This window comes from Trematomus bernacchii, unplaced genomic scaffold (genome assembly GCF_902827165.1).
Source record: "Trematomus bernacchii unplaced genomic scaffold, fTreBer1.1, whole genome shotgun sequence".
Lineage (NCBI taxonomy): Eukaryota > Metazoa > Chordata > Actinopteri > Perciformes > Nototheniidae > Trematomus > Trematomus bernacchii.
In genome coordinates this window covers 4,969,478-5,041,566 of record NW_022987839.1, presented here as the reverse complement: position 1 = coordinate 5,041,566, position 72,089 = coordinate 4,969,478, and the positions used below count along the sequence as shown (strand labels likewise).

Sequence of the window (72,089 nt, the reverse complement as noted above, 5' to 3'; positions counted from 1 at the left end):
TGGCAAACGGCATAAAACACGATTAAACGTGAGAGTATATAAAACCATGCTCGTATCTACAACCTATAGAAATGCAAAACGGCGTCAGTTTAGACATAATTCTGTCCTCCTGCTTACCGCATCATTTATGAGAAAACATTTCATAACATTAACACAACATATTCGAGGTGGTTTTAAATAGCATATCCGTATTTATTTATTTCTCCAAGTTATGTTTTTGTGTGCACTGAGGAGTTTCAAACAGGCGTTTGTTTAATCATTTAAAGATTGGCTTTAATCAATGTTTGAAAATGAATTCTTCATATTTGATAAATGAGAGGTAACATTTTATTTATGGTATTATTTCCACATATTTCTCTCCATTCTTACTTCTGCCAACGGTGTCGCAGTTTCTCGTCTCTCCCGTTGTTGTGCTTAGTGCGTACGCATGGGTTAGAGTTTGCGTGGAGGACAGCACATTTTCCCGTCAAGTTAGTATTTTATAAATCGCAAACATTGCGTAGAAACTGGCGTACGCCATTTTTTGAGCGTATATCCCTTTATAAATGAGGCCCCAGATCTAGGGGGTACAACTCTAAAACACCCATATGAAAAAGATCGGTTTACATTTTAATAATCAAATAAGTATATGAACATAACCAATAACCTACCATAGCCAATAACAAATAAATGTAACTTATTTTATTTTTGTTGTTCATTCATATCTTATTTTACCAGTTCACATTTATTTATTTATGCATATTTTTGTATCTCTCCAACTTTAAACGATATTTTTTGTTTACTGTCCTATAGTATACATTGGAATGATTTCAAACTTGTTTTTATTTATCCTAATAATTATAAAGGAGTGCCTTGGAAATATGTGTTTACATAATTTGTGGTCAAAACGTTTGAGACCCACTGAGATAACTTAAAAACTAAAATTAACTATCATAACACTCAGAGTCCTTTACCCCACTGAGCCTCTCAGTCTGACAGGAGAGCTCTCCTCCACCCTGGAGTCTCCACCAGATTCTAATAACGACAGCGCCGGTACCGGTGCGCCCTCTCTCTCGCTCGCTCCCACGCTCGCACTTTGGCTGTGAGCTGCGGGCGCCAGATAAACCAACATCCCCCACTTTCATCACTTACAGCGCCCATCGTACAGGGCAAATGAAAAGTGTAACCGGGGTGAAAAGGGTGTTACATTTACATCTGGCGCCCTAGGCGACCGCCAACTATGCCACAAATCGGCCCTGCCTAGTACATACAGTGTCAATGTCTCAAGATTTAGCAAAAATACACCTTTATTGAACATACAGTAACACAAATACTACAAATCCACATAACAAACAATCAAAAATGAAAAAGGGTCGCCACTTATTATCATTATTTTTGGGTACCTGTCTGGCGTCCCCTGGCAGCGGCGCGCATATTTCAGCAGCGGCGCTGCGCCGCCACTATTTGTATATAGGGGAAACACTGGTATGTAGTGTCTCTACTTTAAAGAGTTCTCTCTTGCTGATGTTCAGGGGCCTCATTTATAAAGCCTTGCGTAGGATTCACGTGGGAAGGTTGCTTACGTAGGACAAAGCAAATAAATACGCACAGACATTTTCGGATTTATAAAACACTGCGTACCGGTTTCCCTTTAAAAATCACAATCAACTCGAAATGTGGCGCAGCTTTTGCGGGCTTCACGTAATGCCCATATTTACCTATAAATAGTCAAAGAAACGCCCCGTATTAATATTAATTTTGACTGACTGCAGGAAGAAGATCGCAGGAAAAGACGACAGAACAGCTAAAAAAAGACATCTCACACCGTGTCAGATTTTGGTTATTTTGGGGAGGTCGAGATAAATCACATTTATTGGTGGATGCAGTTTGAACCAGAGTAGCAGCATGGAGGTCGGATCGTCACCAAAATAAATAAATAAGTGGTCCGAAAAAGGTTAATGACAAAAAAAATACACAGAGCCTAACCTTCCTCAGGCAGTGTGTCAGTGTGTTTGTGCCGGGGACAGGAGACACCCCCTTGATGAGAAACTGTAAGAAATGATCGGGAATACCTCCGGAGTGGAGTCATGACGACTGGATCTGAATTATTTTTTTGTATTTGGTGGTTTGTGTTCCAGCTGTCGATCAGCAACTCTATATCCACCTGTTAAAGGAAATACAACTAATGTGTTGTGTTATATTAGCTGTACAATTTACCACATATGGTGTTCTTAGTTTCCATACCTCCTGTGTTTTACGAGCGACTTATCAAGTCTTGGCGAACGGCATTAAACATGATAGTATATAAAACCATACTCGTATCTACAACCTATAGAAATGCAAAACGGCGTCAGTTTAAAGTAATTCTGTCCTTCTGTTTACCGAATCATTTATGAGAATACATTTATTAACAAGAGAACATAATCGAGGGGTGATCAATAACATTTCCGTATTTATTTATTTCTCCAAGTTATGTTTTTGTGTGCACTGAGGAGTCTCAAACAGGCGTTTGTTTAATCATTTTAAGATTGGATTTAATCAATTTGTGAAAATTAATTCTTCATATATGATAAATGAGAGGTAACGTTTTATTTATGGTAGAGATAATGGTAAGGAGGCCCAGCGGTTCATATATTCTTTACACTTATTCAGAAGAGTGGTAAAGTTTTTAGTGAAAGTACTAAGAAGAGAGCGAGTGTCCTCAATTCCTAAATATTTGAAGCCATCTTGAGCTCTTGTTAAAGAGCAAAAGGCTATGGGGGAGTAAATCGGCTGCAGAGTTTAAAGCTCTTTTGTAAATGTAATTTATAACCTGAGACTTTCCCAAATTGATCGAGGATATCCAGGATATAGGGAAGCAATGAGGCAGGCTCGGATACATATAAAAGCAGGTCACCCGCGTAAAGGGACACCTTAAACTTTTGTCCTTCCCGATCAATGCCTTTGAAATCCTTACATAAACGAAGTGTTGTTGCCAAAGGCTCAATTGCTAGCGCAAAAAGGAGTGGGGAAAGCGGGCATCCCTGTCTTGTTCCTCTTCCAAGGCGGAAGTAAGTGTTATTAGAGATTATAGCAGCCAGGGGAGAGGAGTAGAGAAGTCTAATCCACGCAATTAATTATTTTTTAAAGCCACATTTTTGGAGGGCAAGGAATAGGTATCTCCATTCAACTCGGTCAAAGGCCTTTTCCGCATCGAGTGATATTACTACCTCTGGGTCTGGAGACCGGGCAGAGTGGACCATATTAAATAGTTTTCTCAAATTTGAATACGAATGTCGGTTCTGGATTAATCCTGTCTGATCAGGAGATATAATATCTGGAATCATTTTCCAGACGTCTGGCCAGGACCTTAGACAGCACTTTAAAGTCTACATTCAGTAGGGGAATAGGGAGATAGAGGCTTGTCGTAAAGTCATAGGAAGGGAGCCTGAAGAGAGTGCTTCTTTAAACATTGTCTGAATAATTGGTGCTAGTTGAGGGGAAAACTTCGGAAGTTGAAACATCTGCGCTCAATTTAATGTTTTGTTCCTCTGACACAGAGAGTAACATTTTGAAAGAAGACCTCAGAGTCCTCATTACATTCTGAGGCATAAAGGTTAGAATAGAAATGCAGAAAAGCTTCATTTATGTCATCATGATCTATCAGGGTCTCTCCTGTATGTGACTGAATTTCAGTAATTGACCGAGCGGCAGCTGTCTGACGAGCTTGCAGGGCCAGGAGCTTGTTTGCTTTGTCTCCAAATTCATAGACATTATGCCTGGATTTCAAAATAAGACGCGTTGCCTCATCAGTAGTTAGAAGGTTGTATTCAGTTTGCAGACGCTCCTTATAAAGATCTGGGGTTGGAGTTAGAACATATTTCGAGTCAATAATCTCGATTTGATGAGGTAAACTTTAAGGGACTCCCACAGTGTGGCATTAGAGATTTCAGGGGAGGTGTTTTTTCCTAGAAAAAAATAGATTTTGTCCGAAATTAATTCAACAAAGCGATCATCTGATAGTAAGAGGATTGAGTCTCCAAACTCTGTTCGGAGGGGGTCGATTTGGAAGATTCAGTTCGAGTACCATGGAACTATGATCAGATATAACTATGCTATTATATGAGCAAGTCTTAGCCCTGGATAATAGTCTATTATCAGGCAAAAATAGTCTATACGGGTGTAGGTATGGTGCGCGTTGGAGAAAAAAGAGTAAGCTCTATTGTGGGGAAACTTAAATCTCCATACATCGGAGAGGGCACAATGGCTCATAAAATCCTTCACAACTCCGGCTGATTTTGAGGGGAATTTGACGACCTATCCAGGGTCGTGTCCAGTACAAGGTTAAAATCACCTCCCATAATAACAAATCCATTGTCAAGTCTAGGTATTTTAAAGAATAGTTTCTTAAAAAAACTACTGTCATTGCAATTTGGGGCATACACATTTACTAAAATCACTGGGTTAGCAAAGAGCTGCCCAACCACAATAATATACCTTCCATTAGGGTGACTAATAATATCCTTTGAGTGGAAATAAATGTTCTTGTTAATTAATATGGCTGTTCCTCTAGCTTTTGCATTGAACTTGGAATGAAACACTTGATCAACCTAGTTTCGTTTGAGACCATTAACATTGATATTACACAGATGAGTTTCTTGTAAGCAAGCTATGTCAACCTTTAGTTGTTGCAAGTGGGACATAACCCTCTGCCTTTTATTTGGGATATTAACTCCTTTTACATTCCAAGATACAAACTTGGTAGGGTTGTTGATCATCCTAGTGGATTTACCTGCCATATAAACCTAGGATAAGAAACAAAAGTCCTGGCTGAGAAAAAGGAGAGGAGCAGGAGCATAGAAAAAACGGGGAAAAAACTAACTCTAAACCTGTAAACTCTTACCCTTGTGTAATAACTCACTTTGTGCTTGTTTGGCTGTGCACTACACTACAAGCTCTGACACCACAAGAAAGTGGAAAAAAAGGATTTAGCAATGAAAAGTAGTAATATGAACTTGCTAAACCATTGCTTCCCGGGTAACAAAGTGACAATGTGGGGAAACCATCCTAAACTATTGGCCACAAACAATCAGCACGTCCTTAGCAACAGAGAAAGATAATTAATGCAAAAATCAATAGGCGGACAAAAAGTAGGAACAGCCCAATAGCCTAGAAAATCAAAAGTCACCTGATAAGGCGAGCAACGCAACGTATCAGGGATCACTAGGACATGCTTATCAACTCTCATAACTCTGTAACAGCCGACCGGACAGCTGTATTTTGAACCTAACTCTGCCGGTAAGGGAGACTCGACAGCTTTTTATCAGAAGAGGAAACATAAAAGCCCGAGCAAGATGAGTGTGTGCAAGAATATGTGCTCAACCAGAGTCAAAAACGAACTTAGCAGGTACCATATCTGGTTGGTATGATGATAGAATGAATATTAGTAACCAATTAACAGTTGAGCAGCAATAGCAATATGTAACTGTTACCTCCTGACGAGTAGTTCGTAACATTGTCTTATTTTCGGAGCACAATGCTCGTAAGCTACGAGAGATGATACTCAGTGTCCACTTGCCGGTCGGCTTAATTAGCCTGCAGCTTAGTTCACTTACCGGCTAGTCCAACAAATCTAGTTTGCAGCAGGTTGACGGCACTCCAAAAAAGCAGCAGCTTCAGCCTGAGAATTGAATTCGTGCCTCGTTCCGTCCACAACAACCCGGAGTTTAGCGGGGAAGAGGAGGCTGAAAGCGAGCCCGGCGTTTCTCAACGAGGTCTTGATGGGAGTAAATGCGGCTCTCTTCCTGGCTACTTCTGCACTGTAATCCGCATATATGTGAATCTCTGCGCCTCTGTACATCAGGGGACCCTTCTCCCGTGCAAGCTGCATTACTCTTTGTTTCATCTGGAAGTGGTGAATGCTGGCTATGAAGGGACGCGGTGCGCCGTCTTGTCTCCTCTGGACGGCCAGCCGGTGCGCTCTACCCACGGTCAAGGGGCGAGGAAACGCGTTGGGCCGAATATTTCAGCCAGAAAGGATTCAATGAAAGTAGTTGGACGGGCACCCTCAGCTTGCTCAGGTATACCTATTATACGAATACTCCTGGATCTGTTTTCAAGGTCGTCAACTTTCAGCTTCAGTTGTTTGTTCTCCTACAGTATATCAGCCAGTGTAAACTCCACTGTAGTTATTCTTTCTTGAAAGTCGTTCATTTTCAATGGCCTGGATTGTCTCATCGTGCCTGATTATAGCTGCGTGGTTGGATTTTATTTGTGCTGTCAAGCTTCCGGTAATACGCTCTTCCATGCCGGTGAGTAGCTTCTGTATGTCAGAGAGAGACAGCGTCGGGTTGCCGACCTCGCCATGTGCGGAGTTGTTGCTAGCTTGCGATGTTATCCCACAGTCCTCCTCGTCTCCGCCGTCGCTCTCATTGTTGTCGCTTTTCTTGGTCTTCTTCCCCATGACAAACCGCGTACAGTCGACACCAAGTCAAAGTCACTCTTCCAGATGCCGGTAGCCTCTCCTCCCGTCATCACAATACGAAAACCCCAAGGACATTCCACAGTAACAATGGCTCAGGCACTTAATACTGTTTTTGTTTGCCAGCTCCTGTAATATTTTTAAAAGAAGAGACACTACACACTGATATAAACCCGAACACCAGCAGGAGAGGACCCTTTTAAAGTAGAGACACTACATACTGACACACACCCGCAGGCCTTGCAAGTTTAGATGGGAAATAAGACGGGGCAAAGACAAGTAAATGTTAAATGGTGACAGAGCTCTTCCGACTAGCAGCTTACTCCGCCATTCGCCAAACCGGAAGCCGACTTTTTGTTTTTAAAGTCAAAATTATAATTCAGAAACATTTAGATTCTTATAAGAGTTTGGAAAAATCTCAATATTGAAAACATTTGTAATTCTAAAACATGTAAATATAGAAAAGATTACAAATGTTTAGAATAATCAAATTCAGAAAAAGTCAGATTTCTGAGAAAAAGTAAGAATTCTGAAAATAAATGTATTGTGAAAAAGAAATACAATATCAGAATAATATATATGATATGTTTTATAATGATTGATCATTAAAGTGTTATCAAAGCTGGTAAAGGTGCAGCTAGTTTGAATGACTTTGTATACTGCAGAGAAGCTTGTGAATTTACTCCAGGTGGAACTAAAGTCTGATTTAAGACTTGATTATATTTCACATCATTAATCCAAAGTAACTAAAGGTATTAAATACAGTAGTGGAGTAAAAGTACACCATTTACCTCCGAACTGTAGTGGAGTAGAAGTAGCATAAAATGGAAATACTATGCATACAATTCTGAGAAAAACGTCAATATTCAGATTTTTGTTTTAAAAGTCCAAATTATGAAAATTATAATTCAGAAAAAATCAGATTCTTAACCTGTTAAGCCCTGAGCCTGTTTTTCAGGTCTCAGGCTCGAAAATGACATTCCCAGAACAAATGACCATATCTTCCCTTCTAAAAGGGTTAAATTAATAATCTTTTTTCTCAAAGTAATGATAAACTTGTGAGTTGGATGTAGAAAAGTCAGAATCAATATAGATGTATTTTATTTTAAAGAAAATTCAGATTTTACATAGTAAAAAAACTGTAAATTATAGTGTCCGTCCAAAAATTATTTTTTACTTTTAGTGAAAACCACCCTTGGATGATGGGTTAGTAGACTAAAAGCTTTAGGAATCCAAAGATACCCTGTATCAAGATTGATGCAAAACAAGTGACATTTGACCTTTTTAGAGAGATTTAGCAAAAAGAAACCACTTCTGGGGTCATTTGGGTGGATTTTCCATATCTCTGGCCCCCCCTTGCTCGATTTTGATGGTTGACACCTCTTTCTGACCGTTAGAGCCAATAGAATCGAAGGGGGAGTCCCCCACACACACACGTTGTGAAGAGAAAAGGTGGGGGCTTCGCGCATGTAATTTTCAGAGTGAACCTATCTCTAGCTTTGACATCTGGAAACGGAAAAGCAGTTTTAATGCTTATGGATTATCAGAAATCATTTCAAAGGGACACAGACACATTAGATTAACCTATGGCTTAACTTCAGCAGCGTTATTATTGTTTTAATGCCATTGAAGACCACTTTGGAGAGACTACAGAGCCAAGGTAAAAATGTTAGCATTTTTAGCTACCTAGCGTCACCTGTTTTGATGTCCGTTTTTGCTTATAACGTCGCAAATACGTATAATTCAGTGGTAATGTCGGTGTCAATCGATTCTGTGTCACATCACGATGTGAAACGATGTGTTGGATGTGGTGAAAAGATAAATAATAAGGTTTTGTGAGTGATTTTCGGTGCAGTAAGGCGCTCGTTGCTAATTCAGAGGCTCAGTGTTAGCATTGTGGGTTTTCTTTTGAAAGAAAAATTAAAATGATCAGTTAGATGAGTTTCTTCCCGTTACATGGATATAAAACATTCAAAGTTTTATTAAATGAACATGCCCTCAGACACTGTTTCCTGCAAGATGTTGCGGCAGTGCCCCGGTACCGGGGTCTCTCGGGCTTAACAGGTTAAGAGTTTGGAAAAATTGCAAATTGGAAATAATGTGTAATTCTGAAACATGTTAAAGGTAGGGTAGGTAAGTTTGAGAAACCGGCTCGAGATACACTTTTTGTTATATTCCATGGAATGCTTTTAACATCCCGATAGCAATGAATATCTTAAGTGCTTTGACAAAAAATCCATAACAAAATATCCTCTGTGGAAGCCGTAATACTGTAAAAAGTACGACCAGTTATTTTAGCCGGGCCGGCTAAAATAACTGGATGGCCTACCTGCCTGTCAGCCTTCCATCTGTGCACTAACTTATCTCGTGCCCTCATTGGTCATGTGCGCGTTCGTGTGTTGGAGGAGGGGCTCTATAAGGAAGTGCCAGATTTTCTCCGGTTGTGTATTTTCAAATTCTAGCGATCTCGAGCCGGTTTCTCAAACTTACCTACCCTACCTTTAATATAGAAGAGTAAAAAATGTATTAATAACCAAATAAAAAAAAGTCAGAATTCTGACGTCTGAAGTAAAAAAATTACAGTTATGGGGAAATAGTAAGTATTATGAAAATAAATGTATAATGAAAAAATATACAATATTATTAAAAAAGTCACAATTATGATAAAAGATGTACGAAAAATCACTTCTGAAAAATGTAACAAATTCGGAGAAAAATCTGATTTCAATTAAATTCAGAAAGAAATACAAAAATCTGAAAAGTCTTTGAAATAAAAGAAAACATCAAATTCGATTAAAGGTGGGGTAGGTAATTTTGGAGAAACCAGCTCGAGTGCGCTAGAATTTGAAAATACACAGCCGGAAAAAATCTGCCACTTCCTTACAGAGCCCCTCCTCCAACACACACGAACGCGCACATGACCAATGAGGGCACGAGATAAGTTTGTGCACAGATGGAAGGCTGACAGGCAGGTAGGCCATCCAGTTATTTTAGCCGGGCCGGCTAAAATGATTGGTCGTGCTTTTTACAGTCCTACAGGCTTCCACAGATGAAATGTTTTGATGGATTTTTTTGTCAAAGCACTTAAAGCTCCCATGTCATGCTTTTCCGGTTATTACCTGTCCCCTTGTGTGTTATGAAGGTTTTTATGCATGTAAACGGTGTGCAGAGTCAAAACCCTCAAAGTACACCCTGTAGCGAGTAAAACTCTAACACAGAAAATACCTCCCCAAAACGCCTCGTTGGAGATACATCACTGTCACTGTTCAAAATGGACCAATCCGGAAGAGCTATGGTCACACCCAGCGGCGCTGGCCGCACCCTCTGCCAGCCTAACATTTACTGTTAGAAGCTCTGGTTCAGTTCACAATCGATCCAGTCATGCCAATGCCAAGGAGCTGTTTCCTGAAATGTGTGGAGAAATCTGAGCTGTTTGTCCTACCGACGGAAGAACCACGACGAAGTCAGTGGTTGAAATGTCTTTTTAACACTGTTCCTTCAGAGGTTCGAAGAACGTTACTGTGTGCGCGGCATTTCACAGACGAATGCTTCCAAAACATTGCCCAGTTTGAGGCCGGATATGCACAGCATTTGAAACTGAAGGACGATGCTATTCCTAGTTTGTTTGGACCGTTTGGAGCAGGGGAAGATTCGGGTACACAACCTGTAAGTTTGCATTGTTATTTGTGTATTTATCAAACAAGACTGTTTAAATGTGTAAACTGTGTCGGACTGCTAAGCCATTTACACAGTGCTAACTGTGCTAACTAAGTTGCTAGCGTTTCTATATATCAACTCTAATATCAGCAGATGGCCTTGCATACATGTATCTCATAGCAGGAGAATGTCTGCATTCACACACGAAATACTCATAGACAGTATACTCCGGGTGATTTGCCGTACGGTCAGTCGCAAAACGTAATTACATTATAGCTGGCGTAGCGTGTATGCTACCGAGCTAACCAACGGAGCTAGACATGGGTTTGCTCTGGAATTTTTTTTTGTTATGCCAGCTACAATGAATGTAGCAGACTACCCGTATAATATTGCAATTGTAAACACGTTCTTGCTAGCCTAATATGAATCACTAGCTTTTGTTCATAGTGGTTTTATTACACTAAACAAGCCCAGCTTACTGGGCTAACGACGTTGCTAGCGTTTAAATATATCAACTACAATGTCAGCAGATGGCCTTACATGTTTGTCATGGCAGGAGAATGACTACAGTCACACACAGAATACTCATACAGTATACTCCGGGTGATTTACCGTACATTGTGACAGTACATGTACATACTGCATGTATAGCTAACGAGGCTAGCTATACATGCTAGCGCAAAACAATGTATTCATGCCAGTTACAATGAATGACCGAACGTAGCAGACTACCCGTATAAGATTGCAATTATAAACACGTTATTGCTAGCCTAATATGAACCACTAGCTTTTGTTCATAGTAGTTTTATTACACTACATTATAGTTGCCGTTCCTCCGAGCTAGCGTTCATATCGTGTTAGCTACCAAAGTAAACAAAGCTAGGTTAGCATATTAGCTGGCAAGCTTACTGTGTTCATTAGATAGATGGATTAGATAGATCCACACTCCTACCACAACTACTACTAACAAATCTAAAACAACTAAGTTTCTCTAATATTTTGTGATTTGCATTTGATTTCGTCCAGCCAGATCCTGCCGGACAATACATGACGGGACTACCACACTGATGCATCGTCCTAAAAAAGCCCCGGCTGCGATAGGCAAGATGCCGACAACGGGGAGGAATTGATGATATACCGTGTATATATGTATATTTATGTTCATTTTGTACATTTCTAAAAATAAAGTTTAATGGAAATACTTAGTAGGCCTATCCTTTCTTCCCTGAATTATTTGCTCCTATAACATATCATTCATATATAGCAAACCATGATTTGATTTCTCATCAAACAGTAGTAGTTTATTACAGGTAAAAATAACTTACTCTTTGTTATGACCGGCTCGTAGGCCACAACGGAAAGACAAGGAGACATACACGAGTTTACAAAACCACGGCACATTTATTGTGGTAAATGCAGAGATAGGTGGTCGAGGGGAGAGGATCGCCGAGTTCGTCCTTCTGCAGCCGCTTTGGAGAGAGACAGGGGCCGCCGTGTGACTCCGGGCAGCTGGGCTTAATAGCACCTCGGCTCCGGCCAGGTGTCCGTGATCGCGCTGATTAGCCTCTTCAGCTCCACCCCATCGTAAGACCTGCAACACACCTGCACAAAGGCCCTGGGGCCGTCACACTCTTCTATAACAACAGTTGTAGGTACAGTTCGGTTAGTTAGCGTATAAAATATACGGCTGTACCGACGCCATTATAAGACTGATGTTCCGAGAGCGAGCCGAAAAAAGCACTGTTAGACATGGGCGGAGCCTCTCTGGTGGTTGACTAATCAGAACAGAGTGGCTGAGCTGACCAATCGGAGCACACTAGGCTCACAGGGAGGGAGGGGCAAGAGCTCCAACGAGTCGTTTAGTGGAGAGAGTGAATACTGCTGAATACACATACTTTACAGAGATGCTGTATGCGAAACCAATGTGAGTTTGGAAAATTGCACAGTATAAATCTATTTTAGTATACCTCAACAATGTAATTATGATCAGTGGAAATGGCCATGACATGGGCCCTTTAAGATATTCATTGCTATCGGGATGTTAAGAGCATTCCATGGAATATAACAAAAAGTGTATCTCAAGCCGGTTTCTCAAACTTACCTACCCCACCTTTAAGTATGATTTGGTCATATAAAATCAAATGGGCTTGTTTCATTTTTGTAGATCTCTGCACGACGGCCTCTCACTAACTCTTTGTCTCTCGCTGTATATTTTAGGAACGGAGAAGAAGAAAGCAAACCGAACCTCACATCTGTGACCAGTGTAACAAATCCTTCTCAACATCTAATACTTTAAAGATTCATCAATGCATCAACACTGGAGAGAAACCGTACAGCTGTGACCAATGTGGCAACACTTTCAATACTCCATTTGAACTTCAGTCACATTATCGTATTCACACTGGAGAGAAACCATACAGCTGTGACCAGTGTGGGAAAACCTTTGCTCTGAAAGGCAACCTTTCATCTCATCAGCGAATTCATACTGGAGAGAAACCCTACAGCTGTAAACAGTGTGGCAAACAATTTACTGAGAAAGGTCACCTTCAAACCCACCAGCGAATCCACACTGGAGAGAAACCGCACAGCTGTGAAGAGTGTGGGAAAACTTTCACTACTTCAAGTAAACTCACAATCCATCATCGTATTCACACGGGAGAGAAACCATACTGGTGTGAAGAGTGTGGGTCAACTTTCACTACATCAAGTAAACTCAAAGTCCATCATCGTATTCACACGGGAGAGAAACCATACTGTTGTGAAGAATGTGGGAAAACGTTCACTACATCAAGTACACTCACAGTCCATCGTCGTATTCACACAGGAGAGAAACCATACTGGTGTGAAGAATGTGGGAAAGCCTTTTCACAAGGTAGTCAACTTAAAGTCCACGAGCGCACTCACATTGCGCCGTTTTGAATAACTTTGAGAGCCAAGCCAGCTGTTACTTCTCCTAATGTCCTGATAGCTGTATTGTTATACACTCCTGAACAAATATCTGAAAACCGGGTGGAGAATTGACCAGAATTCCCATTTCGTACTGGTGGATCATAACCAGGTTGTAAGTAGAGCTTCAAACAAGCCCTAGCATGATAGGTTTCCTTTAATTCTTCTACGAGTAACTATGCTTTTGTCCTTTGTGGGAATTATTTAAAATTCTCTATTTAGTTTTTCTCATTTATTTTGTTTTCTCATGACTGCGTGATTTTTGCCGTCTGCTTTAATATCTGAAGCTGTGCACATGTATCTTGTTTTGAATTTTTTCATTAAATGTTTCAACATAGATATGCTTTGACTCATAATTCTTAATCAAGAATCAAGGTTTCTTTCCAGCTGTTATTGATTTTCAATAGAATAAATAAAGTTAACTCATCAGTGTTGCAAACTGTTATACTTTTCATATCCTGACACTGTTTGAGTTTAGTTCAAATAGCGAGTTTAAACTTTTCCATTTAGATTTAATATAAAAAATCTACATTTATCAATTTGAATACAAAAATGTGGGAGTAGTTTCATAAAGTCCATCTTTAAATCTCCCACAGCCCTCTGCAAGTTTACAAAAGAGAAGGGATTTAATTAACTCTTTCAAAATGAAATGTATTTAAATGTTCCTGTATGAAACCTCTATAAAGTCCTATATATGTTGAGACATTTTATTAAAAAAACCGTTTTGATCTTTTACATTCATTTCTTAATATCGTCTGTATATATTATACTTGCTATTCAATTATCTGTTATATCTGCAGTTGCAATTTTCGTGAGCATCGAGTTCAGAATGTGTGTTGCCCAACATCGTATTTGCTTCATGTGTGTAACTTTCACTGAATAGTTTTTATTCCAAATTTTGGTTCAATGGAAATATTTGAGTTGCTTTTTTGTTACTTTTTTTTGTATTTACTTCAGGCGATTTTCTAAAAACTAAGACACGTTAGGTATGAGAAGTGATAAAGTACATTTGTGACGTTCTTGTTTTGTTTGAATAAACATTGTTCGTGTGAAACTCTGATATAATATTATCAAATGTTCTGAACATGAAGTCAAATAATGAACATCATGTTCATTATTTGACTTCATTGTTACAGCCGTTAGTTTTCTGTATTTCTGTGTTTTCTGCTGTAATAATCTCATTTTTGCTTCTTTTGAATATGTGGCCCTTCAGCTGAAATGCTCCTCTCGAGCTCTGTTCCTAAATATCTATAGACCACCCAAATACTGTGCAAGCTTTTTTGATGACTTTACTGAACTGCTGTCTACAGTGTGTGTTGACTTTGACCGTCTAGTCATTGTTGGTGATTTTAACATCCAGGACAGAGGGGCTACATAACTCAGTGTTTCCCCTAGGTTTACTGCTTTGGGGGGGTGCTGCCTGAGCGGGGGGGGGGGGGGGGGGGGACATTGGGATATATTTCTTTTAAATCCTCTGGAGCAGAGAGAGGAGCTGTGGATTATTGTTATTGATTAATGCATCAGTGTTTCTTAGGGTCAAAAACACTAAACTCACAACTTTAAAATGAAAGCGTTTAGTTTATTTAATAAAAGAGCACATGTTCAATGTGAAAAGTGACAGTAGATATAGATTGGTTTAAAAATTAATTAAAAAAAATTATTTCTTTTTTCTTTTTAAACACCTTGAATTTTAGGGGGGGAACGGGGCTCCGTTGGCGGGGCGCAGCGCCCCTCCAAGACAATGGTAATGGAAACACTAACTGTTTTGTGTACTTGATAGCTATGGACTGACTCAGCATGTGACGGAGCCCACACACAATAAGGGGCACACTCTGGACTTAATTATCTTAAAGGGTCTGAATATCTCTAAGGTTGTGGTGACTGATGTTGCACTCTCTGATCATTCCTGTGTTTTCTTTGAGAGCTCTATTTCTGTTCACAAAAATGTTAAAAAATAGGTAACCACAAAGCGATATTTAACTGAAAATACTAGGGAAATGTTTACTCAGAATGTTTCTTCCACACTTGCCCCTCCTAACATCTCAGGAAATGAGCTAGTAGATCATTTTAATTCAAAAATTAAACATGTTAAAGATGCCATTGCTCCAACTAAGGTAAAGGAAGTGACTGGCAAGAAAATATCTCCATGGAGAAAGGCCATGACCGTGAAAACAGAAAAAAGGGAGTCGAAAAGCGGAATGCAGGTGGCGAAAAACAAATCTCCAGGTTCATTTTGAAATCTATAAAGAGACTTGGCTTTTATAATTTGGAATTGAAAAACGCACGACAGTCTTTCTTCTCTGACATCATTACCAAAAACAAAAACAACGCACGTGCCTTGTTTGCTACCGTCGACAGACTAACTAACCCCCCAGTGTCAGTAGCCTCTGAATTTCTATCCACCAGGGCGTGCAATGAATTTGCCTCCTTCTTCACTGACAAAATTCAGAAAATTAGACAAGCAGTCAGCAAATGTGTTGTCCCTATGTCCACCTAATATCAATCCAAACACCATGACACAATTCCATCAGATTAATGATAAAAACCTAGAGGACATTATTCAACTTCTGAAATCCTCCTCCTGCTGCCTTGATATTATTCCAACAGGATTTTTCAAAGATGTTTTTCATTGCATGGCCTCAGACCTACTTCATATAGTAAACAAATCTCTTCACTCAGGTGTTTTTCCACAGGCCCTGAAAACTGCAGTCATTAAACCGCTATTAAAAAAGAATAATAGATGGTTCAGTAATGAACAATTACAGGCCCATATCAAACCTGCCATTTCTAGGTAAAATCATTGAAAAAGTTGTTTTTCAACAGTTGTCAATGACAAGGTAGTCAACTTAAAGACACCCACATTTACATAACCATTTCACCAGGAGACTATGCTCCAATTCAAACACTGAGTAAGTGCATTGAACAAATCAATGACTGGATGTGTCAGAACTTTCTCCAATTAAACAAAGATAAAACTGAGGTAATGGTTTTTGGAGCCAAGGCAGAACGTATAAAGGTTAGCGCTGAGCTTCAGTCTGCAATGTTCAAAACAACAGATAAAGCCAGAAATCTAGGTGTAGTCATGGACTCTGACCTGAGTTTCAACAGTCACATTAAAACAGTTACTAAGTCAGCCTACTATCACCTAAAGAACATATCTAGGATTAAAAGACTAATGTCACAGCAGGATTTGGAAAAACGTATCCATATTTTTATCTTCAGTAGACTCGACTACTGTAATGGTGTCTTCACAGGTCTCACTAAAAAATGTATTAGAAAGCTTCAGCTGATTCAGAACGCCGCTGCTCGAGTCCTCACTAACACTAAGAAAGTGGATCACATCACTCCTGTTCTGAAGTCTTTACACTGGCTTCCTGTGTGTCAAAGAATATATTTCAAAAATACTGCTGCTCGTTTATAAAGCATTGAATGGTTTAGGCCCAAAATACATTTCTGACCTGCTGCTAAATTATGAACCATCCAGATCTCTCAGGTCTTCTGGGACTGGTCAGCTTTCTGTCCCCAGAGTCAGAACTAAATATGGAGAAGCAGCGTTCAGTTATTATGCTCCAAATATCTGGAACAAACTACCAGAAACCTGCCGGTCCGCTGCAACTCTGACTACTTTTAAATCCAGGCTGAAGACTTTTATTTTTGCCGCTGCTTTTAATTGATATATTCATATCTTAAACTGCAATGTAACTTTTATTATCTTTGCTTTTTAATGCCATTTTCTTAATGTCTTTCATTTTTGTAAAGCACTTTGAATTGCCTTGTCCCCCCCAAAGGTAGGTAAAGTCATGATTGGGGTTAAAGTCCCCTCGTAGGTGCAAGTCCCCTACGTGTGCCGTTTTGGTTTCAAGACTCTGGTTCACGGAGGACACCAAAAAAGTCCTAGAAAGACAAGGTAAACTTAACTATGTGCATTTAAAAATAAAAAAGGAATAGTTTCCGCGAAAACTAAAAGGTACCATGGGGTCAGATTATAATTTTCCAAATGGGGGTTTGTTTAGCATGAAACACTTGACATAACTAAAGGACAAGTTAAACAAGAAAGTAGAAAGAAAGGGAGGTGATAGAAAACTATTTCTGCTAAAAAGTGAGCAATGATTGAGAGTCAGAGCTAAACATTTCAGATGTGTGTATCTCACACTGCACTGTCACTTTTATTCATGTATCTTTGCTTTGAAATGAGTGTTTTTAAATGTCATTTTATAATATGTTTCTTAATGTCTTTCATTTTTGTAAAGCACTTTGAATTGCCTTGTGTTGAAATGTGCTGTATAAATAAACTTTTAGTTAATTATCCCCCCATCTCTTTCTCTTCTAAACATGGAGGCAGTGGCACAAACTCACATCTGAACCAGGGTTATTTCTAGACTCCATCACATAAGTGAGACCCTCAAAAGGATTTACATCAAGTTCCCTTTGCTTTTGCTTTTCCCCCACTCTTCCCTGCTGTCTGCCGCATGCTGGGAGCATCCTATCCCAGCTCTCTAGATGCCTCTGAAGCTTTTAACGCTGACAGCAGCACAGACTCTAAAGCTCTGTGGCGCTCTGTCACCTCTTTCCCTGCACACAGAGGCAGCTCATGTGTTTCTGAAATGCTAATCTGCTGCGCTCTGACAACTGGATTGTGACTGGAGACAAAGATAATCCAATAGACAGTGTCAGGCTGAACACGATGAAAACAGCCTGATATTTACACTTGAAAATGTGTTAATTTAACTCATGTGTAAAGAGAGGAAGAGGAGCAGAAAGCGGAGCAGCTGCTCATCAAACTCACACCTCTCTCTGAGACCCCAAAGCACAGATGGGCTTTTAACGACAGAAGTTGATAATAGTGTCTTCAAACTTTTTTATTTTGTTTCCCCCACCAAACAAGTGCTGATACCATCTCTGCTGCATACCATGTTTCTGCACTAAGAAATACATCTTCTGATAACAGTTTGTATAGAAGTGAAGAAAGCATGTGAAAGTGAACTTATTCGGTGTGTCTCTAGAGAGCAAACTATTTACCAGATCATGCCGCTTAAAAGAAAAGGAAAGAGGATCATTGGTCACTCAGAAAACAGACTTTTTTAGGATTTTCAATCCAGTTTTCTGTTTTTATCAATAAATACAAAAATGATGTCTGCTCATTTGGATCTGTGAATGTGCCCCTGGACAACTACAATACTTTTTGGACATTTCATTTTAGCAATCAGGTTTTGCTGGCAGTACTTTGGGTTCCTCTGGTGAGGTTTGTAGTGAATGGATCTCAGTGTCACTAAAATAACGTAATTGTACTTCTTCTGGTGAATAACAGTAATGTAAGTGAGTTTGAGTGACATGCCATGAAACAGACCATTCAAACCTGTTTTTTGGTAACAGACACAATCCTGTTTGTAAATAAAACATTTTTTTTTCAGAATCTGGGTTGGCTTTTAATTTTGCTGAGCCCCAGTGCTTGTGAGGCATAAAGGGATAATATATAGTTAATATAATTTGCTATCCCTGCATCTTTGGTTGCTTGCTTTGAGATGTATTTAAGATCTTTGTTTTACTGTTCCACTTGGACACGTTGCTCTGCATAAGAGCGTTGTTCTGACACTTAGTTACATGTGTCTGCCACAGAGAGAGAGTCCGCTCTACATAGAGGAGAGAAGGAAGATAGTGAGCCTCGGGGAAAGATGAACTCAGTCACACAGGGACTCCTGACAGACTGGTTCTCCCTGCTTTAATGACAGCCAGCAAACTCATTAAGCATCACAGACACACACACACACACACACACACACACACACAGATACACAGACACACACAGATACACACACTGCTAAAAGATCTATAACTCTGCTGGGGTCTTCATAGAGGAATAAAACTACGTACATGATCAGTGGAGGGTTCATCTCTGGAACCCAGGAAATCAAGCTTTATTTTGAGGGGCAAATGGTCATGATAAAAGCATATAAAGGACACAGACACACACACACACACACACACACACACACATACATACATACATACATACATACATACACTGCTATTTCAGCCTATTTCAGGTCCAATCATGAAATCATTACGTTCATATCTGTGTATCTTAAAATGCTTGTTTGGATCAGGAAGCTTTTAAGATGTTTAACTCTTTTGTTAAACGTGCTTCACCCTATTGTCAGTCAGCTGTTTTCAGCCTGTAAGAGAAGCAAACAGAAGTTAAACAGGAGTTACAGAGATAAGGAGCCTTCATCTAAGGTGCAAAGAAATATTTTGAAACTAAAAACTGTTTTCAAATGTAGAGCAGGTTGTAAGCGAGGCTCCGTTTGGGAATGAGGAAACAGTTCAGAGTGTCAGCGCTGCTCCTCCTCCTGGAATGAGTCAGAGTTTGATAAGCCCTCCCTCTTCTTCCTGCTCTCAGACACAGCCAGCTCCACTCTGTATTTCCTGGCTCCTCCCCTTTAGATCCACACTGAGGAGGATGGGTGTAACCAACATGTGGGTAAAGTACAAGAGCTGATAGGCCACATTCACTGCACACGCACATGCTGTTCAGATCACAGCTCACATAGTTTCAGCTCTCAGGAAGTGAAACTCAGACACTCGCTGCTACTGAGAGGTGAAATGGCGCAGAAAGGAGTTCAGCTGGACCGGGAAACCTTCTCTTGTTCGATCTGTCTGGATCTACTGAAGGATCCGGTGACGACTACCTGTGGACACAGCTACTGCATGAAGTGTATTAAAGGCTTCTGGGACGGAGAGGATGAGAAGAAGATCCACAGCTGCCCTCAGTGTAGGCAGAGCTTCACACCGAGGCCTGTCCTGCTGAAAAACACCATGTTAGCAGCTTTAGTGGAGGAGCTGAAGAAGACTGGACTCCAAGCTGCTCCTGCTGATCACTGCTATGCTGGAGCTGAAGATGTGGCCTGTGATATCTGCACTGGGAGGAAACTGAGAGCCTGTAAGTCCTGCCTCGTGTGTCTGGCCTCTTATTGTGACAAACACCTCCAGTGTCATAATGAATTTAATAATGTTTTTAAAAAACACAAGCTGGTGGAGCCCTCCAAGAAGCTCCAGGAGAACATCTGCTCTCGTCACGACGAGGTGATGAAGATGTTCTGCCGCACTGATCAGCAGTGTATCTGTTATCTCTGCTCTGTGGACGAACACAAAGGCCACGACACGGTGTCAGCTGCAGCAGAAAGGACTGAGAGGCAGAGAGAGCTGGAGGGGAGTCGACTAAACATCCAGCAGAGAATCCAGGACAGAGAGAAGGAGGTGAAGCTGCTTCAGCAGGAGGTGGAGGCCGTCAATGGCTCTGCTGATAAAGCAGTGGAGGACAGTGAGAAGATGTTCACTGAGCTGATCCGTCTCATGGAGAAAAGAAGCTCTGATGTGAAGCAGCAGGTCAGATCCCAGCAGAAGAGTGAAGTGAGTCGAGTCAAAGAGCTTCAGGAGAAGCTGGAGCAGGAGATGGCTGAGCTGAAGAGGAGAGACGCTGAGCTGAAGCTGCTGTCTCACACAGAGGATCACAACCAGTTTCTGCTCAGCTACCCCTCACTGTCAGCCCTCAGTGAACCTACACACTCATCCAGCATCAACATCCGTCCTCTGAGCTACTTTGAGGACGTGACGGCGGCCCTGTCAGCAGTCAGAGACAAACTACAGGACGTCCTGAGAGAGGAATGGACAAACGTCTCACCGACTGAAGTGGATGTTTTACTGTCAGCAGCAAAGCCCACCACCAGAGCTGTGTTCTTCGAATATTTTCAGGAAGAAGAAGAAGAAGAAGAAGAAGAAAGAAATTGGAGACCTAGATTTGGTCGTTTCTAAACTGAAATAGCCTGAAGTCATTTGAGGAACTCTTCTACTTCTTAAACTCATTGTGTGTCCATCATTGTTGCTGAGAGCTGACAATATTCAAGAGTCTTTGTGTGGGATTTTATTATATACATTATTACAATTCCTTATTGCAGACTTACTGTGGTTGTTGTTGTACACATGAACTACTATGATGTTTTATAAAACTGTAAATATAAGTAAATAATTTCTTATTCTGTTTTAAATAGCTGAGATCCTGATTGTGTGGATGAAGTGAATCTGATCATGAAATCATTGAACAAGAGTCATTGAACAGACTTTACTGATGGGATGTGTGATCAAATTAAATGTTTAGATATTAATAAAGGTTTTGGATTTTTCAAATATAAACAAAGGATGTTGTATTATTTCCACGGTGCCATACATCGCTGATGGAAAACTCACAGTTGCTTTGTACACATAATAACACATACATGCTGAGTGATATGGTATAATGCAGTACTACTTATTATCTACACAGTGTCTACATTTCGTCCACATTTACCAACTACAATACTCTTATAAAATGCTCTTATATGTAAAACAGGATAAAACAATAACCATAATAATACTGTGAAAAGACACATTCTGCATATGGAGTAGTCACCAGCAGAATGAGTACTTTTACTTTTTGTACTTTAAGTACATCTTGATGGTGTTTGTAATTGTTCTTAAGTAAAGGATCTGAGTACTTCTTCCAACACTGCCAGAGAGGTTGTGCTTTGATTGACAGGTGTGCTTTCTCCTCAGCATCCAAACTCATTGTGAAGAATAGCTCGACGCGTGCAGCTTCACAAACTGCAGCGGCGTGAAATGAGCTTTAATTTCTGCCATTTATAATTTATCCCTTTAAAATGATCCAAGGCAACATGTTCTGTTTCATTTCAGGAGAATCATGAGTATTGAAAATCCCTAATGTGCGGTGGTCTAGTCGTTTCCCTGTCCAAACAAAGTGTAACATAACATTTTAAAACAAAGGGCACACAGTTAATATGGAGCCTGCATTCTCAAACATAATAATTTAGAATTATAAATGTTTAATGACAAACATAACAAGAAAGAATGCAATACAGTACAAAGACATGTATGTATGGAAATGTGTCTGTTAGCTAAGCGTAGTCCATTGTAAATAATATTTTTTACTAAGCTGACATTAAGTACTGTTAATATCTATACAGGTTTTTAATTGCACTGCTCTTTTAGCTGACATTTAATAAATACAGGTACATTTTTAGCAGCTATTCATACTAAATCAGTTGTCCCTCCCCCTGGTGCCAGGACCAACAGATCCATCTTTAGGCTCAGCAGCCCTGTCCCCCCAGCGTGCTGAACCTGAACCAGCTTTTCTCCCAACTGAAGGAGGTGAGCAGCATTGTGTTGAATGCCATGCCACGTAACATATCTGAAGGGAGACTGGAATACAAAATATATATATATATATATATCAAAACAAAAAGCTAACATCTAATTTCAATTACACATTTCAAACACAGTATTTTCCACATATTTAAGTTATATTTATTTGGATTTATGCATTCATGTTGAGAATGTTCCATTCAAAAATGTTATTAAAAATGCATTTACACCATAAAAGATGACTATTGAGATCTATTGTCAGGAATGTTAGTCTTATATCAAATAGTGAATTCTACAGCAGCAGAATGTTGCACGTCTGCACAGTGTTATATTTTCACAGCTCAGTGTCAGTAAATATTGTGCGGTTAGTATTGGACTACAAGATAGATGCAAGCCTGTACAGGTAGAGTTATTTAAAGCATAAATTAGTCGGTTGGGTTCTGGAGGTGTGATTACAGCAATTGTGCTTGGTTGGCGTGGCCTGGGCCTGGTGGTGGGGCCCAATGTGATATCTTTTCATGGTGTCCAAAATCCCTGGCGTGTATGGCCAGAGGGCAGGACCTATAAATACATTTACTACCCAATAGCATTGTGAGGCTGAACAAAAGGACCTTTTGACTATGTAAATGTAGTCTTTTAAAAAACCAAAAAATGTACTGACTTTTTTAGGATAGCTTAAAGTAATGTTGTAAAATTACAACCGGGGGCCTTACAGGGTTAAGGGCTATTGTTTATTGTTATTTACTTTAAGATGTTTATTCTTAAATGGTGAAAGACCATTTGCACCTGAGCACGCGCTTGTGTGCGATCGCGCATTTCAGTTTGGCTCCAGCCAACCACAGAGCTGCAAAAGCTGAGAAAACACAACAGACCTGACTGACCTCTCTTACAATGATCATAAGCCATTCGCCATTTGTCACCCAAATGTGTCAGAAGCCAGTTCATCCAGCGTGTGGTGTGCGTAAAACATCAGTGTCGCTTTGTTTTCTGGTTCATTTGGTGCTCAGAGCAGCATGGTGGGAATCCTGGGACTGAGCCACGGCTGTGCTCACACACTCCAGAGAGCTGCCACATTGTGAGGATATGTGTAAGTGTGAGCTGTTGTAGCCTTTGCAGGTGGTTGGAGAGCTTAGAATAAGATTTAGAGGTCTGCTGGTTTGAGTAAGGAAAACATTAATGAGAAATGTCTTGTTTGTGTTAATTCAATTAGTAAAAAGGAAGTTTATTCTGCTGCAAAACTGTACAAATAATTCCAAACAAAGAGATGGAGAGAAACCCGAAAGGAGGATATGATGGAGATGAATCTCAGTGATGAGACCTGATACCTGAATGAGATTAAAGCAGGTGGCTGTGAAACCCTTTTATAACCTCTATGCTTATGTTCTCCTCTTATACAACATATTGCCACCTGATCCTCTCTTTGATTCATCTTTTCTGTATTTGATTGAATATATTTTGTGTATTGTATTAGCTTTCCTGCCTTTTCTTATCAAGAAAGCAATGTAATAAACCCTTTCTGCCTTCCTTTGAGTTTAACTCTGCCTCATACCATCCATGTAGACCTCTATGACACTCTGTCTCCTACTAATCATTATGAAAAGTCCTAAAATCAGTAGCGATCATTAAGGTGAGCTGGAAAGGCAGTCGGCTGTAAGACAGGAGAGGAGGAGAATGAATTTATAATTAAATGTTGAAGTATATTTGTCACACTTCTTGTACAGTTGTTTCCCTGTTCTGGGATTCAACTGTTTTGCAATAATGGATTGAAAGGTGTTCCCTCAGTTATCCCATAACTTCTGATATTGAATAAAGCTTTTTTGTTTTATTTTTTATTGACAGGCTTGTTCTTATTGAGTTTGTGTTTTCTTCTGGCGCTGCTTGCATGTTTCCATCATTTTGTTCTGCTCTTGGTTTCTTTGTTTGTTGTCTTTCGATCAATTTCCTTCCCACAAAGTTTGCAGTTGAATGCATTGCATACGCTGCCGTGGATGCTTGCCCACATGGGACAACATAGCATTCTCACAACACAGCAAATAAAATGTAATTTCTTTTGCACCCTTGTTTTTAAATTGATGATAGTTTATCAACTCTCAGGGGGCATTTAAGCCGTGACCCTCCATTAATTCCTGTTGATTGATTATTGCCTAATGCACACATGTATAGGCCCTATAGAGAGTCATTCAGATTACGACAGCAATAACCAATAGGAGAGCTGAGCACGGATATCTCCTTCCTGTTTAAAACCACCGCCTCCTCCGCTGTGTTCCTGGAGAACCTGGGCTTCAAAGACTTCATCCGGATCGAACTGAGCTGTAAGAGCTGGAGAATCAAGAATGAATCCAAATCAATCACATTTAAAGGGCGAGTGTGAGTCTTTAAAGCCCTTTGTGTATGGTGGGATTTATAGTATGGCAGCAAGACTTAAATAGACTTAAAGAAGCCCTAAGCTTTTTGGGGTTCCCTTTCCTGTAGTGTGTAATAAACGTCTACCAACCTGACAAAACATGTGCAGGGTTTACTAAAAGAGCTGCATTAGCAAAAACGTTTTCTCGTGTTTTTCTGGGGGAAAAAAAAAAATTATTTTTTTCTTAATTAATTAATGAAAATGAAAATATATTTTTTTCGAAAAATAAGTTATAGTTATTTTTATAATAAAAAAATAGAAAGACTGAGATTTTCACTTTTGTCCCCTTAACTCTTTTATTAACAAGAAAAACCAAAACATTACATTTTTTCCAGACATGTAAATGTGGCACTCATCTCAGATGTTGAAAATAGAAACACAATTTATTACAAACTCAACCTGTTAGCTTTTATTTTTTATGACTTTTCTTTTAATGTGTTTTGTTTCCTTCTTCAAACTTTCATTTATGCATTCAACACATTGAGACTTAGTCAAAAATAAAAGACATTTAGAAAAAAATATCTAAAAATGAAAGAAGCTCTGGTGCTTTCTCTCTTAAGACTCATGCTTTACAAGAGAAACAACAACATACAAATACATCAATATCAATATTCAACAAATATTTAGAGCAAAGTTTACATTTCCATGCAGAGAAATATGAGTTGAGTTCAACAGAAATCCTCCTGAGCAGAGACAGCCTCCATGGCTAAACAGACACAGGAAGGAGCGCCGCCTAAAGAAACTCCAACATCTACAGAACAACTCATGAGGAGATGTTAAAGCACATCCCATAATGTTTGATTGACAGCTGATCTCTGTGCAGTGAAGACATGAACAATCAGCTCTCAGCAACAATGATGGACACACAATGAGTTTAAGAAGTAGAAGAGTTCCTCAAATGACTTCAGGCTATTTCAGTTTACAAAACTCAGCTGTGGCTCCTAAATCATAACCATAAAGCCAAACTCCAGCATGTAGCGGCTGAGTGAATGTGGTCTGGACTCTGTGGAGGAGAGTCATGGTTTCAGAGATGCTGTAGAAGGACAGAATACCTGCTCTGTGATCCAGGAACACTCCTACTCTGGAGGACGGAGGACCTGAGACGGGAGTGTTGATTCTGCTGTAACGAAATGAATAACTGTTTTGGTTACAATCTAAGGACCAAGATTTGTCATTGAATCCAAATGCACTTTCACTCTGTGCTCTGCTGATATTCTTGTATGCGACTGCTACAAATAATCTTGCCCCTCTCCGCTCCACCTCCCAGTAACAACGTCCAGTCAGACTCTCTCTACTCGGGACCTGAGGATAATCAGTGAATCTGTCTGGGTGACTAGAATATGACTGATCTTGTCCCATGTTTGTTGCTTTTCTGCTCCCCTCAGATAATAACAGCTGTGTGTGTGCTGTGTTTGGATCCAGTGTGATCTCCTGTGAATATTTTAAGAACCCAGCTCTGGTGGTGGGCTCTGATGCTGACAGTAAAACATCCACTTCAGTCGATGAGACGTTTGTCCATTCCTCTCTCAGGACGTCCTGTAGTTTGTCTCTGACTGCTGACAGGGCCGCCGTCACGTCCTCAAAGTAGCTCAGAGGACGGATGTTGATGCTGGATGAGTGTGTAGGTTCACTGAGGGCTGACAGTGAGGGGTAGCTGTGCAGAAACTGGTTGTGATCCTCTGTGTGAGAGAGCAGCTTCAGCTCAGCGTCTCTCCTCTTCAGCTCAGCCATCTCCTGCTCCAGCTTCTCCTGAAGCTCTTTGACTCGACTCACTTCCCTCTTCTGCTGGGATCTGACCTGCTGCTTCACATCAGAGCTTCTTTTCTCCATGAGACGGATCAGCTCAGTGAACATCTTCTCACTGTCCTCCACTGCTTTATCAGCAGAGCCATTGACGGCCTCCACCTCCTGCTGAAGCAGCTTCACCTCCTTCTCTCTGTCCTGGATTCTCTGCTGGATGTTTAGTCGACTCCCCTCCAGCACCTCTCAGTGGCAGCGAGTGTCTGAGTTTCACTTCCTGAGCAGTGATGATACCTGTATTAAGCAGGTGAAACAGAGCAATGAGGACACGGTGTGTTATGTTTCCTTCCAGATCGCTTCTCTGGTTGTTCTATTACACAACAAAATAATTTAAACATATTAACTCTCTAATATGCATTTCAGTTTTCATTTACATTCCTTAATAAACCGTTCACTTTCCTGACACAGTTCCACTAACATACATTCACTGCCAGTTACTCTTTTCTATTTACTGCAACTCAAAAGTAGCATCATGACCCATTTAAACTGTCATGTGACAATTGAACTTCTGCCATTAATTGCATGTTACTAAAATGCATAAACTGGAGAATAATAATTATGTTAACACTCAGTATTAGTCTTATGGCGCGTTTTCACTACACGGCCTCGCTCGGTATGGCTCGGCCTCGTTAGGCCTTGTTAGGACCGGCTCACTTTATGCTGCGTTTCCATTACAGTTTAGGAACTGGGGTAGTAACTATAGTAACAGTGTAGGCGGAGCCGTGACGTCATCTTCAATGAGAATCCCAGAAAAACAACACAGCCGTTAGCTGTTAGCACTCAAGCTCACAGCTCTTCATATCTGTTCAGAAACTAGACAAAAATTTAACAAGTACAAACCACAGACTGTCTGTGTCATGGCGAATACAGTCGCTGGTTTATTTATGTCTATATAGGCCGTTGTTGTGAGTGTGGACGGTCGGAGCATACACTGCGTTAGCTTAGCCGATCTACATTACCCCTAGATTCCACCGGGTCCGTCTGCCGCGCGTTACGGCCGCGTTGCGGCTGCGCCGCGGCCACTCTAGTCAATGGGTGCTATTCCACCACACGCGGCGCGTTACGGCTCAGAAGCGTCCCAGAAGCGTCTCGGCGCAGGGCTCCTCTAAAATTAGGATGAATCCTATTTTTGACGCGACGCAGCCGTAACGTAATGTCGGTCAGGCAGGAAGTGAAACGTTCAGAGCATATATATATATATATATATATATATATATATATACATACACACACACACAAACTAATTTTGCAGACCCTATCCCTCTGTAGTTTTTCAAGTAGGAGGAGTAGGAGTAGAAATGCCAGCGTTCTCCTCCGGTTTACAGGCACTGTGTAAATTATATATATAGAATAATTATGATGATGAATGCATTTTTTTACCACTAAAATACAGCAACACATCTTTGATTCATGTCGTTTATAACTCGAATATTACAGTTATTATTAACTTTGTCTGTACAAAGTAGCCTGTCCAGGAAATATGCCCAAATCAACAAAAACTGCGAGCCGGCAGGCAAGACGCTCCGCTTCTGAAATGCTTCTGAAACGCGCCTGGTAGGGTATGACGCCGGACCAAAACCGCGGCACAGCCGTAACGCGGCGCAGCCGGACCCGGTGGAATCTAGGGGTTAGACAACACGCATTTTAAAAGGTTTTTCGCCTGCTGTCTGTCTGCAGACTTGTCAAAGCATTAATTCATGGTTTTTACTAACCGGTATCAGTATGTTGTTACTTTGGCATAATTTTGAAACGTGTATTACAATTAAATCACGGTCAAATATGTTAATTTTGTTGTAGTTGTAGCCCCCTTGCCAGCGATTCTCTCTCTAGTTTATTATACTCAGCCCGACTCAGCCTGGTTGTTGCCCTAGAACCACGATTTTATGGGGCCAGAAAAACTGTGAATTAGGACCCGCTAGCCGGTACTAGGCCAAGTGGAAACGCAACCAAAAACGGGCCGCTGACGTCACAGCTCTCTTAAACGGGGCTCCGCCATGGATGTATAATAAGAACTGGATACAGCGTGGGAGGCGGGGCCTCATTCATTCCTATGAGAGTTGCTCATTCGCGCATGATGATAAAATGGCCCAACTTTTGAGAGAGCGAAACGTCACAGATTACCCGGCATGCCTGAGAAGTACCCGTATGTGCGCTCATAGCGCATGCGCAACTTTAACCATGCCCCCCAAAATGCTCGTTCACATCAAGCACGTCAATTTGCGTACACGTAACAGCACCGCACGTTCATGACAGCATGGTAATGGTTTGTTATGATAGATTTGATATTAACGAGGCGGCAGTTAGCAGCTAGCGGTTAGCTAGTAATTATGCTAATTTACACATCAATCGTTATGTACTTTTATATTACGCTGTAACAGGATCTAGTGATATCCAAGCAACAGAGCTTCATTTAGCATGAAAGAATTATTGCACTGTATATATATATATATATACACAGTGCAATAAGCTTCTTAGTGCAATAAGAAGCTACAGTGACGTTAATCTATGTCGGTAATATTAACTTTATTTAATACAACATTTACGGTACAAGATTTAATCATACAGCCCATGTAGTATAATATTTTACAAATGATGAATTACAGCAAACATGTGCAATATATCCATTATTACAGCTCCGTGGGCTGGCAGTAAGGCGATATGGGTCCGTTCTTATTGTACATCCATGGGTAAAGATAAACGCATGTACTAGTGCTGAACACGTAACATGAACGTGCCGGGCGGCGCGGTCCCGTGGGTTAGATGCGCGTTCATAATGCAGAGGGAAATAACTCTCAGAATAACGTTATTAGCACATTTTTACAACTTGAGGAACGAATGTTTTTAATAAGGGCTATACAAGTGTTCATACTGGGTAGTTTATTTAGTTTAAAAAAAATTATCCAACGATTTACAGACCACTCTTTCCCCATGTAAGTCAATGGGAAAAAGTGTTTCCGGGCCTGGCAACCAAAAGGAAGTGTAGTACCGCCGTTTGGCCAGCACGAATATTTTCATCAGAGTCCAGCGCACTTCCTGGGGGTTTGGGCTCCGCCCTGCAGTGGAAACGCGCCATTAGTGTAAGAAACATCCCAGTATTAACCTTACTGTTTTTACTAACAGTCAGTGGCGGCGCCAGGGTATGGCTGGGGTAGGCTACAGCCATACCAAGAAATGGCTTAGCCCCACTTTAGCCCCACCATGAAAAGTGATGTTAAAGTAAGCAAATTCAATTAAATAATAAGCTAAATGCAAAATGTTGAGAACACGGATTGCGAAAATATACGGGTCGTGTCCACAACACACAAACTGATCCTGCTGTAACAACAAGTGCACGTTACTAGTGATGTGTCGGTCGCGAACGAGCCGATTCTTTTGAACGGCTCTTTGGTACGAACGAGGGGAACCGAGTCGTACTTGGTGAGAGCCGTTCTTCTTATCGTTCAATCAAAGTTGGTCCGCACTCACTGCCTGCCAAAATTCACTCGCCTTTTAAAAAGCTTGATTTTGTTCCCCAAACGTATTCTGTGAAGACCCGCCCCTACTCTGATTTGTAGGTTTCAGCACGAGGAGTTAGGTGGGGTGGGTCTTAACGGAATACGCGAGAGAGAGAAGTCATAACAAGTGGTACTGGACAGATAGACGACGTGTTTTTCGGATGTAAAATGAGCCAAACGCGAAAACGCAGCAGCATTTGGATGCACTTCAACCAAAACCCAGGCAGTGATAAAGCGCACCATTTGTAAAGGCAAAATATCCTTTAAAGCAGGGTCAACAAATAATCTCCATCGCCACTTAAAAACACACTACTAATATTAAGAGTTGCGTGAATTTCATTCAAGGCAAGGCAACTTTATTTACTTAACACATGCAGAGGGTAAATTCAAAGTACATTCACTGACATGAATGACATGGATATGGCGCCACCTTGTGTCATGTTTACAATGCAGATTATTGACATTAGGTCTGGCAATGCAGTCAATCATTATCCTGGTGATTATTTCGCAGATAAACCTAGTAACCCCGCCCCCTTTTTAAAAAAACGGCTCTTTTGAACGGCTCTTTGAAAGGAACGGAGCCATAAGATCCGGCTCCCTTCAAAGAGCCATAATTCCCATCACTACACGTTACTGATGCAATATGGTTGAGACCATTCGGGCTTATAGAAGAGGGGTGCAAGGAATAGTCTAAGTAGTGGGGGAGTTTTATACACTAAAGGTGTGGAAATTCTCTGGCGTTATAATATCAGCGCGGCCGCGGTCAGATCAAAATGCCTCCGAATGCAATTTGAATAGACCTACAGCCAATCAGAGCAACGAAACGTTGGGTGTGCATCATGCATTAGTGATTGAGATCAATCGAAACCGCCATTCAGTATCCCTATTGGATCTTCAACGTGTACTATCATACGTCCGTTCACAGTGATCCCTTTTTATTTACTATAAGACAAATGTGCCGTTTTATTTCATACAGTTCCATTTTGATTGAGAAAGGGAAATAATCTAAACCTCACGTGTGGCATTTCACTGTTTCACGGGGTGCGATATAGCGTGTATGTAATTCAATTGCAAATACTGACTTGAGCACCACCACTGTATGGGTTAGCCCTACCATAGATTACCCAACAAAAATACCCTGGCGCCGCCACTGCTAACAGTAACTAACTTATCATTTTCATTAAGTGCATATTTATTCCAAACTCACAATAACTATAGGCCTGTATTGGAAATATTCAGTGTGCGCCTGCGGGAGCCTTCAGAAATAATGTCATACTTGTATTATTACCGAGTCAGACCACGTTGTCCCCAAAATGGCGCCGCCCCGGGGGAGCTATGCTAATACACACACACATTATTTCACACCTTTAAACACGTAAACAGTACTACAGACACTTTAAACTGTTAGTGGACCGTCACATTACATAGGCGAACCTTATGGGGCATTCATTATGATTTGTGCACAGTTTACTAACCTGTATTAAGCCGGCGAAACAGGACCAATGAGGACACGGAATATTGGGCACAGAGTCCGGCGCACTGGCTTGGGTCAGACGCAGGGAGACGACGCAAATGAGGGACCCAAGGATTGCATTTAACCGAAGTGAGATGCATCCACAGAGCGGGAGATGGGAGGTGGGGCTTAAGAGAAAACTCTACTGCGCATGCTCTGTGGGCCCACATCCGGTTACTTCTGCTCTCAACCATGATCTCAGGCAGTCTCCAGTTCTGGTAAAACATCCTGCAGTCGGAGTCTCTATCAGCTTTCATTAATTAATATCTATCTATCATATATTAGAATATAACCCGTTTCTCTCAGGAGAAGAAGAGACGAGAGGAGCTTTAGAACAATTCCACCTCTTCACCCGGGTCCTTGTCTGCTGTTAGCTGCTTCATGCTAGGTGGCTAATGCTAGTCGGTGTACATCAACAAACCGTAGAACAACGAGGAGCAGAAACACCGGGTAATACTGAGTACTTTTACTATAATACTGTGTACTTTTACTACTGATAATACTGAGTACTTTTAGTACTGATAATACTGATTACTTTTACTATAATACCGAGTACTTTTGCTACTGATAATAATACTGACTACTTTACTCAGATCTTGTACTTGAGTAAAAGTAGCATTACAATATAGTCAAAGTACCAATAGTAATAATAAACAAAATTATCATGAACATATAGTTAACGTAGCAAAAGTAAAAGTAGTGATTGTGCAGATTGGTCCATTTCAGAATAATATATATGATATGTTTTATAATGATTGATCATTAAAGTGTTCTCAAAGCTGGTAAAGGTGCAGCTAGTTTGAATCACTTTGTATACTGCAGGCCCTGCAGTATACAAAGGCTGACATTCATTGAAATTCATAGCAGGGTAGCTTATGACTTTACTCCAGGTGGAACTAAAGTCTGATTTAAGAGTTGATTATATTTCACATCATTAATCCAAATCTGTAAAGTAACTAAAGGTATTGCATACATGTAGTGGAGTAAAAGTAGCATACAATGTACTCAAGTAAAGTACAAGTACCTCTATAGTTGTACTTAAGTACAGTACTTGAGTAAATGTACTTCCCACCTCTGCTGTTAAGCTACTTCTTAGCTGTAGATTGGTTTTGTGTTGACCGGAGTGTTAATACTTATTTCAGAGACACAGCAGGAGAAGGAGCACTGAGAGCAACATGGAGGAGAACAAAGAGACCCCCAGAACTCAGGTCAGTGTTCACTTCATCACAATATATTTCTAACACTGTTATCCCTTACACTGGGGTACATTTATTTTATATAAGGATTTTAAACCTGTACTTTTATTTAATGAGAAAAACAAACTTGAGCATTGTCGGGTTTATTCTCTTAAATTTAGATATGGGTTCAGGTGTATATCAGTAGTGTCTCTACTTTAAAGAGTTCTCTCCTGCTGATGTTCAGGGGCCTCATTTATAAAGCCTTGCGTAGGATTCACATGGGAAGGTTGCTTACGTAGTACAAAGCAAATAAATACGCACAGACATTTTCGGATTTATAAAACACTGCGTACCGGTTTCCCTTTAAAAAATCACAATCAACTCGAAATGCGGCGCAGCTTTTGCGGGCTTCACGTAATGCCCATATTTGCCTATAAATAGTCAAAGAAACGCCCCGTATTAATATTCATTCTGACTGACTGCAGGAAGAAGATCGCAGGAAAAGACGACAGAACAGCTAAAAGACATTTCACACCGTGTCAGATTTTGGTTATTTTAGGGAGGTCGAGATAAACCATATTGTTTGGTGGATGCAGTTTGAACCAGAGTAGCAGCATGGAGGTCGGATCGTCACCAAAATAAATAAATAAGTGGTCCGAAAAAGGTTAATGACAAAAAAAATACACAGAGTCTAACCTTCCTCAGGCAGTGTGTCAGTGTGTTTGTGCCGGGGACAGGAGACACCCCCTTGATGAGAAACTGTAAGAAATGATCAGGGAATACCTCCGGAGTGGAGTCCTGACGACTGGATCTGAATTATTTTTTTGTATTTGGTGGTTTGTGTTCCAGCTGTCGATCAGCTGTGCGCAGCGTCTCCACTGCAGCCTGTGCATCTCAACCCCCCCCCCCCCCCTGCAGCAACTATATATCCATAATCCTCCAGTTAAAGGAAATACAACTAATGTGTTGTGTTATATTAGCTGTACAATTTACCACTTGGTGTTCTTAGTTTCCATACCTCCTGTGTTTTACGAGCACCAAGTATTGGTGAACGGCATAAAACATGATTAAACATGATAGTATATAAAACCATGCTCGTATCCAGGGTTGGGAGGGTTACTTTGTAAATGTAATAAGTTACTGATTACTGAATACATGGCTCTGAAAGCAATCCGAATACAGTTACAGTTATGTGTCTTAAAAAAGTAACGTAATCAGATTACTTTTAGAATACTTTTGGATTACTTTCTTTTTCCATCACAGATGGGTATGTTTTGGTGAACAGGAGATTCAAAAAGCAAAAGGAAACTGAACGTGTTTTTGCTGTTTTAATGGCTTATCAAAAGCACAACTGAAACATAACATCTGAAACGATGTAACAACATAATAAACTTTTTGGGGGTGCAGCTTGGGATGTGAGGAGTGAGGGACACGGCTTAGAAAGGGCGTGTCGCCTTCTGTCCTGCCAGTGTTGGCAGGACATTAATTAAAATGTCGAACTCGGACTTCATTTTAAAGGAGAGGTGTCATGCTTTTCCGGTTATTACCCGTCCCCTTGTGTGTTATGAAGGTTTAATGCGGAAACGGTGTGCAGAGTCAAAACCCTCAAAGTACACCCTATAGCGAGTACAACTCTAACACAGAAAATACCTCCCCAAAACGCCTCGTAGGAGATACGTCATTGTCCATTTGATTCTTCCGGGACGGCATGATGTCAAGCCGTACCCGGAACGAAATGGACCAATCTGTGGAGCCGTTACGTCCGCGGAGCCGTTGCGTTAAGCCCCCGCTGATTGGTCCAAATTGACCAATCCACAGACTTCCTCACACACACATCTGTGTGCAGGGAGCAGGCAGCTCTGCTGATTTCTCCTCCCTGGCTGCAGGCTGATAACAGACAGTTGGGATCGCGGCAAAATTCTCTCTGCAGACCCATTCTCACAGCGTTTATCAACCTTTTTCTTACTCAATATCAAGCCACACTTATTGTTTTTACTTCGGATGTGAGTTTGTGTGTGCTCAGGATGAGTTTGGCTGTGTTTCGCTATGTATCGCTAACAAGGAAACCACACCTCCATGGAGCTCAGCGCGATTCACAACGTCCCGACCACAGGGAGGGTGGGGGCTGGTGGGGGCTGGAGCTTTGGGAGCTACAACGAGCCGTTAAAGGCAGAGAGTGAAATTCAGTGAATACAAGTAGTTTACAGAGATGCTGTATGAGAAACCAATGTGAGTTTGGAAAAATGCACAGTATAAATCTATTTTAGTATACCTCAACAATGGAATTATGATCAGTGGAAATGGCCATGACACTTCTCCTTTAAAGACATTTCGGCCAGGGGTGTTGAGCTATATTTGTTTAAGCACCGGATTGGCAAAACAGGAGACAGTGTGCACCAGTCTGCCTTGATCTATGAATTCATGTCCGTGACACTCACAGTATCTGCTGCCCACAGCTGTTTTATAGAAGGAAAACCTCCTTCACTTCATGAAATCTCTGCAGCACCAGGAGGCAGCGGGAGGGTTAGCTCAGCCTCTGAGAAGAGGAGCGCGCAGTGCCTGGCTTTCACGCACCACCTTCACTGTGTTTAGCTTCAGAATCATTAGAAAGGATAAAGAGCGACCGCAGGCTGATGTGTTTTAACCACACACACCTCTACACACACACACACACGATTTAAACGCAGACTTTTGTTCCTCCATGTTTCGTTGTTATTGTTTCACTGAGCGGACCCGCACATTGTTTTCAAACGCTCCCTTTTTTGGTCCATCTGCGGCGGTAATAGGTTTTGTGCGCTGTGATGATTTGGCTGTACCTTTAGTGATGAATATTAAATGTTGTGAGGAAATCTTTCCACCAATGATTCCAGTAATTAATCCAAAATGTATTCACTTCAGGTTTACGAAAGTAACTGTAATCAGATTACTCGTTTTTCAAATGTAACGCGGACCGAATACAGTTACTTGATTTTTGTTTTACAACCCAACCCTGCTCGTATCTACAACCTATAGAAATGCAAAACTGCGTCAGTTTAAAGTAATTCTGTCCCTCTGTTTACCGCATCATTTATGAGAATACATTTCTTAACAAGAGAACATAATCGAGGGGTGATCAATAACATTTCCGTATTTATTTATTTCTCCAAGTTATGTTTTTGTGTGCACTGAGGAGTCTCAAACAGGCGTTTGTTTAATCATTTTAAGATTGGCTTTAATCAATTTGTGAAAATTAATTCTTCATGTATGATAAATAAGAGGTAACGTTTTATTTATGGTAGAGATAATGGTAAGGAGGCCCAGCGGTTCATATCTTCTTTACACTTATTGAGAAGAGTGGTAAAGTATTTAGTGAAAGTACTAAGAAGAGAGCGAGTGGCCTCAATTCCTAAATATTTGAAGCCATCTTGAGCTCTTTTTAAAGGGCAAAAAGCTATGGGGGAGTAAATCGGCTGCAGAGTTTAAAGCTCTTTTGTAAATGTAATTTATAACCTGAGACTTTCCCAAATTGATCGAGGATATCCAGGATATAGGGAAGCAATGAGGCAGGCTCGGATACATATAAAAGCAGGTCACCCGCGTAAAGGGACACCTTAAACTTTTGTCCTGCCCGATCAATGCCTTTGAAATCCTTACAGAAACGAAGTGTTGTTGCCAACGGCTCAATTGCTAGCGCAAAATGGAGTGGGGGAAGCGGGCATCCCTGTCTTGTTCCTCTTCCAAGGGGGAAGTAAGTGTTATTAGAGATTATAGCAGCCAGGGGAGAGGAGTAGAGAAGTCTAATCCACGCAATTAATTATTTTTTAAAGCCACATTTTTGGAGGGCAAGGAATAGGTATCTCCATTCAACTCGGTCAAAGGCCTTTTCCGCATCGAGTGATATTACTACCTCTGGGTCTGGAGACCGGGCAGAGTGGACCATATTAAATAGTTTTCTCAAATTTGAATACGAATGTCGGTTCTGGATTAATCCTGTCTGATCAGGAGATATAATATCTGGAATCATTTTCCAGACGTCTGGCCAGGACCTTAGACAGCACTTTAAAGTCTACATTCAGTAGGGGAATTGGGAGATAGAGGCTTGTCGTAAAGTCATAGGAAGGGAGCCTGAAGAGAGTGCTTCTTTAAACATTGTCTGAATAATTGGTGCTAGTTGAGGGGAAAACTTCGGAAGTTGAAACATCTGCGCTCAATTTAATGTTTTGTTCCTCTGACACAGAGAGTAACATTTTGAAAGAAGACCTCAGGGTCCTCATTACATTCTGAGGCATAAAGGTTAGAATAGAAATGCAGAAAAGCTTCATTTATGTCCTCATGATCTATCAGGGTCTCTCCTGTATGTGACTGAATTTCAGTAATTGACCGAGCGGCAGCTGTCTGAGGAGCTTGCAGGGCCAGGAGCTTGTTTGCTTTGTCTCCAAATTCATAGACATTATGCCTGGATTTCAAAATAAGACGCGTTGCCTCATCAGTAGTTAGAAGGTTGTATTCAGTTTGCAGACGCTCCTTATAAAGATCTGGGGTTGGAACATATTTCGAGTCAATAATCTTGATTTGATGAGGTAAACTTTAAGGGACTCCCACAGTGTGGCATTAGAGATTTCAGGGGACGTGTTTGTTCCTAGAAAAAAATTGATTTTGTCCGAAATTAATTCAACGAAGCGATCATCTGATAGTAGAAGAGGATTGAGTCTCCAAACTCTGTTCGGAGGGGGTCAATTTGGAAGATCCAGTTCGAGTACCATGGAACTATGATCAGATATAACTATGCTATTATATGAGCAAGACCTCCCATAATAACAAATCCATTGTCAAGTCTAGGTATTTTAAAGAATAGTTTCTTAAAAAAACTACTATCATCGCAATTTGGGGCATACACATTTACTAAAATCACTGGGTTAGCAAAGAGCTGCCCAACCACAATAATATACCTTCCATTAGGGTCACTAATAATATCCTTTGAGTGGAAATAAATGTTCTTGTTAATTAATATGGCTGTTCCTCTAGCTTTTGCATTGAACTTGGAATGAAACACTTGATCAACCCAGTTTCGTTTGAGACCATTAACATTGATATTACACAGATGAGTTTCTTGTAAGCAAGCTATGTCAACCTTTAGTTGTTGCAAGTGGGACATAACCCTCTGCCTTTTATTTGGGTTATTAACTTTTACATTCCAAGATACAAACTTGGTAGGGTTGTTGATCATCCTAGTGGATTTACCTGCCATATATCTAGCACTTCGGGATTTGAATTCAAATATGAAGTGCTTTATAAATGGAACCCATTATTATTATTATTATTATTATTATTATTATTATTATTATTATTATTATTATTATTATTATTATTATATAAACCTAGGATAAGAAACAAAAGTCCTGGCTGAGAAAAAGGAGAGGAGCAGGAGCATAAAAAAAAGCATAATAGAAAAAACGGGGAAAAAACTAACTCGGACTCTAAACCTGTAAACTCTTACCCTTGTGTAATAACTCACTTTGTGCTTGTTTGGCTGTGCACTACACTACAAGCTCTGACACCACAAGAAAGTGGAAAAAAAGGATTTAGCAATGAAAAGTAGTAATATGAACTTGCTAAACCATTGCTTCCCGGGTAACAAAGTGACAATGTGGGGAAACCATCCTAAACTATTGGCCACAAACAATCAGCACGTCCTTAGCAACAGAGAAAGATAATTAATTAATAATTAAAATAAATAGGCGGACAAAAAGTAGGAACAGCCCAATAGCCTAGAAAATCAAAAGTCACCTGATAAGGCGAGCAACGCAACGTATCAGGGATCACTAGGACATGCTTATATATCAACTCTCATAACTCCGTAACAGCCGACCGGACAGCTGTATTTTGAACCTAACTCTGCCGGTAAGGGAGACTCGACAGCTTTTTATCAGAAGAGGAAACATAAAAGCCCGAGCAAGATGAGTGTGTGCAAGAATATGTGCTCAACCAGAGTCAAAAACGAACTTAGCAGGTACCATATCTGGTTGCTGTGATGATAGAATGAATATTAGTAACCAATTAACAGTTGAGCAGCAATAGCAATATGTAACTGTTACCTCCTGACGAGTAGTTCGTAACATTGTCTCTTATATGTCTTATTTTTGGAGCACACTGCTCGTAAGCTACGAGAGATGATACTCAGTGTCCACTTGCCGGTCGGCTTAATTAGCCTGCAGCTTAGTTCACTTACCGGCTAGTCCAACACATCTAGTTTGCAGCAGGTTGACGGCACTCCAAAAAAGCAGCAGCTTCAGCCGGAGAATTGAATTTGTGCCTCGTTCCGTCCACAATAACCCGGAGTTTAACGGGGAAGAGGAGGCTGAAAGCGAGCCCGGCGTTTCTCAACGAGGTCTTGATGAGAGTAAATGCGGCTCTCTTCCTGGCTACTTCTGCACTGTAATCCGCATATATGTGAATCTCTGCGCCTCTGTACATCAGGGGACCCTTCTCCCGTGCAAGCTGCATTACTCTTTGTTTCATCTGGAAGTGGTGAATGCTGGCTATGAAGGGACGCGGTGCGCCGTCTTGTCTCCTCTGGACGGCCAGCCGGTGCGCTCTATCCACGGTCAAGGGGTGAGGAAACGCGTTGGGCCGAATATTTCAGCCAGAAAGGATTAAATGAAAGTAGTTGGACGGGCACCCTCAGCTTGCTCAGGTATACCTGTTATACGAATATTACACCTCCTGGATCTGTTTTCAAGGTCGTCAACTTTCAGCTTCAGTTGTTTGTTCTCCTGCAGTATATCAGCCAGTGTAAACTCCACTGTAGTTATTCTTTCTTGAAAGTCGTTCATTTTCAATGGCCTGGATTGTCTCATCATGCCTGATTATAGCTGCGTGGTTGGATGTTATTTGTGCTGTCAAGCTTCCGGTAATACGCTCTTCCATGCCGGTGAGTAGCTTCTGTATGTCAGAGAGAGACCGCGTCGGGTTGCCGACCTCGCCATGTGCGGAGTTGTTGCTAGCTTGCGATGCTATCCCACAGTCCTCCTCGTCTCCGCCGTCGCTCTCATTGTTGTCGCTTTTCTTGGTCTTCTTCCCCATGACAAACCGCGTACAGTCGACACCAAGTCAAAGTCACTCTTCCAGATGCCGGTAGCCTCTCCTCCCGTCATCACAATACGAAAACCCCAAGGACATTCCACAGTAACAATGGCTCAGGCACTTAATACTGTTTTTGTTTGCCAGCTCCTGTAATATTTTTAAAAGAAGAGACACTACACACTGATATAAACCCGAACACCAGCAGGAGAGGACTCTTTAAAGTAGAGACACTACATACTGACACACACCCGCAGGCCTTGCAAGTTTAGATGGGAAATAAGACGGGGCAAAGACAAGTAAATGTTAAATGGTGACAGAGCTCTTCCGACTAGCAGCTTACTCCGCCATTCGCCAAACCGGAAGCCGGCTTTTCAAATTCAGAAAAAGTCAGATTTCTGAGAAAAAGTAAGAATTCTGAAAAGAAATGTATTATGAAAAAGAAATACAATATCAGAATAATATATATGATATGTTTCATAATGATTGATCATTAAAGTGTTATCAAAGCTGGTAAAGGTGCAGCTAGTTTGAATGACTTTGTATACTGCAGAGTAGCTTGTGAATTTACTCCAGGTGGAACTAAAGTCTGATTTAAGACTTGATTATATTTCACATCATTAATCCAAAGTAACTAAAGGTATTAAATACAGTAGTGGAGTAAAAGTACACCATTTACCTCTGAACTGTAGTGGAGTAGAAGTAGCATAAAATGGAAATACTATGCATACAATTCTGAGAAAAACGTCAATATTCAGATTTTTGTTTTAAAAGTCCAAATTATGAAAATTTAAATTCAGAAAAAATCAGATTCTTAACCTGTTAAGCCCTGAGCCTGTTTTTCAGGTCTCAGGCTCGAAAATGACATTCCCAGAACAAATGACCATATCTTCCCTTCTAAAAGGGTTAAATTAATAATCTTTTTTCTCAAAGTAATGATAAACCTGTGAGTTGGATGTAGAAAAGTCAGAATCAATATAGATGTATTTTATTTTAAAGAAAATTCAGATTTTACATAGTAAAAAACTGTAAATGATAGTGTCCGTCCAAAAATTATTTTTTACTAATAGTGAAAACCACCCTTGGATGATGGGTTAGTAGACTAAAAGCTTTAGGAATCCAAAGTACAACATATAATAAGTACCCTGTATCAAGATTGATGCAAAACAAGTGACATTTGACCTTTTTAGAGAGATTTAGCAAAAAGAAACCACTTCTGGGGTCATTTGGGTGGATTTTCCATATCTCTGACCCCCCTTGCTCGATTTTGATGGTTGACACCTCTTTCTGACCGTGAGAGCCAATAGAATCGAAGAGGGAGTCCCCCACACACAAACGTTGTGAAGAGAAAAGTGGGGGCTTCGCGCATGTAATTTTCAGAGTGAACCTATCTCTAGCTTTGACATCTGGAAACGGAAAAGCAGTTTTAATGCTTATGGATTATCAGAAATCATTTCAAAGGGACACAGACACATTAGATTAACCTATGGCTTAACTTCAGCAGCGTTATTATCGTTTTAATGCCATTGAAGACCACTTTGGAGAGACTACAGAGCCAAGGTAAAAATGTTAGCATTTTTAGCTACCTAGCGTCACCTGTTTTGATGTCCGTTTTTGCTTATAACGTCGCAAATACGTATAATTCAGTGGTAATGTCAATCGATTCTGTGTCACATCACGATGTGAAACGATGTGTTGGATGTGGTGAAAAGATAAATAATAAGCTTTTGTGAGTGATTTTCGGTGCAGTAAGGTGTTAGCATTTTTCGCTCGTTGCTAATTCAGAGGCTCAGTGTTAGCATTGTGGGTTTTCTTTTGAAAGAAAAATAATTAAAATGATCAGTTAGATGAGTTTCTTCCCGTTACATGGATATAAAACATTCATAGTTTTATTAAATGAACATGCCCTCAGACACTGTTTCCTGCAAGATGTTGCGGCAGTGCCCCGGTACCGGGGTCTCTCGGGCTTAACAGGTTAAGAGTTTGGAAAAATTGCAAATTGGAAATAATGTGTAATTCTGAAACATGTTAACCTGTTTCACACCTTCCCCCCGGTACCGGGCGGATAAACGCGTCATTTGCAGGAAACAACGTCTAAGGAATCTTAATATTGAATAAAACTATGAATGTGTTATATCCATGTAACGGGAAGAAACTCAGCTAACTGATCTTTTTAATTTTTTTTTCAAAAAAAACCCACAATGCTAGCACTCAGCCTCTGAATTAGCCTCGACGAAAAAACGTAACCTACAAAGGCACATAAACTCACTCAGAACTCCCTTATTACTTATCCTAGATGCACAACCAAACACTCTTTTTTGGTGTCCTGGAGACACTGAATCTAACGGTGCCCTCCTCAACACTCAGTGATAAACATTCGCGACGCTCTAAACGAAAGCGTACATCATCACATGTGGAGCTAAGAAGCTAAATGGTAAATATGGCTTACCTTGGTCAAAAGTGGTCTTCAATGGCATTAAAACGATAAAAAAACGATGCTGCAGTTAATCCATAGGTTCATCCTATGTGTCTGTGCCTTCTTTGAAATTATTTCTGATAATCCATAAGCAATACAACTGCGTTTTAGTTTATAAATTCCAGAAGGAGACATTCCTCTACTTTGGTTTCGTTTTCCACACGCGAAGCAACCACATTTTTTCTTTACAACCTGTCTGGGTGGGAGCCTCCCCCTTCGATTCTATTGGCTCTAACGGTCACAAGGGTATGTCAACCAACCAAATCGAGCAAGGGGGGCCAGAGATAGGTCAAATCCACCCAAATGACCCCAGATGGCCCAGTTTTTGGCTAAATCTCTCTAAAAAGGTCAAATTTCACTTGTTTTGCATCAATCTTGATACAGGGTACTTATTATATGTTGTACTTTGGATTCCTGAAGCTTTTAGTCTACTAACCCATCATCCAAGGGTAGTTTTCACTATCTGTAAAAAATCATTTTTGGACGGACACTATAATTTACAGTTTTTTACTATGTAAAATCTGAATTTTCTTTAAAATAAAAAACATTTATATTGATTCTGACACTTCTACATCCACCTCACAGGTTTATCATTACTTTGAGAACAAAGATTATTAATTTAACCCTTTTAGAAGGGAAGATATGGTCATTTGTTCTGGGAATGTCATTTTCGAGCCTGAGACCTGAAAAACAGGCTCAGAGTGGAACAGGTTAAAGGTAGGGTAGTTTGAGAAACCGGCTCGAGATACACTTTTTGTTATATTCCATGGAATGCTCTTAACATCCCGATAGCAATGAATATCTTAAGTGCTTTGACAAAAAATCCATAACAAAATATCATCTGTGGAAGCCGTAATACTGTAAAAAGTACGACCAATGATTTTAGCCGGCCCGGCTAAAATAACTGGATGGCCTGCCTGTCAGCCTTCCATCTGTGCACTAACTTATCTCGTGCCCTCATTGGTCATGTGCGCGTTCGTGTGTTGGAGGAGGGGCTCTATAAGGAAGTGCCAGATTTTCTCCGGTTGTGTATTTTCAAATTCTAGCGATCTCGAGCCGGTTTCTCAAACGTACCTACCCTACCTTTAATATAGAAGAGTAAAAAATGTTTTAATAACCAAATAAAAAAAAGTCAGAATTCTGACGTCTGAAGTAAAATAATTACAGTTATGGGGAAATAGTAAGTATTATGAAAATAAATGTATAATGAAAAAATATACAATATTATTAAAAAAAGTCACAATTATGATAAAAGATGTCGCAATTATGAAAAAAGTCCATATTACGAAAAATCACTTCTGAAAAATGTAACAAATTCGGAGAAAAATCTGATTTCAATTAAATTCAGAAAGAAATACAAAAATCTGAAAAGTCTTTGAAATAAAAGAAAACATCAAATTTGATTAAAGGTGGGGTAGGTAATTTTGGAGAAACCAGCTCGAGTGCGCTAGAATTAGAAAATACACAGCCGGAAAAAATCTGCCACTTCCTTACAGAGCCCCTCCTCCAACACACACGAACGCGCACATGACCAATGAGGGCACGAGATAAGTTTCTGCACAGATGGAAGGCTGACAGGCAGTTAGGCCATCCATTTATTTTAGCCGGGCCGGCTAAAATGATTGGTCGTGCTTTTTACAGTACTACGGCTTCCACAGATGAAATGTTTTGATGGATTTTTTGTCAAAGCACTTAAAGCTCCCATGTCATGCTTTTCCAGTTATTACCCGTCCCCTTGTGTGTTATGAAGGTTTTTATGCATGTAAACGGTGTGCAGAGTCAAAACCCTCAAAGTACACCCTGTAGCGAGTAAAACTCTAAAACAGAAAATACCTCCCCAAAACGCCTCGTTGGAGATACATCACTGTCCATTTGTTCCGGGTACCGCATGATGCGGTACCCGGAACAAAATGGACCAATCCGGAAGAGCTATGGTCCTGTTTCCTGAAATGTGTGGAGAAATCTGAGCTGTTTGTCCTACCGACGGAAGAACCACGACGAAGTCAGTGGTTTGAAATGTCTTTTTTAACACTGTTCCTTCAGAGGTTCGAAGAACGCTACTGTGTGCGCGGCATTTCACAGACGAATGCTTCCAAAACATTGCCCAGTTTGAGGCCGGATATGCATAGCATTTGAAACTGAAGGACGATGCTATTCCTAGTTTGTTTGGACCGTTTGGAGCAGGGGAAGATGCGGGTACACAACCTGTAAGTTTGCATTGTTATTTGTGTATTTATCAAACAAGACTGTTTAAATGTGTAAACTGTGTCGGACTGCTAAGCCATTGACACAGTGCTAACTGTGCTAACTAAGTTGCTAGCGCTTCCATATATCAACTCTAATATCAGCAGATGGCCTTGCATACATGTATCTCATAGCAGGAGAATGTCTGCATTCACACACAAAATACTCATAGACAGTATAATTCGGGTGATTTGCCGTACGGTCAATCGCAAAACGTAATTACATTATAGCTGGCGTAGCGTGTATGCTACCGAGCTAACCACGGAGCGAGACATGGGTTTGCTCTGGAATATTTTTTGTTATGCCAGCTACAATGAATGTAGCAGACTACCCGTATAATATTGCAATTGTAAACACGTTTTTGCTAGCCTAATATGAATCACTAGCTTTTGTTCATAGTGGTTTTATTACACTAAACAAGCCAAGCTTACTGGGCTAACGACGTTGCTAGCGTTTAAATATATCAACTACAATGTCAGCAGATGGCCTTACATGTTTGTCATGGCAGGAGAATGTCTGCAGTCACACACGGAATACTCATACAGTATACATTGTGACAGTACATGTACATACTGCATGTATAGCTAACGAGGCTAGCTATACATGCTAGCGCAAAACAATGTATTCATGCCAGTTACAATGAATGACCGAACTTAGCAGACTACCCGTATAAGATTGCAATTATAAACACGTTATTGCTAGCCTAATATGAACCACTAGCTTTTGTTCATAGTAGTTTTATTACACTACATTATAGTTGCCGTTCCTCCGAGCTAGCGTTCATATCGTGTTAGCTACCAAAGTAAACAAAGCTAGGTTAGCATATTAGCTGGCAAGCTTACTGTGTTCATTAGATAGATGGATTAGATAGATCCACACTCCTACCACAACTACTACTAACGAATCTAAAACAACTAAGTTTCTCTAATATTTTGTGATTTGCATTTGATTTCGTCCAGCCAGATCCTGCCGGACAATACATGACGGGACTACCACACTGATGCATCGTCCTAAAAAGCCCCGGCTGCGATAGGCAAGATGCCGACAACGGGGAGGAATTGATGATATACCGTGTATATATGTATATTTATGTTCATTTTGTATATTTCTAAAAATAAAGTTTAATGGAAATACTTAGTAGGCCTATCCTTTATTCCCTGAATTATTTGCTCCTATAACATATCATTCATATATAGCAAACCATGATTTGATTTCTCATCAAACAGTAGTAGTTTATTACAGGTACAAATAACTTACTCTTTGTTATGACCGGCTCGTAGGCCACAACGGAAAGACAGGGAGACATACACGAGTTTACAAATCCACGGCACATTTATTGTGGTAAATGCAGAGATAGGTGGTAGAGGGGAGAGGATCGCCGAGTTCGTCCTTCTGCAGCCGCTTTGGAGAGAGACAGGGGCCGCCGTGTGACTCCGGGCAGCTGGGCTTAATAGCACCTCGGCTCCAGCCAGGTGTCCGTGATCGCGCTGATTAGCCTCTTCAGCTCCACCCCATCGTAAGACCTGCAACACACCTGCACAAAGGCCCTGGGGCCGTCACACTCTTCTATAACAACAGTTGTAGGTACAGTTCGGTTAGTTAGCGTATAAAATATACGGCTGTACCGACGCCATTATAAGACTGATGTTCCGAGAGCGAGCCGAAAAAAGCAGTTAGACATGGGCGGAGCCTCTCTGGTGGTTGACTAATCAGAACAGAGTGGCTGAGCTGACCAATCGGAGCACACTAGGCTCACAGGGAGGGGGGGGGGGCAAGAGCTCCAACAAGTCGTTTAGTGGAGAGAGTGAATACTGCTGAATACACATACTTTACAGAGATGCTCTATGCGAAACCAATGTGAGTTTGGAAAATTGCACAGTATAAATCTGTTTTAGTATACCTCAACAATGTAATTATGATCAGTGGAAATGGCCATGACATGGGCCCTTTAAGATATTCATTGCTATCGGGATGTTAAGAGCATTCCATGGAATATAACAAAAAGTGTATCTCAAGCCGGTTTCTCAAACTTACCTACCCCACCTTTAAGTATGATTTGGTCATATAAAATCAAATGGGCTTGTTTCATTTTTGTAGATCTCTGCACGATGGCCTCTCACTAACTCTTTGTCTCTCGCTGTATATTTTAGGAACGGAGAAGAAGAAAGCAAACCGAACCTCACATCTGTGACCAGTGTAACAAATCCTTCTCAACATCTAATACTTTAAAGATTCATCAATGCATTAACACTGGAGAGAAACCGTACAGCTGTGACCAATGTGGCAACACTTTCAATACTCCATTTGAACTTCAGTCACATTATCGTATTCACACTGGAGAGAAACCATACAGCTGTGACCAGTGTGGGAAAACCTTTGCTCAGAAAGGCAACCTTTCATCTCATCAGCGAATTCATACTGGAGAGAAACCCTACAGCTGTAAACAGTGTGGCAAACAATTTACTGAGAAAGGTCACCTTCAAACCCACCAGCGAATCCACACTGGAGAGAAACCACACAGCTGTGAAGAGTGTGGGAAAACTTTCACTACTTCAAGTAAACTCACAGTCCATCATCGTATTCACACGGGAGAGAAACCATACTGGTGTGAAGAGTGTGGGTCAACTTTCACTACATCAAGTAAACTCAAAGTCCATCATCGTATTCACACGGGAGAGAAACCATACTGTTGTGAAGAATGTGGGAAAACGTTCACTACATCAAGTACACTCACAGTCCATCGTCGTATTCACTCAGGAGAGAAACCATACTGGTGTGAAGGGTGTGGGAAAACGTTCACTACACCAAGTGATCTAAAAAAACATTGTCGTATTCACACGGGAGAGAAACCATACAGCTGTGAACAATGTGGGAAAGCCTTTTCACGAGGTAGTCAACTTAAAGTCCACGAGCGCACTCACATTGCGCCGTTTTGAATAACTTTGAGAGCCAAGCCAGCTGTTACTTCTCCTAATGTCCTGATAGCTGTATTGTTATACACTCCTGAACAAAAATCTGAAAACCGGGTGGAGAATTGACCAGAATTCCCATTTCGTACTGGTGGATCATAACCAGCTTGTAAGTAGAGCTTCAAAATGCAAAAACAAGAAACAGTAGCAAGAGACCAAAAGAGAAAGTAGGCAATTTATTGAAACCTGAATTTACACTCAAACAGGCTGATTACCAGCGCATAAAAAATGTAAGACAATAGCCAAAAAAACTGAAATTAAAGTGTAAAAAATGAACCCAGTAATGAGTTACCCCACCAGTGTTGTTGATAACTTCAAACATTTATTTAGGCAAGCTTGATGCAAGTGTTTCCATGCGGCTTTTGGGAACGTTGCTCCATATGGTGATTCACGAAGGGCATCCACGCTCTGGAACTCATGTCCGTTTTTGTAAACTTCCCTTGCCTTCCATCCCCAAACGTTCTCAATCGGATTTAGATCAGGATAGTACAGAAGAGTGACGTTATTCTCCTGGAAGAAGTCCTTAATCAGGGGGTTGTTTTTCGGTTGAAAGACCCAGTCACCACCATTGAAGGAAGAAGGACCCCATATCATAATGGATTCTCCTAAAGTTGGAAGCCATCAGGACAATCCAAGTTACAAAACCTTCCACGGTTCAATGTCCCATTTTGTATGCTCCATTGCAAAGTCCAGACGGCAAGTTTTTGACGCGTAAGGAGACGTAGCATTCGAATACTTTTGTTGTTCTTCAAGCCCTTCTCTCCCAGATGTCGTCTTATCAGAATCAGAAACAGGTTTATTACAATGTAGGTTGACGTGAACAAGGAATTTTGACTTGGTGTCGTGGTGCAAAAATTAAAAACACAGATAGAAAACTATTTTGGTTATTGGGCTGCAGTCAGCATCTGTAATGGCCTTAATTTGGGTCAAGTTTTGGCCTGTGTCTTTACGGAAAGCCCATAGGATCATTCGGCGCAGCTGAAATGTTTTTGGGGTCTACCACTTGACTTTTATTATCCACAATCGTGCCACGTTCAAAGACAGAAAGCCTTTTGCCATCAGGAGGTCATGACAGTTTGAATGCCTGACATGAAAGCCACATTTTTGCGCAGATTTTGACTTTTTAAGGCTATGGTCTTAAACTTTTGATCAGAAGTTTTCAATATATTGTCTACTGCTATATCTATTGCATTTTGCAGCAGTTTTTCCTATCATTGTAATTAAGTAGCCTAGTTTTTGTTCTTCCTATGAATGTGGCAGATGTCACTTAAAGGGGACCTATCATGCAAAATGCACTTTTGTACGTCTTTTATACATGAATATGTGTCCCCGGTGTTCCAGGGAACTCACCAAGTGTCAGAAAACACAACCCTCTCTATTTTCCTCCATACCCAAATCTCTAAAAAAGGGGCTGCAACGGATCTGATGAAAACTGATCCAGATTTGAACACTGTCCTGACGTCAGGACGGTGGCGCTACGGCTATTGGGCCAACTCCACCAATCAGGAGGAGACAGCCACGGCCATTGCCGTTCGAAAGCGCTGGAGACGCTGTAGTACATATGCCAGGCCTGTAAGTGGCGCTGTAGTCTGCCACAAAAGCAGTGAAGAAGACTTGGTTACCATGGTTACCCTTCTGTTTATTCTCCGCTGTGGCTTTCTTTCTCCCTCCCCGAGGCAAGCGTTTGCTCCCGCTGCAATGCAATCCCTCCCCGTCGAGGCAAGCACTGTAATTCTCTCCGGTTAGTCCACCAGCAGATGGCAAACACCCACCTCTCCGCCTCTTCCAAGGAACGAGGGGACCGTGCGGCAGAGTTTCAGTTTCAGTTTGTTTCGCCGGTCAAGATGTCCGTTAAAGTTAAAATCTTCCGGACAAAATTAGAAAAGTGCCCGTCAAAGGTCTTCTTTGTTATTTATTGAGCTTGAAAACAAATGAATAACGACTCTATATAATAAAACACGGAGATCTCTTTTTCTCCCCCTCTTCTGACAGCCCGTCAGCTGATCAGAGCACGTCTCCCCACTCCTGCAGGGGGGCGTGGTCAGCAAAATCAGTCAGCGAAATGAGGCATGGCTAAAATGCATGATCTGTTTGGTATTTTGAAAACAGAAACGTATAAATATACCTTATATAGGTATGGCCCTACAATATATCATTTAAATATAGCATGATAGGTTTCCTTTAATTCTTCTACGAGTAACTATGTTTTTGTCCTTTGTGGGAATTATTTTAAATTCTCTATTTAGTTTTTCTCATTTATTTTGTTTTCTCATGACTGTGTGATTTTTGCCGTCTGCTTTAATATCTGAAGCTGTGCACATGTATCTTGTTTTGAATTTTTTCATTAAATGTTTCAACATAGATATGCTTTGACTCATAATTCTTAATCATGAATCAAGGTTTCTTTCCAGCTGTTATTGATTTTCAATAGAATAAATAAAGTTAACTCGTCAGTGTTGCAAACTGTTATACTTTTCATATCCTGACACTGTTTGAGTTTAGTTCAAATGGCGAGTTTAAACTTTTCCATTTAGATTTAATATAAAAAATCTACATTTATCAATTTGAATACAAAAATGTGGGAGTAGTTTCATAAAGTCCATCTTTAAATCTCCCACAGCCCTCTGCAAGTTTACAAAAGAGAAGGGATTTTATTAACTCCTTCAAAATGAAATGTATTTAAATGTTCCTGTATGAAACCTCTATAAAGTCCTATATATGTTGAGACATTTTATTAAAAAAAACGTTTTGATCTTTTACATTCATTTCTTAATATCGTCTGTATATATTATACTTGCTATTCAATTATCTGTTATATCTGCAGTTGCCATTTTAGTGAGCATCGAGTTCAGAATGTGTGTTGCCCAACATCGTATTTGCTTCATGTGTGTAACTTTCACTGAATAGTTTTTATTCCAAATTTTGGTTCAATGGAAATATTTGAGTTGCTTTTTTGTTACTTTTTTTTGTATTTACTTCAGGTGATTTTCTAAAAACTAAGACACGTTAGGTATGAGAAGTGATAAAGTACATTTGTGACGTTCTTGTTTTGTTTGAATAAACATTGTTCGTGTGAAACTCTGATATAATATTATCAAATGTTGATAATGAGTTGTGTAAACTGAAATAGCCTGAAGTCCTTTGAGGAACTCTTCTACTTCTTAAACTCATTGTGTGTCCATCATTGTTGCTGAGAGCTGATTGTTCATATCTTCACTGCACAGAGATCAACTGTCAATCAAACATTATGGGATGTGCTTTAACATCTTCTCATGAGTTGTTCTGTAGATGTTGGAGTTTCTTTAGGCGGCGCTCCTTCCTGTGTCTGTTTAGCCATGGAGGCTGTCACTGCTCAGGAGGATTTCTGTTAACCTCAACTCATATTTCTCTGCATGGAAATGTAAACTTTGCTCTAAATATTTGTTATCACTACTATGTAAAAACAAAAAGACACATTTATAATTACATGAATTATTTTGACAGATTACATATTATTGTTGCTGCCTATATTAAAGGTAGGGTAGGTAAGTTTGAGAAACCGGCTCGAGATCGCTAGAATTTGAAAATACACAACCGGAGAAAATCTGCCACTTCCTTACAGAGCCCCTCCTCCAACACACACGAACGCGCACATGACCAATGAGGGCACGAGATAAGTTTGTGCACAGATGGAAGGCTGACAGGCAGGTAGGCCATCCAGTTATTTTAGCCGGGCCGGCTAAAATGATTGGTCGTACTTTTTACAGTACTACGGCTTCCACAGATGACATTTTTGTATGGATTTTTTGTCAAAGCACTTCATTCATTGCTATCGGGATGTTAAGAGCTTTCCATAGAAGATAACAAAAAGTGTATCTCGAGCCGGTTTCTCAAACTTACCTACCCTACCTTTAAGTAAAAAAATGAGGTACGCAGATGTTTTAAAATGTAGTTAATCATGTGTTTATTTTAATGTCATGATCATAATCAATAAGTAAATCATTTTTTATTCTCCTGTCAATATGGAAGAGTCTTTGTGTGGGATTTTTTAATATATATTATTACAATTTCTTATTGCAGACTTACTGTGGTTGTTGTTGTACACATTAACTACTATGATGTTTTATAAAACTGTAAATATCATGATAATAATCAACAAGTAAATCATTTCTTATTCTGTTTTAAATAGCTGAGATTCTGATTGTGTGGATGCAGTGAATCTGATCATGAAATCATTGAACAAGAGTCATTGAACAGACGTTACTGATGGGATGTGTGATCAAATTAAATGTTTAGATATTAATAAAGCTTTGGGATTTTTCAAATATAAACAAAGGATATTGTTGTATTATTTCCACGGTGCCATACATCGCTGATGGAAAACTCACAGTTGCTTTGTACACATAATAACACATATATGCTGAGTGATACGGTATAATGCAGTACTGTACTTATTATCTACACAGTGTCTACATTTCGTCCACACAACCGGTCGGACTGCATACTAAAGCTCATGTCCACATTTTATAATAACTCTCACTGCCAGAAGGGTAGAAACTTGTCCACAGTGATATCATGTAAAATAAAACAACCTTAGTTTAGTTAACCTAGAGGCTGAATTTAAGTAACCTGTCAGTGTGCTACTAAGCTATTAAAACTAAAAAGCCTATTGTGTTTTTTAGTGTTTTCACTTTCCTGTAGTAGTGTGTTATTTAGGTTTTTGTGCATGTAACTCTACAAAGGCTACTTTATTGTCAGATCAAGTCTAAAATAGTTGTTGCTTCACAGATGCTTCATTTGCATTGTCAACAAAGACACATTTTTAAGACAAAAACAAGGGATTAGACATGTCACATCACATTACAACCACCTAAGACAATATGTTCGAGAATATTGAACATGTCAAATGTTACTGTTAACGAGTGCAAGATAAAAAGTATAAAATAGAAAATTGGGAAATACGTAAAATGGATAATCGTATGGACGACCTTGTGATTGACATGTTATCAAGGTGTGGTCCGCGTTTTGGTCTTATAACTTTAACCCTTTCACAGTTTGTTTTAAGTTAATCAAAATTGTAACATTTCAGTTAGACATATCTTGTTTAGCGATATCTTGTGATAAGTTCCATCAAAAACCAAGATGGTGACGACCAAAATAAAAGATGGCAACGGCAAAAATGTTAAGTTCAAGGTTTCAAAGTCGTAGTCCATAAAGCAGTGGATGCATCAAGCTGACCAAATTCACTTCTTTTATAAGGTCTATGGCATGAGTATTCAGGGGGTCAGTGACCCCTAGGGAATCTACTGCAGGGGGGGCAAACAAATATCAGTGGTTTTTTAACACACATTTTTCTAACGGATCCTTGTGCAATCAAGTGAGCTGTGTTCACTAATAAATCTGTGTGCTGCACGGATCTATAACAGAGAACTATAGTGAGCTGCTATTATTATTACAATAACTCTGTGCCATGAATTGTTTGGCACTTAAGGACACCTCAAAACATATGGTAGACCTATATTTTGCAACTAAATTATGTATGTATGTATTCATTGGTGATAAAATAATATTGAAAGATATTGTGCGCAAAGAAAATAGATAGAAAATATTCCAAATGTTTCAGAGATGACTCTTTAATGATGTCACAGCAGCAGCTGATCATCAGTGTGTAAAGTAAAACAAATGAAGCTCAGGAACAATGTTACCATTTATTTTTATTGGAGAAGCTCAGACAGACTCTGTTTAGAGTTTGAAGCTAATTACTGTTGATCACATTTCCGTGTTCGTCCACTTCCTGCGTGATGGTCATCACCCTGGTGCTCGTGATGGTCTTGGTAGTGGTGACGGGGCTGGGAAAGAACATATTCAGTTATTATAGCTTTATTTGTTACTTTTTTTTTCTTTTCTTTAGCTCATGTTAGCATGCAAACACGCTCAACTCAGCTGCACCTAGTGTTTACTGATAATAAGCTACTTTTAGCATGCTAACACCGAACTCAGCTACACTTTGTGTTTACTGATAATAAGCTCATGTTAGCATGCTAACACTTATTATTTCACTTACATTTTCATGATTTTCTAAACTTTAAATATGCAAGGTATATCTTTAATATTAGATGTAAATAGTGCACCTTGCTGATCTGCGCCTGCAGTTTGATCTCCAGACTCTGCGCTAATCGTCTGACCTCTCCAATCTCAGACTTGGTGGTGTGCAGCGTCTCAGTGCTCACAGAAACCTCTTGGTTCAGCTCGGCTGTCTGTGAGGAAAGGTTTGTTATTAAAGTTATGATCATGTACTTTGAGAAAAACGTTTTCAAACTAAAAACACTCATAGAAATCATAAAATAAAATAGAAATAACAAAAATAAAAAAATGTTTGAAACATAAGTGACTTTGATATTATGTTTAAAAAATATAAACGTGAAAGAAAAATCTTAAAAATTAAAGACCTGAATTATATGAAAGAACAAAACAAAATAATAAAATATAAAAGTGAAAAAACTAAACAAATTGTTGATCAACTTTAAACAGGAAGTCCTGGTGGTGTAACATGAGCTCTCACCTTGGTATGGAACCAGGACTCCAGGTCTTTGCGGTTCTTTGAGGCCATGGTCTCGTAGTGTTCTCTGATTTGGGCGATGACGGCAGACAGGTCCTCCTGAGGAGCGGCGTCCACCTCCACGTTTACCTGACCTCCAATCTGCTGCCGCTGAACCAGCAGGTCCTGCAGGAAAACTGCACTTTAGACTTGTGTCTTTTAACATTTTAAATGCTATTTCCGTGTGGCTTCAGGGTCTCACCTCCTCGTGGGTCCTCTTCATTCTGATCAGGTCTTCTTTCAGAGCCTCGATCTGCATCTCAATGTCGGCGCGGCTCAGGGTCAGCCCATCCAGGACCTTCCTCAGCCCGGTGATGTCGGCCTCCACCGACTGCCGCATGGCCAGCTCGTTCTCATACCTGCAGCACAGCAGAATTTAACATTTAAACAGAATAAATCAGGTTATATATTGTTTAGTGTTGAAGGAAAAAGAGTCTCTCACTCACTTCATCTTGAAGTCCTCGGCGGCCAGCTGGGCGTTATCGATGGCGAGGACAAGGGCGGCGTTTCCACGAGCAGCAAAGTTTATCTGAAAGATCCAAAAGTAAGAAAAATGTTCATCTTAAAGATATGTATAGAAACATGTAAAATGTTATATTAAAACGTATTTTTTTAAATAGAATCTGTATAACAGAAAACAAACTTAGTCTCAATTATTACAAACCCTTATTATCTAAAAATGTGAACTTATAAAGACAATATTGGTCAGAAAATAATAAGTTATAATAACTTAACATTTTAAACCCCCCCCTCAAAAATTGAAATGAAAATCTTAAAATGTTCAAAAGTAAAATGTGTTAATTTCATTCAAAACTAAACACTATTTATGAAAAAAGGTGATATAATATACTGCATATCTAATAGTTTTTCTTGTTTCTCATCTGTCTTCACTACAAGTTTTTATCTTGTTATTTTATGATTTAAATGTTATTTCCAAAGCCTTCTTTGCATTGCTTGGCACCTTTTCCCTTTGCGTTGTATTTATTTTCTAAACTTTAAATAATCTCACCTGGTCCTGCTGGTCTATGATGGTGGCCCTGAAGGCGGAGGAGTCGTGGGCGTCAGGTCGGCTCTTGCTCTAGAGGAAGAGTCTGATCTTCAGCTCCAGCTCTGCGTTGGCCTTCTCCATGCTGCGCACCTTGTCCAGGTATGTGGCCAGGCGGTCGTTGAGGTTCTGCATGGTGGCCTTCTCGTTGGCGGACACGTCCACGCCGTCGGTCAGGTTGAAGGACCTGCCAGCCGAGAACGACGAGTTGGCCTGGGAGACACGGACTCCGGACCCTCCAGCTCCTCCGTACACACTGCCGGCCCCCATGCTGCCGACGCGGCGGGATGAGGAGGACATGTTGTTGATGCTGCGGTTGCTGGAGTACATGGCTGAGTGTCGGCTGGTGGTCGGCTCTGAGCGAAGAGTGAAGAGCTGCTGGGGCCACGGGCTCCTTTTATGAGGCTGGAAAGGGGTTGGGCAGGGGCCACTGTGAAGCCCCGAGGCCCCTCAGAGCAAACCGGTCTGGGCTGAGCGGGCGGTGTCCAGCAGGGCGGGGGCGTATCCAGAAAGAGACTTCCTCTGATCATGTCATCAAGGGCCTCAGGGGCCTGCAAGCAGCATGAGGGGCCCGAAGGCTGTCTATACCAGACGGGCCAGTCCTGTCAGTCCACACAGAGACATCCAGCCGCACACACACCTTCAAAAGCAGGAATTCTGCTGCAATTATGAAGGTGGGACTCATTTCCATATTTTGTACGTCAATCTGATGTTAAAATTGGCCATTAAAACTTAAAACATACAACAGGATAAAGAGTTTAGCGCAGTATGACAGAATCATGCAAGGAGAGCAGAGAGGATTAGGGGATCAACATTACATCATCTCACACTATTTTTATATTTGAATTCATTAATAGTTAGTCACTCTTGATAATTTCTTATATAGAAGTGTGTCTTTTCTCTGTTTTATATCATTAAAGTGAATATTTGTGGGTATGGACCTTTATATATACAGTCTATGGTATGGACCTATAGACTCTTGGAGACTGAGATAGATATTTCTCACACATTTCTGGCATTTTATACACCAAACATTTGATATAGAAATGAATCCAGAGATAATTAAATGAGGAATGTAATCGATAGTTGCAGCAGTAATGAAAAATAGGACGTTTAAAACATAGCCAATAAATACCGACAATGTGAGGCAGACTGTCAGCAGAGGAAACCGGTGAAACCAGAAGAGATGCAATCTGACCAAAAGCCACGAACAAGACCAGAGAGCAGGTCTGCTGTTAACTAATAATTATTATCATTTAAATATAATCGCTTTTTATTGAAATATCCAAATACCACATATTACCAATTCTTAATACGCTGTGATTAGACCCTTGCAGCAGAAGAGGAGAAACTCCCCAAAAGAAATGAAAGGAGGAACATGTTAGAAACCTCAGGGAGAGAGACTGAGGACACACATGTGATGGATGTGGAGTTACACAATAAACAACATAATAACATTACAACATCCATATTTAACAATGACAATATGAACAAATATGAAAGAGGCCTCCAGCCGCCTCCAACAGAGACATCCAGTCAAACCACTAACGCTGTAAAAACCGGATTTTACTGCTGAAGGGGTTAAGGTGCGGCTCATTTTTAACATTTTATAAATGTATTTACCCTCAGGGACAATGCATATTGATCATCTCTACAAGGAACTATAGCACAGTTGTCTTAAAGGTCCCATGTCATGCTTTTCCGGTTATTACCCGTCCCCTTGTGTTATGAAGGTTTTTATGCATATAAACGGTCTGCAGAGTCAAAAACCCTCAAAGTACACCCTGTAGCGAGTAAAACTCTAACACAAAAGACCTGTCTATGCTGCCCCAGAACGCCTCGTTGGAGATTTCTCTTTTTCCATTTGTTTCTTTCCGGGAACCAAAATGGACCAATCCGCGGAGCTCCTCACACACCAGGAGGGGTGGGGACCTTTGGCGTACATTTTCAACTAACAGGGAGTCCCCTGGTTGGTAATAGACGAGTTGGGATAGCGGAGAAATGCTCTCCGCAGACCCATTCTCACAGCGTTTATAAACCTTTTTCTTACTCAATATCAAGTCACACTTATTGTTTTTACTTTGGCTGTGAGTGTTTGTGTGTGCTCAGGATGAGTTTCGCGCTGTCCCGCTGTATCGCCGACCCGGAAACCACACCAGTAAGCCAGCTCAGTGAGCAGCGAGCCTCGCAACGTCCCAACCAATCAGAGCACACTGGGCTCACAGGGAGGGGGGGGGGGGCAGGAGCTCCAACAAGCCGTTTAGGACAGAGGGTGTTTCTCAATCGCGAGTACGCTTGCTTGGTAGCCATAGACTGTGGCCGTTTCTCAATCGCGAGGATGCTGGCTTGGTAGCACAGCCGTGCCGAGCATCTTGCTTCAGAAGCAAGGCAAGAATACTTCCTGGCATTCGGAAAACGAAGAGTGGAACAGGCTAGCAAGTGTGCAGGTGTGCGTCATATGAGAGGCCCCGCATTACATCTTCCGCCACAGATTTTGGGGAAATTGGTCCATGCGCAAAGCATTGTGGGGATTTTAAGGACGCGAAGTCTACCCATGTGCAGCCTCGAAATTTCCCCCAAACCAAGGACGCGGCCTCGGTGGAATTCCAAGTATGCTGGAGATTGGAACAGTCCTTCGGCGGCACTCGATGACGTAGCATCCTTGAAATATTGGCTTGGAAGCCAATATCCTCGCGATTGAGAAACGGCCCGAATATATAAAGTTGGTAGCACATGTCTGCCGAGCATCTTCTTCTTCTTCTCTCGTTTTTGGCGGATTGCAAACAACTTAAAAGGTGCATACCGCCACCTACTGCACATGAGTATGAATCATCATATCATACCAACTCTTTAACCTATGATCTAATCAAAATAAATAAAAATAAATAAATAAATCAACAAAAAACATGAAATAAATAAAACAAAAATAAAAATCTATATTCTTTCCTGACCTAATGTTAAATTATTTTTCCTATCCCAGTTTCACTCAAGAAGGTAAACAGTGCCTTTCTGGTAGCTCTCACTCCCTCTCCTTTTGTTCCCAAAACACCAACCACACTCCATTCCCTCTCTGCCTCTAAAACTTTAGCCTTTAGTTTTTCTCTTTCCGCTTTAAAGATGTCACAATGTATCAAGATATGTTCTACATCTTCTTTTACTCCACAGTTCCCACACTTGTCACTGTCACTTTTCCCCATGATATACAGCGTACCATTCAAAGCCGTGTGATTTATTCTGAGTCTAGCGATCGTGATTTCCTCCCTTCTGTTTCTTTCTTTATAAATATGAATTGTAATTGTCTTTTGTACTTTGTGATACTCTTTGCCTTTCTGGTCTTTCTCCCACCTTTTCTGCCAGATCTCCATCCCTTTCTTCTTAATTACTGCTTTTCCTTCTCCTTTACCAAGTTTAACTGGTAATGTTATTTCCTTTTGTAGTGCACTTTTTGCTAATTTATCAGCACACTCGTTCCCTTTCACCCCCTCATGTGCGGGCACCCAGCAGAACTGCAGATCTATACCGCCTCTGTGAAGTCTTAACAGGCTATGATTCAGTTCTATGAGAATGTCTTCTCTGGCAGTTGTTGTTGATTGTATGCTTTGTAATATGGACAATGAATCTGTGCACATCACCACCCTATCTGGTCTGACCTCTTCAACCCACTGTAATCCTATTATTACAGCAAGCATTTCTGCTACACTGATAATTGATCAGACGCTCTTTTTGAAATAGATATTTTAAAGTCTGGGACGTATATACCAACTCCAACACACTCTTCCTTGTTCTTAGAATCATCTGTGTAAATTTGTAGGTAATTGTAGTACTTTTCATTCAGATACATATTTGTTTTAATTCCCACTTCATTTATTTGCCACTCTTTTTTCCTTTCTACAATACTCATATCTATTTTAGCTTCTGGGAAAAGCCATGGGGGAACACTACTAAATGGGGTTGCTTTGGCAAATTTGATATTCTCCACTCCATATGCCCTCGTTCTCTCCTTATTTGTCCAGCCAAACCCACGTCCCTGGAATGTTCTCTTCTCCCCCTTTTTCTCACTGCAGGTAATCAGCTGATCACTTGATGCTGATTGGATCCCCTCACCCTCAGCCGGCCTATCAGCAGCCGGGCCTGTCATTAAATGAGGCAATCCAGGAAGCCTTCGCTCTCCTGCTGAGTAGTTTTCAGAGCAGATTTCGTAAAGGGCGGTCCACAATAGATGCGTTAGTAAGAGGGAGTAATGATGTGGAAAAAACACTGAAAATGAAAGAGATAAGGGCAATAGTGTACTTTGACATTGAAAAGACGTATGACTCTATGTGGAGGGATGGATTACTGATCAAATTGAGTAGAATGGGTATTGGAGGGAGAATGTACAATTGGGTAAGGGCCTTTTTAACAGACAGGACATTTAGAGTAATGGTTGGAGCAGATATTTCCAATTATTTAGAAATAGAAAATGGTATCCCCCAAGGGAGTGCAGTCAGTCCAATATTATTTAACATTATGATTAATGACATAGTTACATGCTTAGACACATGCATCCAATCGGCTCTATACGCAGATGATGGGGCTATTTGGATGAGGGGAAGACATGCCCCATACGTAATGGAGAATATAGCTAGAGCGATTAAAAAAGTGGAGAGGTGGTCATATAACTGGGGATTCAAAATGTCAGAAAGCAAGTCATGCTACATGATATTTACAAATAAACGCAAGATTGATGGCCAACAGCTAACACTATATGATCGTCCAATGACAAAGGTGAATGAGTTCAAATACCTAGGACTGTGGTTTGATAGCAAATATACATGGAAAATGCATATTAAACAAGTGGAAACAAAATGCAAAAAAGTATTACATTTATTGCGAGCTGTAGCTGGATGCAACTGGGGCGCAGACAAACAAGCATTAATAGACATTTACAGATCAATTATGAGGTCCACAATAGACTATGGTTGTATAGTGTATGGAGCAGCAGCAAAAACATCGCTTTTAAAAAATTGATAGACTACAATATAAAGCATTGCGGCTGTGTATTGGAGCGATAAAGTCATCCCCTATCAATGCAGTTCTGATAGAAGCAGGAGAGACACCTCTGGAGATCAGAAGAGAGAAACTTGCTCTGTCATACTGGGTCAGGCTACAAGGAAGTGGAGAGGGAAATATCACAAACAGAATACTACAGGATTTCTGGGAATATACAAAGTTCCAGGGGCGTGCGTTTGGCTGGACAAGTAAGGAGAGAACGAGGGCATATGGAGTGGAGACCATAAAGTTTGCCAAAGCAAGCCCATTTAGCAGTGTTCCCCCATGGCTTTTCCCAGAAGCTAATATAGATGTGAGTATCATAGAAAGGAAAAAAGAGTGGCAAATAAATGAAGTGGGAATTAATACGAGTATGTATCTGAACAAAAAGTATTACAATTACCTCAACATTTACACAGATGGATCGGCGTGTATATCCCAGAATTCAAAATATCAATCGCAAAACGAGTGTCAAATAACCTATCAGTTTATACAGCAGAAATACTTGCAGCAATTATTGGGCTACAATGGGTTGAAGAGGTCAGACCTGATAGGGTGGGGATATGCACAGACTCACTATCTGCTTTGGAAAGTATACAGTCGACAATAACAGTTAGAGAAGATTTAATCATTGAACTTAACCACTGCTTACTGAGACTTCAGAGGAGTGGAATAGATGTGCAGTTATGTTGGGTGACTGCATGAGGGGGTTCAAGGGAATGAGCATGCTGATAAGTTAGCAAAAGAGGCGTTACAAAAGGAAATAGCAATACCAGTTTCACTTGGAAAAGGAGAAGGAAAAGCAATAATTAAGATCTGTACAGCCATTCTTAAGTATTTGAGTGAAACAGGATTGATTGGAAGAATTTAAAACAACGTAAATACAGTGGTATAATTCCACAAGTGGTGATAGGATGATATTGTGATACACACTCTTGTACAGTAGGTGGCAGTATGCACCTTAAAGTTGTTTGCAATCCGCCAAAAACCGAGAGAAGAAGAAGAAGAACCTGGATCGAGGTGGCGTCTCGTCGCTACGGTTCTATCTCTCTGTGTTCCTGAGAAAGTGTGTGTGAGCTCCAGCACTACTGATCCATCATCTGTGTGTTTGGATAAACCTCTGAATGGACTGTGTGCTCTTTTTTTTGGAGCGTTTACCTCGGACTATAGGAGCTAGCTTAGCATGCTAGCTGGAAACACGTTAGCAACTCTAGTCAGATTGAGAGTTTGATGGAGAGAGAAACGGTGTGTTTAACGGACTTTGCAGGAAAAGGTGATCTAGTAAACATGAGTAAAGTCCAAATGCTGCAGTCGTTGAAGAAGCAGCGACTCACTGCTGAAGAGATATTTGCTTTGTTTGAAAAAACGATAGCAGAGCTCGAGGAGGAGCTGTCTCTTTCCAAAGAGGAGAACAAGAGACTCCAGAAACTACTGGACGCTGTTTTACAGCCTCAGCTTCGGATACACAGAGCAGGTCTGTTCCCTTTACCCTTAATTAACACTTTACACTCTTCAGTAGCACTTTATTACCACATTGATAACACTTTAGACCCTTTATCAGCACTTGCTGCAGGTAGTAGATCCTGAAGTAAAAGCACAAACACCACACTGTGAAAATACTCCATTACAAGTTAAAGTACTGCATTCATATCTTATTTAAGTAAAAGTATGTAAGTATTATTAGACACATGTACTTTATTATAATAATTCAAATGTATTACGGAAGAGTAAACCTACCAAAATAAATATATTTATAAAAATACATACATTGAATAATATGCCATTTAATTTACTGATTTAAATATTACCCATACATGTAGGCACTAGTTGGTTAAATGTGACATACATTGATACTTTAGTTTTAACGTGCTTCTTTATTCACCTTTTTCTTTTTAAATGTGTAAAAGCAAATAAAAACAAACACTTTGGATTAATTCAAATCGCGCGAGAATAATTCATAAAGAAATCAATGAATAAATATGTTCAATAATAAATTAAACACATCTAAAATGTTACTTGATAAAGAATAGGGGAACTAGTTCAAAGGTCATTAAGTAATTAATATAAATTAATGTAAAATGTCATCAATCAATTATTGCCAACATGTATTTATAATATATTCTGTATATATATATATATATATATATATATATATATATATATATATATATATATATACACAGAATATATATTTTGAGAGAGATATACACTAGTATTAGATGCAGTCAAAAGTTTGGACACATCTTCTCTTTCAAAGTTTTTTATTTATTTAAATTGGTTCTACTTTGTAGATTCATACTGAAGACATCAAAACTATAAAAGAACACATATGGAATTATCTAGTAAACAAAAAAGTGTTAAAAAATCCAGAATATGATTTATATTTTGCTGGCTACTGCAGAATGCTGTTGTAGCCATGCTGGTTAGGGGTGCCTTGAATTCTGAATAAATCACCAACAGTGAGACCAGCAACTGGTTTTTGCGACTGCACTTGAAGATACATTCCAAGTTCTTGACATTTTCCGGATCGACTGGCCTTCATTTCTTAAAGTGATGATGGACGGTCGTTTCTCTTTACTGGGTTGAGTCGTTCTTACTATAATATGGATTACAACAGCAGTCAAATAGGGCTTTCCACTGTGCACTAACTCTACCTCTGCACAACACAACTGATGGTCTCAAACACATTAAGAAGGCATGTCATTCCACACATTGACTCTTGACAAGGCACACGTGTTAATTGAAAACCATTCCAGGTGTCTACCTCATGAAGCTGACTGAGAGAAGCCAAGAATGTGCAAAGCTGTCATCAAGGCAGAAGGGGGCTACTTTGGAGAATCTAAAATAAAAATCATATTCTTTTTTTTTTTAACACTTCTTTGTTAACTAGATAATTCCATATGTGTTCTTTCATAGTTTTGATGTCTTCAGTATTAATCTACAAAGTAGAAACAAATTAAAATAAACAAAAACCATTGAATGAGAAGGTGTCCAAACTTTTGACTGGTACTGTATATAAAAAACACACATTTTAATATTTAGCCGGTTCCCTCATCTATAATCATTTATACAAGCGCAACTTTGAACATGTACAGTAGTAAAATGCAACATACAAAATAATCAAGAAAAATCATCAATTAACCTGTTAAGCCCTGAGCCTGTTTTTCAGGTCTCAGGCTCGAAAATGACATTCCCAGAACAAATTACCATATCTTCCCTTCTAAAAGGGTTAAATTAATAATCTTTATTCTCAAAGTAATGATAAACCTGTGAGTTGGATGTAGAAAAGTCAGAATCAATATAGATGTTTTTTATTTTAAAGAAAATTCAGATTTTACATAGTAAAAAACTGTAAATTATAGTGTCCGTCCAAATATTATGTTTTACTTATAGTGAAAACCACCCTTGGATGATGGGTTAGTAGACTAAAAGCTTTAGGAATCCAAAGTACAACATATAATAAGTACCCTGTATCAAGATTGATGCAAAACAAGTGACATTTTACCTGTTTAGAGAGATTTAGCAAAAATAAACCACTTCTGGGGTCATTTGGGTGGATTTTCCATATCTCTGGCCCCCCTTGCTTGATCTTTCTGACCGTTAGGGCCAATAGAATCGAAGGGGGAGTCCCCCACACACACACGTTGTGAAGAGAAAAGGTGGGGGCTTCGCGCATGTAATTTTCCATCAGAGTGAACCTATCTCTAGCTTTGACATCTGGAAACGGAAAAGCAGTTTTAATGCTTATGGATTATCAGAAATCATTTCAAAGGGACACAGACACATTAGATTAAACTATGGATTAACTTCAGCAGCGTTTTTATCGTTTTAATGCCATTGAAGACCACTTTGGAGAGACTACAGAGCCAAGGTAAAAATGTTAGCATTTTTAGCTACCTAGCGTCACCTGTTTTGATGTCCGTTTTTGCTTATAACGTCGCAAATACGTATAATTCAGTGGTAATGTCGGTGTCAAACGATTCTGTGTCGATGTGAATCGATGTGTTGGATGTGAGTGATTTTCGGTGCAGTAAGGTGTTAGCATTTTTCGCTCGTTGCTAATTCAGAGGCTCAGTGTTAGCATTGTGGGTTTTCTTTTAAAAAAAAGATCAGTTAGATGAGTTTCTTCCCGTTACATGGATATAAAACATTCATAGTTTTATTAAATGAACATGCCCTCAGACACTGTTTCCTGCAAGATGTTGCGGCAGTACCCCGGTCCCGGGGTCTCTCAGTTAAACACCGATAGGGAACATTTTACTGCACCATCATTACTTTTACATAAGGTGCCGTAAAATGTTCTGTTTAAGACTTGCATACTTTTACTTAAATAAGGTTTGAATGCAGGATTTAAATTTGTAACAGAGTATTTTAATTCTATACTGTAGGCGTAGTGTATCTGTGAACGATCCCAAATACAATTCCTTGTTTACATTGTAGCTAGTGCTACGCCAGAAGAAAAAACCCTTTTTCATTTTTAACTGGAAGTGGAAAGGGGCTGGGCTACATAAGGTGAATTGAGCCAACAAAAATACACAATAGGCGGGACTAAGAAAGATAATGTGAAAATATAAAAACAAAGGCATTTGTAGGTGCCATAATGCTACTTAGCCCAAGTTCATTATTTGTATTATTATTTGTTTACGTCACTTTTATTTGTTTGTTGAGCACTTCCGGTAATTGTGTGGTTTGTCTATTTAAGTCACCTGTTTCATGTCGAGTGCGGATGACAGAGGGTGAGCTTGTGCTGTCATTTTTTCTGTTGACCGTTTTGTCCATGTTATGATTTTGTTTATTAAATATCCCAAAAACTATCTTGCTTCACTATGGACTTTCTCTTCGAAAACGCGTCACAGTTTATAGCCAAGTTTAGCCTCTCAGCGACTCAAACGCAACTGGGGATTGAGCCGCCACAGCATTAATAGGCTCTGTGCACAAGATGGCGTCTATCAACTTCCGGCGGGTGGGTGTGGGGGCGAGTACTTCCGGTTTGAGTACAGAGTTTTTACAGCTTGACAGTTTGACAGTTTGACAGTTTCTTATGACACACCAAGAGCAAGAATGAGCGGATTTCGGGGTAAAGAAAAGCGATTGGCCTTCCAGCGGGTAAGAAAGTCGGCACTACATTGCTGTGTGCCACTGTGTACGAATTCGGCCCGTTATAATCGGGAGATAAGTTTTCATGCATTTCCCATTGATGCTGAGGTAAAGGCTCAGTGGCTGATCAAGGTCCGTAAGGGACAATTTCAGCCCCACAAAAAATACCCGTGTGTGCAGTAGGCATTTTCGACCAGGAGACTTATTGGTCACAGCGGGAGGACTGCACAGAGTACAGAAAGGAGCTACACCTGTTCTCTTTGCATGGAATAACTACGAGCTACCTACACCAAGACGTAATGTTTGGGAGCGTCGGCCGAGGGCAGAGAGCCCCACCCCGGACTTGACAGCTGAGTACGAGGTGGAAACAGTTGCGCTGCCTGATCATGAGTACTGTTTAAATCCCGCGACGGCAGTGATGGCAAATCAGGTGGCCGACGAGAACGAAGCCTTGAAAATGCAGGTTAGGGAGCTCCAACACCAGCTGGAAGTGTTACAACTGCGATCTCGTTTCGGGATACAACGCCTGGCAGGGTCGGACGAGGACATTCGTTTCTACACCAGGTTTGTTTATAAAGCTATCAGGATGTTGTTATGGCCACTAGTTTGAAAAACACCTTTCATTTGGGGAAGCTAATTTAAGAAACAAAACAATGTCTAACATGAACAATATTACATTCTTAGATTTGCCACATACAAGCATTTCCTTGCCTTTTGGAAATTGGTGGAGCCAGCAGCCAACACCAAGATGGTGCGGATCACCAACGCCAAGGCATCCTCTGCCAGCAGCTCGGATTCCTCTCAACCAACAACAACGGTATGCAGCATACAAGCATGGATGTATATTAATAATTATGCACGCTGCGCACTATACCACCGTTTAACAAGTGCATCACATCACTCACACACATGCCACACACACACACACACACACACACACACACAAACGGAAAATGTGTTACAACTGTACCCGGTCTCCCTATAACAGTATCTACAGTATGCCTAACACTTATTTGTTTTCACAGAAACTTCCACCCATAGATGAGCTGCTGCTGTTCCTCATGCACCTGTCAGTGGGCCTACATCTGAGGGATCTAGCAGAACGGTTTGGCATTCACCGCACCACAGTCAGCAGAATTATTTCCACCTGGACACACTTCCTGTACCAACTGCTTGGAAGCCAACGTCTGTGGATCCCACGCGAAGTTGTCAGAGCTCACCTTCCACCAGAGTTTTCAGCTTTCCCTGACACACAAGTGGTGCTTGACTGCACTGAAGTATTCTGCCAGACTCCATCATCTCTCCTGCTGCAGAGTGAGGTGTTTTCAACGTACAAGTCACATGCTACATTCAAGGCCATGATCGGCATGGCACCACATGGTGCCATTACATTTGTGTCTGGCCTGTATGCAGGATCTATGAGTGACCGGGAGATTTTCAAGCTGTCTGGCATCGTGAGCCTGCTCACACCAGACATGGCAATAATGGTCGACAAAGGGTTCCTTGTGGACAATCTGGTTGAGTGCAAAGTTTACCGGCCTGCCTTTCTGTCAAAAAAAACCCAAATGAGCAGGGAGGATGTCAGGCAGACTCAATCCATTGCACGTCTGAGGGTCCATGTGGAGAGGTGCATCAGAAGGGTCAAAGAGAACAAACTCTTTGACAAAGCCATACCACTGTCTGTGTGTGGAAGCATTGAGGAGCTTTTCAATGTGGCTTGCTTCCTGGTCAACTACCAGAACGGACCACTGGTGAAAGCCTGGGCAGCAATGATTAAAAGATTTCTTGCTCCCAAACCAATTGTGTATTTCATTGTGGTCATTACAAAAAGCAGTCATACCATACTATGTTTAGGTACTAATGAATTATAACCTCAAAACAAATGCACACAAAAATAACATAGGACAATACATAATATAATAAATCCACAATATGATAACATTTTACAGATTCATTTAATACACTTTTACAAAACATAGGTTGATATTATATCGGGGGAAAAAAATACATATTTAAACATTTCAATTAGTCTCTGCATATTTAAGTAATGCTAGTTTATGTAACAGATGAACAGATCAATGCAAGATAAGTTAGTTAGCATCCACAACTTTTGTTAATGAATAACGTCATATGACATTAAATGTCTGCCAATAAACACCCCTTTCTTCCTCACATAGGTCCTTTGACTAAAGGATCTTTTTGACTTATAGAACACACTTGGTTCTGGTTTTAGCAATTGAAAGAACTATACAGGAAAATATTCATGTTAGATCAGTAATGTAGTGTGATGTAGTGTGGTACACTAATGTAGTGTAGTGCATATCAGTCCATGTAAAAATAAAAATAAAAATAATCTCCCTTCTCCCTAATGGTTGTAGCCAGATACGCAGATACGCTGTATAAGGATATCCTCCTCTGCAAAAACGACAAAATCGCACCACTCCATCCCTGTGAGTAGGAGCTGGCCTTGCACCTGCCAATAGTAGCTATGAGACTGCTTCAGTTTTAATGTGCCACTTTGCATTTTTAAGTAGCTACAGTCCACATAACTTTTTGCATTTGGGCATTTTATTTCTACAAGTCCAAAAGGTGGGCTCTCAGTTGGGTCAAACACCAGACCGTCAGGAGATGACCCTAACCAGGGGGCATCTGGGTGAATGACAAACCCACACGGCCAGTAATTGGTGTTTTTAATCCGGCAGTATTCCTGGATGGCAACCGGTTCCAGTGCCAGTCCCCTCTTCATTGATGCCGTTTGCGCCACTCCCTTCCGAATCCGTTGTGCTAAGTTTTCAGCCGAACTCTGACCTCGAACATGGCATACTTCCCTGAAACGGGAAGAAGTTATTCTTGGCCTCCTAACACGGTGCCATTCCACACTGTCGCTCTGCTCCCTTGTGGCCACCTCGATTTTCCTTGCCATGAGCAATGTTGTCGCAAGTGACAGTAGATGGAGGTGCTGTTGGTGACTGCACACAAACTCACAGGTGGTAGGCTCCAGCCTATAGCCATCCACAGGTAGAGGTGGTGGTGGAGGGGCATCTGGGTGACGCACTATAACCCGGCTAAGAGGTAGTGGATGCTGGTATGAGATAGGGCTACCTTCCTGAACTTTTCCAAAGGTGGAGTTAACCAGTGGCACGTCCACACTTATAGCCATGGTGGTGATCAGTGGTGCGATGTCTGCTGAGAAGTCCTTGTATACCTCGCTGACTTTGAGGACATCTGGGTCTGGCAGCTCCCCCCGCACGGCCTTGTAACGTGTACTCCTTTGAACATGTTTATATAATAATTAGGACTTTAAGAACAATTTTACACTCAGACAACAATCACAAAGTTGTTGCAGGCTACATACAATTACTTAGGACAATAGATATTACCTTACACCGTCAGCAACTGTAAACTGCTTTGGCTTAGTGGAAATGAACACCATGTCACTCACTCTGCCTGGTTTCACACCCTATTAATTACACAAAAGAATTGTCAAATTCATTGAAATGGTCATTGATGCAACATACTAGATCAGCTCTTGGCACAAAGGAAATACTAATTAAACCGTGGATTGGTTGTGAACACATACTGTACTTACCATGGTTCTTGGCTTGTGCCATCGCTGCTCTGTTTCAGTGCAGCTGAGGACAGGGGGTACAGCAGCCAGGTTGAGTGTGGAGTAGTGTGCGGTCTGGAACAGCAGTGCAACATTGTGGTTGCAGAGTGCTGTTCCAGCTACACAGGAACACTTTGCCACTGCAATCTCCACAGGTGAGCAGTTCTCAAAGACAATCTACACATTAAAATAAAATGTCAGTCATTTTACATTTAGAACACCGCTTCAATACAACACAGAAAAATGAGAAAGCTGAGAGCAGGCTGATCAGGCAAGTAGTAGGTGTGGGAAAAGGCTAAACCATGTCAGGTTATCAGTCACATCACATACACAGAAGTTCTGCTGTTTGGAATACTGTAATTTAAGGACATTCAAACAGATAAACTCTCTCAGCTGTCTCAATTTATTATCTTATTATATTATAACTACATAAAATAGTGTTAGTAGAACGTTGAACAGCTTAACATAGATGTAGGGTACAAAACCAGCACTTACCTAACACTGGCCCATACAAATAACTGGACCCTACATGGATTATACTAACCATACAGTAAAGAACAGCAGCCGTCACAACCAGTTTCTGGGGTTTCCATGAAAGTAGAGACGGTTTTCAACCTCTCATTAATAATCTTTGATGAAAGCTAAGTTTGGGTTTAGCTAATGTATTTATCCTTTTACACGAGAGGGTTACAAAACGAAAATAAATCTGTAGCCCCTTCATGCTACACACACATAGCTAGCTACCAGTTGATGTGAGCTAATTTATTGTCACTATGCAATCTGTTGCAACACGTCAGCTAGCTGGGCTTTTTTTAATCCTAAATCACAGGTTACCTACTCTAGCCACATCAAAACCCCAGAACATGAACCTGATTGAGGCTTTGAACCGATGAACACTTTTTATTTTCCTCCCTACTCTGAGATCGTGAGGCTTTTCATGCTTCCTCATGGACCTGTAACAGCTAGCCCTGACGCTCACTCTCCCTGAAGGTAGATCTTTGTTTGAAACTGTGGGGAATTGGACATCATTCATGTTATCCAAAACACGTAATAGTACATCATTAAAACGCTTTACACTGTATCAAGACTGTCAAGTTGTCAAAGTTAGCCAGTAACTACAGCTTTGTTTGTCACTTACCTTCATAGTTGTCGATGTAACTGGATATGTACATCTTGAACCCCTTTTCTCTTTTGCTCTTCGGGGCTGAGCTTGCCGCTTGTACCAGCCGATGTACGTCACTGATGTTAACCTTCGGTAGGTCTTGGAGACATCGAGTGTAAAATAGTGCCATCACGTTAACGTTAGCCTTCTCACTTTGCGCTATCTGTATGCTATCTGTATGCTATCTGTATGCTATCTGTATGCTATCTATCTTGCTATCTATCTATCTCTCTATCTCTCTCTATCTCTCTCTCTCTCTCTCTCTATCTATCTATCTATCTATCTATCTATCTCTCTATCTATATCTCTCTATCACTATCTATATCGCTTCGCTATCTACCCGCTCTACCGTAGACCGGATGTTAACAAGCGCCCACTCAATGAACCGGAAATGGAAATACGTCATCCCGTGCAACTAGCCTATTAGGGCTGCAAAATGTCTCCCATTTTAATGGTGATTAGACTTTGAAATGCTAACACGTAACAGTTTGTTCTGACTGTGTGTTTCCTGTTTCCTGCAGATGTCCAGCTGCTGGTGGTGGTTAAAGAAGAGCTTCTCCCTGACCAGCAGGAGTGGAGCACCAGTCTGGACCAGGAGGACCCAGAGCCCCCCCCACACATTAAGCAGGAACAGGAGGAACTCAGGATCAGTCAGGAGGGAGAGCAGCTTCAGGAGCTGGAGGAGGCTGATATCACCAAGTCCACTTTCACTCCTGACCCTGTGAAGAGTGAAGATGATAAAGAGAAACCTCAGTCCTCACAGCCTCATCAAAGACAAACTGAACACATGGAAACAGAAGCTGATGGAGATGACTGTCGAGGACCAGAACCAGCCAGGAACTCAGATCCAGAGAGCAGTTTACAACCAAAGACTGAGGACGACACTGAAGACTCTTCTGAACCTGATACTGGAGACTCTTCTGAACCTGACACTGAAGACAGTGCTGATTGGAAAGAGACCAGAGAACCTGCATCAGGCTCAAACTCACTGAAAAATAGACATGAATCTGTCAGTGATCCACAACGTAGTGCTGAAAATAAACCATTCAGCTGCTCAGTCTGTAAGAAAGCTTATTCACATAGTGGAAATTTAAATGCACACATGAGAATCCACACAGGAGAGAAACCATTTAGCTGTACAGTCTGTAAGAAAGCTTTTTCACACAGTGGAAGTTTAAAGAAACACATGAGCATCCACACAGGAGAGAAACCACACAGCTGCTCAGTCTGTAAGAAAGCTTTTTCACAGAGTGGAAGTTTAAAGGAACACATGAGAATCCACACAGGAGAGAAACCACACAGCTGTACAGTCTGTAAGAAAGCTTTTTCACAGAGTGGAAGTTTAAAGGAACACGTGAGAATCCACACAGGAGAGAAACCACACAGCTGCTCAGTCTGTAAGAAAGCTTTTTCACATAGTGGAAATTTCAAAAGACACAAGTGTGTTGGTCGTCAGCTGCTTCTGTAACCGTAAGGGAATACATTTGTCTATTTTGTATCCTGATTACCTAATGCCGTTACATGTAATACGTTACATTACCTTACTCCCTAAGCCTGATTTCACCCATCTGCAACCGATTTGCGAATAATCACAAATGTTCATTTATTTGACCCCTTGACTCGACTATTTCTTGTTTAATAATGGTTACATCTCCTCAGGACCAAGTTCCCGTGTCCTGCCTTTCACCTGCTGATCACCCACTGCTCATTTAAGGTGGACTGACCTTTACAAGGGACCAGCTAGTCTTAGCGTCTTAATGCAAACGTTTTGTAAAGTGATGCTAGACCAAAAACGTGCTGTTGGGTTGTGTGCTCTCTGCAGGACGGTGTCTGTACTCAAAGATTGTTTATGAAATGAGAGCTTCACTCTGCTTTTGTTGTCTAAACAACGCCAACAGAGCGATACGTCTTCTTTCCAGCAGATGGCATAAATGTTACATCATCCAGTTCAACTGTCATCCACATATTAATGATTCAAAACAGCAATGTGTAAGAAATGGCTAGTAATTGACTATTTCAACAGAATGTGAAGAGGTTACAGTCTTGAGGCAATGTCCAATATGTTTATGTTTTGTTTGATTAAATCTACTGAAATGAGCATTCAATGACTAAATGATTCTTAATTACTGTCCTTACATCATGGGTTTGCATTGCAATATTAGAACGCATAAAACCCAACTTTATTTCTTCCAAGTTGCGGGT

The 72,089-nt window shown here is 40.5% G+C and overlaps 5 protein-coding genes and 1 pseudogene across 5 annotated transcripts in view; 4 read left to right on the top strand and 2 right to left on the bottom strand.

The window, feature by feature from the left end:
• The window catches only part of LOC117500245 (gastrula zinc finger protein XlCGF49.1-like), a 16,389-nt gene extending 2,284 nt beyond the window's left edge, over window positions 1–14,105 (top strand). The window contains exon 3 of the mRNA XM_034153046.1: window positions 12,314–14,105. Coding sequence (XP_034008937.1) covers window positions 12,314–13,015 — 702 coding nt within the window. The 3' untranslated portion in view covers window positions 13,016–14,105. The remainder of the gene's footprint in view (window positions 1–12,313) is intronic.
• A 5,537-nt stretch (window positions 14,106–19,642) lies between these two features.
• Window positions 19,643–20,680, top strand: LOC117500241 (E3 ubiquitin/ISG15 ligase TRIM25-like; the record flags this gene model as incomplete). The annotated part of the gene is made up of 1 exon (XM_034153041.1): window positions 19,643–20,680. A coding segment is annotated over exon 1 (1,038 nt), but the record flags the coding sequence as incomplete, so codon positions are not given.
• Window positions 20,681–31,427: 10,747 nt separating this feature from the next.
• On the top strand, window positions 31,428–48,707 carry LOC117500244 (gastrula zinc finger protein XlCGF49.1-like). Its single transcript, XM_034153045.1, has 4 exons — window positions 31,428–31,663; window positions 31,752–31,895; window positions 32,588–32,653; window positions 46,553–48,707. The coding sequence occupies exons 3-4, from the start codon at window positions 32,621–32,623 to the stop codon at window positions 47,336–47,338; spliced, it is 819 nt and encodes a 272-aa protein (XP_034008936.1). The 5' UTR covers window positions 31,428–31,663; window positions 31,752–31,895; window positions 32,588–32,620; the 3' UTR covers window positions 47,339–48,707.
• A 4,398-nt stretch (window positions 48,708–53,105) lies between these two features.
• On the bottom strand, window positions 53,106–55,369 carry LOC117500112 (annotated as a pseudogene).
• Window positions 55,370–64,672: 9,303 nt separating this feature from the next.
• Window positions 64,673–67,308, top strand: LOC117500111. The gene is made up of 4 exons (XM_034152810.1): window positions 64,673–65,682; window positions 65,803–65,935; window positions 66,144–66,922; window positions 67,296–67,308. The coding sequence occupies exons 1-4, from the start codon at window positions 65,537–65,539 to the stop codon at window positions 67,306–67,308; spliced, it is 1,071 nt and encodes a 356-aa protein (XP_034008701.1). The 5' UTR covers window positions 64,673–65,536.
• Window positions 67,309–67,483: 175 nt separating this feature from the next.
• On the bottom strand, window positions 67,484–69,334 carry LOC117500110. The gene is made up of 3 exons (XM_034152809.1): window positions 68,708–69,334; window positions 68,499–68,578; window positions 67,484–68,387 (listed from the first exon to the last, which is right to left on the bottom strand). The coding sequence occupies exons 1-3, from the start codon at window positions 68,708–68,710 to the stop codon at window positions 67,484–67,486; spliced, it is 987 nt and encodes a 328-aa protein (XP_034008700.1). The 5' UTR covers window positions 68,711–69,334.
• Window positions 69,335–72,089: the final 2,755 nt, after the last annotated feature.

Coding starts and splice junctions, on each gene's coding strand:
- LOC117500244 (XM_034153045.1), top strand. CDS start 32,621: ATGGAGGAGAACAAAGAGACCCCCAGAACTCAG. Junction 32,654..46,552: donor AAGAGACCCCCAGAACTCAG/GTCAGTGTTCAC, acceptor TGTATATTTTAG/GAACGGAGAAGAAGAAAGCA.
- LOC117500111 (XM_034152810.1), top strand. CDS start 65,537: ATGGCAAATCAGGTGGCCGACGAGAACGAAGCCTTGAAAATGCAGGTT. Junction 65,683..65,802: donor GACATTCGTTTCTACACCAG/GTTTGTTTATAA, acceptor TTACATTCTTAG/ATTTGCCACATACAAGCATT. Junction 65,936..66,143: donor CCTCTCAACCAACAACAACG/GTATGCAGCATA, acceptor TTGTTTTCACAG/AAACTTCCACCCATAGATGA.
- LOC117500110 (XM_034152809.1), bottom strand. Junction 68,388..68,498: donor ACAGTTGCTGACGGTGTAAG/GTAATATCTATT, acceptor ACATGTTCAAAG/GAGTACACGTTACAAGGCCG.